Source organism: Rattus norvegicus, chromosome 1 (assembly GCF_021556685.1).
Source record: "Rattus norvegicus strain SHRSP/BbbUtx chromosome 1, alternate assembly SHRSP_T2T, whole genome shotgun sequence".
Lineage (NCBI taxonomy): Eukaryota > Metazoa > Chordata > Mammalia > Rodentia > Muridae > Rattus > Rattus norvegicus.
The window spans coordinates 30,050,626-30,122,714 of NC_141534.1; the positions used below are offsets into that span (position 1 = coordinate 30,050,626).

The following is a 72,089-nucleotide window of genomic DNA, read 5'->3' on the forward strand; positions in this document are numbered from 1 at the left end:
AATAAAGCTTCTACAAAAAATTAATTAGCTGCTTTTATGTTTTTTAATGATGTGACTTTTTTAAAGATTTATTTATTTATTTTATATAAGTACACTGTAGTTGTCTTCAGACACACCAGAAGAGGGCATCAGATCTCATTACAGATGGTTGTGAGCCACCATGTGGTTGCTGGGAATCAAACTCAGGACCTCTGGAAGAGCAGTCAATGCTCTTAACCGCTGAGCCATCTCTCCAGCCCAGATGTGACTTTTTAAAAATTGGGATAATTTGATATACTCTAAGTATTTTACTTGCAACAGAAAGTTACACCATATCTGTATCACATGTGTTTTTAATATATCTCTAGACATTATTAGAAATATCAGTATTTCCACATTGACTTATTCAATTTTTTCCATAAAATATGTAAACACATTTTAATGAGAGGGAAGCATTCTAATTTAATGCCTTTGATAATGTAATTTGTAATCACCATGTACACTGTAAAAGAGCTAGAAGAATTTCTTCATCCACAAATGGCATTATCCAATATCTGACAAGATTCACTTTGTGTTCAGGATCTGATCCCATGTTCTGTTGATGGACAGGTGGCAAAACTTATCTTTAGTGCTAATTGCCAAGATACAAATTTCTTTTCCATTGGCATTCTGCCTAGAAAATAGTACAACTTGCTTATAACGAGGAAAGCAAAACTGGCTTCCTCCCTCCCTCTCCAATAAAAGTCTGGTCACACCCTTGGTTCCCAGTTTGGCACCATGGCTGTCCTGGCTTCCTGGGTCTGGATACTGACTGGCTGCTTCTCTCCGGCTGTAGCAGAGATTTCTAATGTCGTATCGCTGTATCCTCCTTTATGGGAAGACAGCCCTGAGCAGATAAGTGACTACAGGATGGAGGATGGGAAGTACGTAATTAACCCTTGGGTACTCACTGACAGGATGGGGATGTACAGAATCCTACTGAATGAGACAGCCACGTATTTTGCAAGATATGGTCCTGAAAATGAACAAAATCTTCTGTGGGGATTGCCTCTGCAGTTTGGCTGGCAGTATCAAACAGGTAAGAAAGACACTTATTCTCTTATATACCAATGTAATCCTAAGGTATTAGGAAAACAGGATTCTCCCTATCTTATACTACTGTCTAGTTTTATGTCCACTTGACACAGGCTGAAGTCATCTGAGAGGAGGAAATGTCAGTTGAGAAAATGTTTTCATATGACCACTGTGCAAATCTATAGGTCTTTTATTTAATCAGTGATTGATGTGAGCAGGCCCAGCTCATTGTGTGGATATGCTATCCCTGGTCTGGTGGTCCCAGATTCTATAAGAAATCAGGCTGAACGATCAATGAGGAACAAGCCTGCACTCTTCCCAGGTCTCTGCATCAGCTCCTGCTTCTAGGTTCTAGTCTGATTTGAGCTCCTGTCTTGGAGTTCCTCAGAGGACAACAATTCAGGTTAAGTAAGCTAAACCTTCCCTTTACACATCGCTTTTCATCATGGTGTTTTGCTGGGAACTGTGTACCATGATGGACTTCCCACACCAGGCCAGGATGAAGACATCTCAGAAACCTGTGGCAGCTCCTTGTAAAAAAGGATGGCATCTGGAACCCTGAGAAGCAGGAGACACATCCCTCCAGGGCACCTGCTATCTGGAAAAAGGGACTGCCTGCAATATGCCAGGACAGAGACATCTCTGTGGCCCTCGGCAGCTCTTTGTAAAAAACAGTTGTTCCCATTTCTCCTAACCTTAGCCCCAGACAACAGCTGTAGAGATTTCATCTGTGTAACTGCTTTTCAGTTGGCCTTGGTGTGCATAGTTATTCTATTATATCTGACTTCCTATTTCTTTTTCCTTCTACTCTGGAGAATTCTGTGAAACTAAATGTTCCTTGGTGTAATGATTCTTAAACAATTAAAATTTGATACATAGGCAAAGCAGAGTCCTAATGGCCCAGGTGCATGCTGTGTGTTCTCATCTTGGAAACAATGCAATAATTGTGCAATAGTAGTTTTGGATTAATGTTTGACTTGCAAAGAAAATTTGAAGAAATTATTACAAAATGAAACAGAGTCAACACTGGGACCCCAAGAAAGGAAAAAGCTACTTAAGTTGTGAAGTAAGTTTTGCACAACATTTGAGAGTAATTCCTGGATATGCAAGTATAGAATGCATAAAATGATATATTAATCAAATTTAGGCAAAACACTGGAACTCCATTGTGTGCAATGGGCAGAGATAGAAAGCCAGTGGAACCACTGAGTTAAGGGTTAACTCGATTCTTTCTGGCCACTGCCTGGCAGTGCCCATGTCCTTTATCATTAGAGCTTCACTGCTGACCTCGGAGCTCTGAGCTCTGCAGTATAATAAGTCAAAAGTTAAAGTTTAAATAATGATAAGTATGTGGTTATTATTATTTTGGCCACAGGCCTGGGAATAGGGGAAGCTTGAAACATTGGGGAACAATTGCAATTCTTAATTCTTTGTGGGACGTGGTTATTCTTTTGAATTTGATTTGGTGATTACACAATATCATTTTTTCTACCTGTTTTTGGAGTATCAATAAAAGACGGGAAAGAAAAAGGCAAGAGAGTGAGTGGAGAAAGCAAGTGAGGTGTGCATGAGGTGAGTGTAGAGTGAGAGGAGTGTGAGGCAAGGGTATGGAAAGAGTGTGTGTGAATAAAAGGAGAATGCATGTGGTATGTGTGAATTGTGTGTAAAGGGTGTGTGTGTCAGAGAAGGGAATGCACAAAGGTGTATAGGAGTGTGGGAGTTCAAGAAAAGAAAAGCAAACAGGAGAAGAGCAGAGTGCATGCAGCCTCAAGCTGTGAGTCAGCTAGCAATTGAGAGAGATGTTGGAGGGAGAATGAGAGAGAGAGAGAGAGAGAGAGAGAGAGAGAGAGAGAGAGAGAGAGAGAGAGAGAAAGAGAGAGAGAGAGAGAGAGAGAGAGAGAGACCTTAAGCCTTGAAAAATTGCGTGTCAGTTTGTACCCAAAAAGTAGTCTGTGTCTTTTTATTATGCACCTTCCAGATATTCTGGCCAAGGTGGGTCCCTGACAGTGTTTCCTTACCTCATAGCGACACTATCTAAGACACTCACACATGTTCCTTTGAAAACCAATTCTTTTGTTTCCTTTTTAATTTCCTCATAATAGTTCTTCTAATTGTGTAAGTCAGTATCCACAAATCCTTCCTCTTTGGATTTATTGTTACTACCAGACATGCCAATGACACATAGGCATGAACACCAACCCTAACGGCACATCCTTTCTCTAATATATTTTCAAAATAGTTACTACCAATGCTATCTAGACATTCTTTAATGTCCCTATTAACAGACTGGGGATATTCATTAGAAACAGGAGGTGATTCTGTTAACCTGACCGTTTTAATTAAAATTTCCTGATCATAAGTATGAAATTACAAATAAGTAGTGACCACTTTGCTAGTGGCCATCTGTGCCAAGGGATACTTCTCATTCAAGGGATACACTCACACAAGAGTGGTGAGAGTTTTGGAGAAAAGGGACAACCATTTTCAGATGTTCTGGTGCCTATGTAATAGTCCTCATGCAGAAATACTTCTGATGACTTCTCTAACCAGAGATAGAATTCTCACATGTACTGAATAACTTATTTCCCAACAGTACAGAACAGTTTAAAAGAAAAAGAGAAGGTCATGCACTTTATAAGAAAATGTAGTCAAAGATTTCGTTTGACTTACCCATCTCTTTTTCTCTGTGTAACTATTGCTCCTATGATTTTCAACAGGAGGTAGTGTAGGCAGTAAAGTGTGAAGTTATGTAAGTAAGATTGTCTGTAGCCTATAAACACTAAAAGTCGAAAGTGTGATGTCACTACAAAATAAAAAATAAATTAAGTTGAGAGATAAGAAATAAAATATTGGCTGGGGATTTAGCTCAGTGGTAGAGCGCTTACCTAGGAAGCGCAAGGCCCTGGGTTCGGTCCCCAGCTCCGGAAAAAAAAAAAAAGAACAAAAAAAAAAAAAAAGAAATAAAATATTTAAAAAGATGGTAAGTAAAATGTAAATAATTGAGAAACTTTCTGTACCTAAATGTTAAATGCATGTGTTTAACTGTTTTAGATGTGTAAGATAAAAATACCTGTGTCTTCTCTGACCTCTAGGTAGATTAGCTGATCCCACTGGAAGGACAGACTGCGGCAAAGAACTTGAAGAGAGTCTTTGTGTCTCTGTGAATAGTTGGTGGGCTGGTAGGTTCTCTTCAATAGCAAAATTTGACTTTGTTTTCATACTGTCATGTTTATTGCTATCCTTAAAACATAGTACACTATAACCAACATTCATTATTGACACTCTGGACCAATTTATTAGAAATTCAGCCTCTTGTTTACTATATTAATCCTGCCAATCCATGAACATGGGAGGTCTTTCCATCTTCTGAAGTCCTCTTTGATTTCTTTCTTCAGAGACTTGAAGTTCTTGTCATACAGATCTTTTACCTGCTTGGTTAAAGTCACACCGAGGTATTTTATATTATTTGGGACTATTGTGAAGGGTGTCGTTTCCCTAATTTCTTTCTGAGCCTATTTATACTTTCAGTAGAGGAAAACTACTGATTTGTTTGAGTTAATTTTATATCAGTCACTTCACTGGTGTTTATTATGTTTAGTAGTTCTCTGGTGGAACTTTTGGGGTCACTTAAGTATACTGTCATATCATCTGCAAATAGTGATATTTTGACTTCTTCCCATACAATTTGTATCCCTTTGACCTCCTTTTGTTGTCTGATTGCTCTGGCTAGGACTTCAAGTACTATATTGAATAAATAGAGAGAGAGTGGGCAGCCTTGTCTAGTCCCTGATTTTAGTAGGATTGCTTCAAGTTTCTCTCCATTTAGTTTAATGATAGTTACTGGTTTGCTGTATATGGCTTTTACTATGTTTAGGTATGGACCTTGAATTCCTGATCTTTCTAGTACTTTTATCATGAAGGAGTGTTGAATTTTGTCAAATGCTTTCTCAGCATCTAATGAAATGATCATGTGGTTTTTATCTTTGAGTTTGTTTATATAGTGGATTATGTTGAAGGATTTCCATATATTGAACCATCCCTGCATCCCTGGAATGAAGCCTACTTGATCATGATGGATGATCATTTTGATGTGCTCTTGGATTCGGTTTGTGAGAATTTTATTGAGTATCTTTGCATCAGTATTCATAAGGGAAATTGTTCTGAAGTTCTTTTTCTTTGTTGGGTCTTTTTGTGGTTTAGGTATAAGAGTAACTGTGGCTTCACAGAAGTAATTTGGTAGTTCTCCATCTGTTTCTATTTTGTCAAATAGTTTGGTATGAGGTCTTCTATGAAGGTCTGATAGAATCCTGCACTAAACCCATCTGGTCCTGGGCTCTTTTTGGTTGGGAGACTTTTAATAACTGCTTCTATTTCTTTAGGAGTTATGGGGTTGTTTAGATGGTTTGTCTGATCCTGATTTAACTTTGTTATGTACCTTGTATTTGTCTAGAAAATTGTCCATTTCCTCCAGATTTTTCAATTTTATTGAATATAAGCTCTTGTAATAGGATCTGATGTTTTTTTTAATTTCCTCTGATTCTATTGTTATGTCTCCATTTTCATTTCTGATTTTGTCAATATGGATACATTCTCTGTGACCTCTGGTTAATCTGGCTAAGAGTTTATCTATCTTGTTGATTTTCTCAAAGAAACCAGCTCCTACTCTTGATTCTTTGTACAGTCCTTTTTGTTTCTAGTTGGTTGATTTCAGCCCTGAGTTTGATTCTTTCCCGCCTTCTACTCCTCTTGGGTGTATTTGCTTCTTTTTGTTCTAGAGCTTTTAGGTGTGCTGTCAAGCTGGTAGTGTATGCTCTCTCCTGTTTCTTTTTGGAGGCACTCAGAGCTGTGAGGTTATTTTTATTAGCACTGCTTTCATTTTGTCCCATAAGTTTGGGTATGCTGTGCCTTCATTTTCATTAAATTCTAAAACGTCTTTAATTTTTCTTTATTTCTTCCTTGACCAAGTTATCATTGAGTAGAGCATTGTTCATTTTTCATGTATATGTGGGTTTCCTGTCATTTTTGTTGTTATTGAAGACCAGCCTTAGTCCATGGTGATCTGATAGGATGCATGGGATTGTTTCTATCTTCTTGTATCTGTTGAGGCCTGTTTTGTGACCAATTATATGTTCAATTTTGGAGAAAGTACTATGAGGTGCTGAGAAGAAGGTATATTATTTTGTTTTAGGATTAAATGTTCTATAAATATCTCTTAAGTCCATTTGGTTCATAACTTCTGTTAGTTTCTCTATATCTGTGTTTAATTTCTGTTTCCATGATCTGTCTATTAATGAGAGTGGGGTGTTGAAGTCTCCCACTATTATTGTGTGAGGTACAATGTGTGATTTTAGCTTTAGTAAGGTTTCTTTTATGAATGTAGGTGCCCTTGCATTTGGAGCATAGATATTCCGGATTGAGAGTTCGTTCATTTTCGTGGATTTTCCTTTGATGAAAATGGAGTGTCCTTCTTTATCTTTTTTGATAACTTTGGTTGATAGTTGATTTTATTTGATAATTTCTATACTATTATGTTAACAATTTGATAGATTTTGTTTCTTTCCATTTTTATTTAATGCTTTGAAAGAAAATTGTTATACAATCTTTTAAAATTACCATTCTTAAAATATGATGATATGAAACTTCAGTATGTATATATGTACCCATGGTTATAAGACTATTAAACTATAAGGTGCTTTTCTGCAATAAATTTTAGTTGATAATTTTTATCAACATTTGGGATCTCTAAATATTCCTTCATGAGTTAATGATTCTTAAAATCATGCTATGTCTTTGGCACTGGTTCTGAGTCTAACCAGCCTCTTGTTTTCACAGATGTAAATTATTATCTGAGTGTGTTACCTTTCCTTGCTGCTGTTGATTCTGGAATAACAGGGCTATCTCCAAACCAAATCATGATATTGCCACCACTCAAGGATCAGATGAGGTTTTGTTACAATGTTTCTGACTGTCGATCTGCCCTCCCTAAAACAATGGACAAATGGAGAGACTTTTTTCAGGTTTTTCATTTAAGTTTTATATCACATTCCTCATACATGCCGAGAGAATGCTCATTGTGAAAGTCTTTTGTAAAAGACTGTTTTTATTTGTTTTATTCTATTCTTTATATTAAAATGTAAACTGTATGTAAATATTTATCTCATACATGATGTAAAAATACAGCACATACCAGAGAAACCCACCATTCTCATTCAGTGCTAACACAGAATTAATCTGTTCTCAGTGCAAGTGAAAAAATACCACGAATGGCAAGCAAGCAGACCATTTTCGAAGAGTAAATAGGCATGTGAATAATTGAGACTTTAGGCCACTGTGACAAGAATTGGGACTAGAGTCTTGTTTTAGATAAGACTATCATTATTGAGAGTAAATTAATAACCACCCACCTGTAGTTAGAGCTAAGTGATGACAAGTTGTTCTGAACAAACCATTTGATAACCAACATGAAATACATTGGTCAAACTTAGAAGAAGCTGAAAGTTAGTGATTTAAATATATATTTCCTAATTTTTAGATTGCTAATTCAACATGTTCTTATTGTTTTGAACATTTTGTAAAAAATGCATTCATGTTGACAGGAAAAAATAACAGTAGCCCTGTCAAGCATAAATGTGGACACTCTATAAATACTTGAAGCTTGTTTCAACACGACGATGCGCTCTACTCAAAGCATTGTTCTTTTATTTGCTGTTAGGCACTAGGTATGGCGTGCAGTAACAGCATTTTCGGTCATGCTGACTATTGCTCACATCTCTGAGACTGGGAGAACTGTGGGAGAGTTGCCCACACAGCACTTATTTTCTCTATTCCGCAGTACATGCAGTTGCCTTCTAGTGACTTCGATGGCCTCCTGAAGAAGTTATGGGATGCCCATACCTCATCCTTGGAGTATCCCACTCGTGCCTTTGTAGACAGGTAAAAAAATACTTTTGTCTCTGTTTTAGCTTGAGTTTTTCATTGATTTAATAAAAATCATGTCCAAAAGCAACTTAGGAAAGAACGTGTTTGTTTCAGCTTACAAATTATAGTCCATCATCAAGGAAAGGCAGGGCAGGAGCTCAAGCAAGAACCTGGAGGCCAGAACCAGAGCAGAGACGATGGAGTGAAATCACCTGCATAAATTGACAATTATAAAAATACTTCACAGGACAATCTGATGGATACAACTTCTGAATTAAAATTTTTTCTTCTCACATGTCTAGATTGTTTTCAAGTTGACTAAACTAGCCAGTATAGCCTTATTTGTTTTTTTCCTTTTAAAATAATCATGGTTTTTAATCTTAATAATAAAAGGCAAGTGTAATTTCTGTTGATTATGACAGTGAAGGACAAATTGAGAGTGTATTTTGAGTGGAAGAAGGAAAACAATATCTCAGAAACAGCTGGGGACCATTTGACTCAACTGCTTGAACCCCTGCCCTGGCTTTCCTTCTATGCAGGCATGGAGACCTGGTTTGGTTTCTAGAACTCATGTTAGAGGCCAGCATCATGGTATGTATTTATCATACTTGCTGGAGGTAAAAACTAGTGGATCCCTGCAACTCACTGGCCAGCCTAGCCTTATGGTGTGTGCAGTCACTGGGAGACCCCATTCAAAGGAAACACACATGTGGACTACACCTGAGGTTGTACTCTGGCCTCTACATGCATGCACACTCCTCTACACACACACACACACACACACACACACACACACACTCACACACACTCACACAGTCACACACACTCACATACATATACATTCTTACACACTTACATATACACATACATAGGTGAATAGATTCATGCATAACATAAAGTCTGAAAAAAATTTAATTAACCTTGTGAATGGTCAAGTTCCGATTCTTGTTATAGACTACTTTTCCACATTTAGAGAACTTACATTTTCTATAAAAATGAAACAATGGAAGAACACAACTTTATAAATGTTATTTTTATTTTTATTGTTGTTTTATCTTCATGTATGTGTCTGTGCCCTGCTTACATGCCTGGATCTCACGGAGGACAAACAAAAACATTGCATGGCCTGGGACTGGGAAGATGGAGAGAAGCCTGTGCTCTTAACCACTGAACCACCTTTTAAGGCCTCAGAAAAATACAGCTCTAAGCACAGCAATCATGAGTGTTTAAAACATTTAAAGTTTATAGTGATATAGAGCTTTTTCTTTCCAGATATATTTCCCTTATCTTGTTGTTTTATACATCCAAATGCTTTGCATTTAGGACAGGCTTCAATTACTTAAATGTTCCTCTACATGGAGCACCAGGACGTTTTTGGTTATTAAATGATGTGACTACCGGGATCCTATCCTTATTTATTATAGAAAATATTGTATTGATTATTGCAATCTACCCTCTGAATTTTGGATCTTTCCCTTGGCCTTTCCTATCATGCTTATAAATCTTAAAAGACTATTATTAAAATGTTAAATAAATAACAATTGAGTACTCTTTAATATTAAGAATGGTAAAAGAAACCATTAAATTTGTTGAGGTAACATAATTTCAGCTTTATTCCATTTTACTGGCACAGAGTCTGAGTTTTATCTCTTCAGTTTGGCACTTAATACCATATAACTACTGGATATAGCATCTAGTGTTCACATTCCAATGTGACTTCCAGATCATCGCTTTTCCCTGCAGGCTCTGCTGCTTCTAGTTCATGTGGCTTCCAAACTAGATTTAAAAGATTAGATCTACTCGGAGTTTTCTCATATTTGTAAAAGTCATATGGAACCTAAAATATGCTTGAAATGCTACAGTATATTGATAAGTGTAAATAAATGGAACAGAATATAAACTGTGGGTTCGCTTTCTTTTTAGTGGAAACTACCTTCAGAAGATATAAATCATAGCCACACACAGTAAACTGAGCATAAAGCACTATTTCATATCTCATTCTATTTCACCTTAATTAAAGGATGGCTGAATTCAAGCAAGAACTCTGTGCCCCTCCAGTACACACACACACACACACACACACACACACACACACACACACACACAAGTTAAAAAAAAAGAGTCATGAATTTGGAAGAGAGTTGGTGCAGGATATTTAGGAAGGGATGGAGGGAAGAAAGGGAAGTGATGTAATTATATCTATCCTCAGAAATTCAAAGAAATAAATTTAAAAAGCAGAAAACTCATCTCTATTCAAACTATTTTGAAAATGTTATGTCAGAAACTTAGACAGATATTTTACCGCTATTTCCCGAATTTATTGAATAACAGCACATTTATATGCCAGGACAATTTTGTTCCTGTAATGTACCACGTACTACTAATTTTGCTTGAACCCTCTGGTTAACAACAGTCACAGTCTCTCAACTCCAATATTAATTACTGATGTTCATTCCAAGATCATTTGTTATCCTTCAGATACATACATATATATATATGAAGCTCCTAAAGAATGCAACTGTTTAGCTGGGAGACGTTTGCAGAAGCAGAGCTCGTTCCAATCTGAGGGGGACTCGGGGTGGGGAGAAGGGCAGTCGATTACTTGAGTGGGACATTTCAAGCAGTAAATGACCTTGCTGAACTGAAATCATGGACAGTCAAGAGTTTAGAGCCTGCCTGTAAATTTCATAATGCACGAGGTATCAGTGGTATTGCCATGCCCTCCCAAGAGCTTTCCTTCCTCATATAAGATCCTGATGTGGTGTTTGTTTGTTTGTTGTTGTTTGTTTTTGTTTTCTGTATTTAACCATTTGGTGGTTTGATGTTTTCAGTAATATTTATACCTAATATTTCTGATATGGCTTTGAGATGTGCATGTGTCTACGTGTTCTTGACCAATGCTGCTAAGTCTATCAGTGATGATGTTTCGTGTATAACAATATCAGTCTGAGTGCCACGGTTAGGGCTGGTCAGAGGTGATAACTTGCTTCCCAGACAGGATGCAGATTTATTCTGCCTTCAATTTGACTCAATAGAATATGCTTCAGCTTTGGGAGATGAAATCGCCTGAAGCAAGGCATAGCCTGACAGGCTCCTGTCTCATGTAAAGTGCAGTAACTTACACCAATACAGTGCGGGTCAGGGCCTGTCTTCACAACCCTACCCCATCAACACTGCTGCTCACTACTTGTGCACACACTGCTTTCTGTCCTTTCCCTTTCCCTCCATCTTTCTTCTCCTCCTTCCTTAAAAATCCAGAGTTCTTTTGCAGTTGTTGCTGTTTTATGATGCTTGCCATTGAAGCAACTCAGGGCCTCATGCATCCCTGGCAAGCCCTACCTTGGAGCTGTAACTCCATTCCATGCCTTTTTAAGAATATTTTATCTTGAGATAGTGTCTCACTACAGTGACACAGCCTGCTGTTCTTGATGTCAACCTGTGCATACCACAGTGTGCACTTGAAGTGTTTTTCCTCCTGTAATGCATGTGGTATCATGCTTTAGCTTTAGCTTCTGGAGTAGCCAAGATGACAGTCATCTGCCTACAAGCCATTGAAAGACCCCCCAGAGCGGGGAGACCCTCACTCAAGTCTCTGGATGACACGACCCCCCAAGAACTCACACAAGACCGTCCTTGCTGTAATCACATGAGGTTTATTGACAGGAACCAGTGCACTGGGGTCGAGACTCGTATCCCACGCAGGGGCACAGGAGTTTGACCCCGAGAGGCTGGGAGAAAGGGTATTTAAAGGGAGAAACCACAACCTGAGGGAGCAGGGATGGCGTCATTGGAAAGTGTCGAGAATACCAGTGAAAAAAATCACAAGGAGGAGCTTCCTGTTTCTCAAGATTGTTTAACTTTATGGTCCGATAGTTCCTGGGAGAAGCTTCCTGCTTCTCAAGGTTGTTCTCTAAGATTTTAATTTAACTTTATGGTCAGCTAGTTCCTGAGAGAAGCTTTCTGTTATCTTTACTAGGTTGGGAATCACATATCTAAGGGCCTTATCTTAAGTCCTTTCATCTAGTTCAAGGGAGAGCAGGCTCAAGAAATGTGACCTTTTACCTACTTACAGGTAGAGGGCAGGGTCTGGAATTTGAGGTATTTTAGGGCTTCTTAGGGGTGAGATAGCATTTCTAAACTTCTGACTTTTTAGCTGCACTTTTTTATTCTTTCACCATGCCATTGCTACAGATTTCTTCAGACAGATTTATAGCACTTTCTCTTTTATTTACAGTTTTGGGTATCAGCGTATGAAAACTCTTCATAGGAAGACATGGTTTGACTTCTGTGATCCTCATGCTATGTGTAACCAGTGCACTCTGATGAGTACGACTTGCGTTTTTGTGGTTGCAAATGTTGCTTACATTGTTGCAGTGTTCTTAAATCAACATCCTTAACTTTACTATGTTTGAAAAGAAATTAGATGACAGAATTGGTAGACAAACCAAGTTTCTGTTCACTTTTTCTAAACAGCAGCTTAAAGTCTCCTAGTTTCTTTTACTTTTCCTGCAGCTGTCTTATAGCTTTGTAAGAAGAATGAAGGAAAGCCAGGAAATACTCATAAGTCAGCTCAACTGAGAGATAGATACACTTTTAGAATTACATGAAATGTCTTCATGCCAGGTGAGTATGTCTTTACAGCCTGTCTTCCTCCAGCATAAAATTCCTGGGAGAAAAGGTATATCTCTGGGGTCCATTGGTTTACAATTCCTGTTTGAACATCTTTGCTGTTGATACATCCTCTTAGTATCTTATTGTCCTTCGAGTTCATCCTCCTCTATGATTTTTATTTCTTTTTTTATTGGATATTTTTTAATTTACATTTCGAATGTTATCCCATTTCCCAGTTTCCCATCCATAAACCCGTATGCATTACCCCCTTCGCCCTGCTTATATGAGGGTACTCCCCTACCCACCCAATCCTTCCTGCCTCCCCACCCTGACATGTCCCTACACTGGGGCATTGAGCCTTGGCAGAACCAAGGACCTCTCCTCCCGTTGATGCCCAACAAGGCCACCTCTGCTACATATGCAACTGAAGCCATGGGTCTGCCTCTGAATGGTGGTTTAGTCCCTGGGAGCTCTGATTGGTTGGTATTGTTTTTATGGGGTTGCAAACCACTTCAGCTCCTTCAGTCCTTTCTCTACATCCTCCACTGGGGACCCTGTTCTCAGTTCAAAGGTTGACTGTGAGCATCCTCCTCTGTATTTGTCATGCTTTGGCAGAGCCTTTCCAGAGACAGCTATTTAGACTCCTACCAACTTACAGTTTTTGGCATCAGTAATATTTTCTGTGTTTGGTGGCTGTATGTATACAGGCTGGATCCCCAGGTGGAGCAGTCTCTGGATGGCCTTTCCTTCAGTCTCTGCTCCAAACTTTGTTTCCATATTTCCTCCTGTCAATATTTTCGTTCCCCTTTCTAAGAAGGACTGAAGCATCCACACTTCTTCAGCTTCATGAGGTCTGTGGATGGTATCTTGGGTAATCTGAACTTTTGAGCTAATAATATTCACTTATCAGTGAGTGCATACCATGTGTATTTTTGTGTGTTTGGGTTAACTCACACAGGATGGTATTTTCTAGTTTGGTCAAATATTCACTGGTTCCTTGCACAGAATGTCCTTCTAATGAGGTCTGCTTCTAAGTAAATTATTTGCCCAGGTCTGTCCAGGAGTCAAGTACTGGATGTAGTGATCTGTCCTCATCTCTCTGGCCTCTCTGATTCTCCTCTGTGTCATGGCTTCCCAGCATTTGTCCTCTTTTTATCTCTTGGAATACTTTGCCTGCTGGGGCTCAGATTCTGGACAACTGAATAAGGATGTAGTGGAGGTGGAAATGTTTGAGACATAAACTTTATTATTTGTTGTCTGAAGGTATAGTTAAATATAGAATATGTGAGGCAATTTCATAGTCTTGGTCACTTCCCCTAATTTTTAAAATTTAAATTTGCTTTGATTCCTCTCCAGCCAACTCTACTTTGTGTAAATGTTCTTTGCTTTGGTCTATTTTCTGCTTCACTTTCTGTTCCAGAGTGTCTTATGACTAAGTGGCTCCCTGTGATGTCTGGCTAACTCAATTTCCTATTACATTTAAAGACCAGCATTCAGAAAACCAGAGTGCTTGTGGAGGTTTTGTACACTGAACATACCTCTAAGCCTTAGAGTCTGAGGAAATCTTCAAGCTTATTAGCTAAGTTATGATTTGACTGCAGGCAGCCTGTGGCCAGCTGTCCTGAACAACAAACATTTTTTCAATCCCCAGTTCAAAGGAGAAGTCAAGACCTGGTTGCTGCAAGTCTCAAAATCAGCTAGCACTATGTTTTGAAAGGACAAAACACTTGTGTTTATATCAAATCAAGGCTTACCTTAGGAAGTTAATTGATATTCACATATATTCTATGAACTTAAATACATTTGACATGTAATAAAGCACGCAGATTTAGGTATTTATTCAGTGGCATGAGCACTTGCAACGGCAAGCATTTGTCAACCTAATGCATGCCTATCACCATTTCTAGAATGTTCCTCATGTCTTTTCCAGTTTTTGCTCACCCTGAAAACTTTCTCTTTTTCATTTCTTTCTTTTTTCTTTTATTTTTTCTTTTCCTTTTTTTTTTTTTTTGAGTCAGGATTTCTCTGTTGTCCTGGCTGTCCTGGAATTCCCTCCATAGATCAGGCTAGCTTGACAGACGTCCACTTGCCTCTGCCTCCCAAGTGCTAGGATTAAAGGTGTGCACCAGCATATGCAGCTCCTAATCTTCCTTTTTTAAAAAGTACAAATCAGATACAGGATAAAGCTCTCAGATTTCAGAAATAACTTTGGGTACATTTGTCTCTTTGCCCAAGGTTAACAATCAGTAACAACTTGATGGCATGGTGCACTGTATTCTTTCTTTTCTGTATTATTTGTATTAAGAAATTAATAATTCATTAATTTACAAAATGGGTTTCATGTATCCTGACCTGGCCACAGAAAAAAACTTTGACACCCAATCTTCCTGCTTTGTGTGGCAGTTGTGAATTGCTAGCTTCTGGCACTAGACCTTGTTTGTACTTGTTGTTATATGTGCAGATTGTAGTATTTAAACATGTTTCCAACATGTTTACTCCATGGGTTTCACATTAAAGCGTGCAAAAGGAATGTCATAAATAGAAAATAAAATATTAAAAAGAAGTGGCTAATTGAACCAAACTTTATAGATTTATATTTTATTTAGCTATCTTTACAACTCCTGAAAGGCAAGCCAAATGGATGGTGTTCTCACACTTTCTTTCCAAATAATGCCTGGATTTTATTTTTTGCTAGTGGATGATTTCTGCAAAGTAAGATTTAAGTTCTGAGGAAATAAAACTCAATTGATATTTTTGTCTATTTATCTTTTAGATATGACTTCTATTCTGACCAAGAAGCAAATTTTGGGGAAAACTGGGCTATTGTTGTGTACTATTTAGGGGCAGCTCGTCTTCCTACAACCCTGAATAGATCACACAGCTTTCAGAGGGGTCTGCCTACACGAGTTCTTGATGATACTGACATAACCCCTTTTATTCCTGACTTCACTCCTCTTCAGAACAAAGTCCTGGTAACACTCAAACTCTTTGGTAATACTGACAGACTTTCAGGTAAAAGATTTAAGACTACTGGAAAACAAATCAGAACTATATAGACTAGAAGTATGCATAAACTACTTTAAGTCAATAGACCACCATCCCAGAATGCGTTTAAAATATGTTATCGAGTCTCATGTGTATGTTTTTTTCATTTCCTTAGTAGTAATTACTCTTAATAGATGGGAAAACCATTGACCAACCACTTTTTTAAAAATGTATGATGTGGTCCTTAACTTGAATGCCACATTGAACCCTGACATCTGTAACATGAAGTGAAATATATTATATATATATGTGTGTGTGTGTGTGTGTGTGTGTGTGTGTGTGTGTTGGTGTATAGTCATTATTTCATTCAATTTTAATCTCTTCTAGTTCACTCTTAAATCTAAGGAAGACAAATACATTTCCAAAGAAAAATCTGCCATCATTAATGAATTCACTATCCGCATGACTCACTACATACTTTTAACCCAATACTGATTCATCAAATGCTTTTAATTCAAGGTCAAGGAAGAAAACCTTTTCTCCATAATGCCAAAAGCAGAGTGAAAAGCTGGCTTCATTAACTAAAGTGTTTGAAAATTTCCATGTCAGCCTCATTTTACACTTGTACCCTAGGACCTTGAGATATACTAAACATATATGCTATTCCTATTATGTAAAGGGAAATTTTTTGAGCCTCTAAATTATAAATAAAAGAAATTAGACCTAAGTTTATTAGCTTCAATTCTGTAAAAAAAACTTTGGTAATAGAATATCAGATCTACCAAATACATTGGTGCCCCAGTGCACATGATGTCTCTTCTCATGTCAGTCTTGGTTGCAGTGTGATACTGTCAGCAGGTTACTTTCCCTCAATGAAGAGTAGCTCAGCTGTCAGTTTGTGGATAACATTTGGGAGATTTATATTAAAATCATTTTCTTGTAGACATATAGTATTTTCTTTAAGGAATTTATTATGATTATGTTGATTGTTGTTATGAGCTTTGACATCACAAGGTCAGTCCATGTATACCTAATTTCATCATTTATGACACAGCCACTTAGAAAACATGATACTAAACTTTCAGTTTAGATATTGCAAATTGATTATATTATCAATGAATCAAATATTCTTTGTGTACTGATGATTTAATTGTAACTAATAGAAAGCAAATTAAATACATATGACCAAGGAATATTACCTAATGGAAGTAAGAAATGTTTAAAGGGGTTGACAACCACTTATATATATTTTTTAATCTTTTTTAGGATCATTATCTTTGACTATATGGGAAAGTCTCATGAGTACAAAATTTGCAAGGGGATTATTTCTAAAAGCCTTTGAAGAGTTCCTGGGAACATCTCCTTAAGACATAAAATTTTAGTGAATTGTGAACGGCTGCCTTTCATCACAAGCGATTAAAAATGATGAATATGATCACAATGATCTAGACCTATGAACTGGGTTTTTTGCCTAATTGGGTTCATTTTTTACAATTTTTGCAGAAATATTGCAGATGTATTCCTAGTATTGAATTTAAATTAATTTTGTACAATAGCTCACCAATTTTAAATTCTTTAATAGTTAATCTTAAGATATAAAGGTACTGGTCAATAACAATGAAATCACAAAGAAATCATTAAACTGATAATAACTTTGTTTGACCATTTCGATTTTTAAATATAGAATGATATATCTTACTGATGTTTAACCCAAATCCAGAACATTTTGAAATCCAATACTGACATTCAACTTAAATATTTTAATCTCACAAAACTTAATTGCAAATAGAGTTTCCCACTTAATCATGTTTGAACTATGATTTGCTAAATATATAATTACTTGTTAGAGTTTCCATCATTGGCTCATATTTGTAAAGAATCCTTTGGAGTCAAATTTCTCATAATTGTACCCTACAAGAGAGAAAATACACTGAATAGACTTGACGATTTCCCTAAGTCTCTGTCTCACTGCTTCAGGCCCCTTCAGAATCTGCACACAAACCAGAGCCAACAGTTGACAAACTATGTCATCATATTTATCATATTTCTTACTGCAACAACTTCATTTCTCTGTATCAGTGTTCTATATTAGCTGCTTCTCTTCTTGATACAACATTAGACACAGCAGAGGCAACCTAAGGCAGAGGAGATTTATTTGGGTTCACAGTTTCAGAGCACATAGTACAATATGAGAAGGCATCTCATGACACATGAATGAGTGTCTGATGCCTCACACATGGAGTTAGGTGTCAGAGCCAAAGAACACGAGACTCAACCAGGAAAAGGTTATAATAATAAAGGTCTGTCTCTAGTATTTTGCCTGAACCAGCTGGGCCACATGACTTAAAAAGAGGGTCGTCATCTAGAGACTACGTGTTCAAATATACGAGCCTGTGCAGGAAATTTCACATTCAAATTATAACAAGACCACAAGAATGACTTGTGCAGAAAACCAATCATTCTGTCAAAAATAAAATACAAGAACAGCATCCAGGAGATGGAGGAAACTGCTCTCTAGGGAGGACAATAAAAGGACATATGTCAGCTGCAAAACAAGCTTGCGAATTTTCTGCCTGTTTTCTTATGTGCCCATCTCCTTACCATGAATGCTTGTCATGCGTCTAATCTCCTCTAAGACTGAAAAATTCCTTTCCTTCCATCAACTCTTGACTCCTGACACTATGACAATATTTCTAGGCTTGGATGTTGTCTTAGAGTTTCATTACTGTGAAGATACACCATGAACAAGGGAACTCATATAAAGGCCATCATTTAAATGGGGCTGGCTTACAGTGACAGAGGTTTTAGTCAGTTGTCATGGTTGTGGAAGGCATGACAGTGTGCAGGCAGACTTGGAGTTCGAGGGACCAGGAGTTCTACATCTTAATCCTAAAACAGACATAAAAAGTTTGCGTTCTTCAGTCAGCCAGTAGAAGGTCATGATTCCAGACTACACAGAGCTTAAGCATTGGAAACCACAAAACCCACCCACAGAGTGACATGCTTCCTTCAACAAGACCATATCTATTTCAACAAGACCATGTATATTCTAACAAGACCATTCCTCCTAATTGTTCAAACACATCAGTCTATGGGGGCCAAACCTATTAGAAGAACCATAGATGATCTCACATCTGTGAACTCACATGATCAGAAGCTGGTACAAACTACACCTGAAACTATAAGATTATGGATGACACCTGAAAATGGGATCTGAATCCTATCTTTTGTCCAGGTGAAAGTATGGCATTCCAATATGTCTGAAGGTCATGGTGTCATTATATTCATACAGGCTTTTTCTTAAAGCACAAACATCCCAGTGTATTCTCTCAGAGTGACAGTTCAAATGGGTCTCTCTTGGGATCCACAAGTATGACCGAACTGAGACAAGCCCTGGGGAGAGAGTCAGTCCTAAGTAAATCAGTGAATGACAAGAGCTTAGAGAAAAATGTTCTCTTGTGCATGATTTCCCAACACCAACATGCAAAGCTCTCCTATTTTGATAATGAATTTGCAAACAATAAAACAAAATAAATAAAATAGGCTGTGCTTATAGAGCCATTTTAAAAGCCAGAGGACACCTGTGTAATTTATTTAGTTGGTTATCATTTAACTTTTATTCCTTCTTGAGTGGTCCTTCACAGTCTGTAATAGCACTACCACAAGGTGTTAGACATGGAGAGAGAATAAGTCCAGTTATTGCCATCTGCTTCCAAAGCACGACTTGAAATACATGAATATTAATATGTAGCATATTCTCAAACAAAAAGGTATAGTTAATGGCTGAAAATTCTCTTTATGGGAAAAAAGTTAGTGGTTAATACACAAATGTTAATGGCAGGTGATACCCATGTCCGTACATGCAAGAGCTTTCCTGTATTGAATAGGAGGTACTGTTTTTACACCCTAAACAAAATCAGCCTAAATCTAAGAGGGAAAAGAGACATGTAGTGTCTGAGGTTAAGAAAATGTGAAGAAAACTATTTTATCTTTATAAGATATATGTCCTGAAGCCTCCTTTCCTCAGCTTATCACATAAAGGCTAAGCGAGAGCCTAATTTTTCCTCACTTGCTTCATCTTCTTCCTACAGACTGCCAGCATTTTCTGGCACAATAGAATGGCAACGTCCTGTCATACTCCTTGACGTGGAATGCTCAGTGGTCAATGTAACTTATATGTGAGAGAGCAGGTACATTCCATGATAAGATTCCACATCTACTGTACCCATGTAGGCACAATTTTATTGTGAACTGTGTAAAGATTACTCTTGTATTGTTCAAATGCTGATTTTGTGCCCCCCCCTTATTAGGTTTCAATCCTTGTTCTGAACATTTCCTGTTTCAATGTCATCTAATCATTGCTTTCCAATTATTCCCTGATTGGTCAATAAAGCTAACTGATCATCCAATGACTGATCAGGGGAGAGAATAGAGCTAGAATCTAGCCAAACAAGAGAGGGGAAGAAGGAAAGACAGGAAGAGGAGGATTCAGCTGTGGGGAAAGAGTCCTGGAGAAATGATGAGAAATACAGCTGGAGCAGAAAAAATACCATAAAATGCAAATATCTCAGATATTTTGGGTGAGGGGTAGCCAGATTGGTTTAGAAGATTAAAATAGAGTACACTACTCAGTGTGCCCTTAAAGCTTAAATATTGGTAGACAAATATAATAGTCCAGTCCTGATTATTTGGTAACTAACTGGGTTAAGAAAAGAGCTGCAACACTTACTTAAAAAAATCCCCATCAACACACCCTCTTTAATTTCTTAATCTCCTGCACAGAAGGGAATTCTGATATATGTGATGAAACTAAACAAACTGACATGGGGATTCAGAACGGTGTGTGTGCGCGTGTGTGTGTGTGTGTGTGTGTGTGTGTGTGTGTGTGTGTGTGTGTGTGTATAATAGAGATTATTTGCTGATGTAACAACTAACACAAATGGTATGAATTAACTTCTGGAAGCTTAGAGATTCTGTCTAAAAAGGAAATGCTGTTTTGGGTCCCAGAAATTTTATTGTAAAGATCAGAAATGAAATAAACAAAGACATATGCCCAGATAACAGATAGCCACAAATAAAATATTGCCTTCTGCCCACCATCTCTCTGTCTCCTTTCTATTCCTCATAAAATTCTGCATGACTTTAATCACCCATTATAATACATTATACACCCATTATAGTACATTGTGTAGAGACAGCAACTATCCCTTGTTCAGGACTGTCTGAATAAACTATATTCCATCCTTTCTATCTCCTGATTCACTGTTAAGAGTAAGCAGGGTGGATATTTGATTGCAGTAAGGCCGGGCCTCATTCACAAACTGATTTTGATCATTGCGTATTAGGAAGTCAAATGAGACAAAGTGGCATGAATTACTTGACACTAGTCATTTGCTAGCTAAGTGAGGTCCTGCACTTGCCAGGTGCCTTTTGTACCTACGTTAATTCATTGTTATAACAGAAATTAAAAGCCAGAATAATCATTCTTTGCAAGATTATGTAGAAGGATCAATAAATACATAAATATAAAGAGATCGTTTTACCCAACATGTGGATAACAGCCACAAAGAGCAATAATTGCCACAGGAATTGAGTTGAGAGAACAATGCTAACAGTAGGACAGGGAACATACTTGTAGCAAGCCAAAAGCATGAACAGCTCTTTGAAAATCCCTGGAACTCATAGCTTTTCTTATACTCATAAACAATGCAGCAGTGTCTTTCTCTAGTAAGTAGTGTCTGTGACATGTGTCTTCAGAACAAAACCCTCATACTACATGCAGATAGATAGTGATATTATAAAAGAGCAAAATGACTCAGAGAAGAAAGGGGAGACCCAACAAATACCTTTGTCTCTGGCCCCTAGAGAGCCAACAAATACCTATGCCACCATTTCCTAGGTTTCAACCTCACTCACAAGACAGAAATAAGCGTAGAAAACAAGGCATTGGCAAAAGGACCCTGAGTATCCAGAAGCAGTAACCAAAATGATTAAGTCTAAATTGTTAATTACAAGCACCTTCATTTGGAAGACAGGAGCTCCTCACAAAAAAAAAAAAGGTATCGATTTAACGTGAGTGTCTTCAAGGGAACAGCCTTTGAGATAGATAGATAGATAGATAGATAGATAGATAGATAGATAGATAGATAGATAGATAGATAGATAGATAGATGATAGATAGATGATTCTTCATTTACATGGACTGGCAGTTCTAAGTGACAATTGTTTTAATAATATAATTTCTGATGACAAAAAGCCAGAATGAATAGATCTGCTGGAAGGAACAGACAAAATGATGAAGGACGAGAAACATAAATGAGTTACTAGTCATCTTTTTCCATGCACAGTCTTTGTATGTGTGTGTGATATATGTGTTGTTCACAATGCATGTGCATATAAGCATGCATATATGTGTGAATGCATACGGAAGCTGAGGCAAATTGGGTGTCATTCGTCAGAAGCTGTCCATCCTGTGTGTTGAGAAAGGTTCCAGGAGCTAACTGATTAGGGTAGGCTGGCTAGCTAGGATGCAATATGCACTTGCCTGCCTCTGCCTCTCTAGCATTGGGATTGCATGTGCTTGACACAGCTGCTGTGGTGCTGGGCTACTTTGGATACGGGTGCTAGGGATAGGAGCTTTCATCTTGACCTTTCTTTAAGATAAGCACTTCACTGATTGGACTATTTCCCAGAACCTAGTATAGATTTTTTTTAACATGTTAAATCTATGGGTTTAAAAATGTAATCTGCTCAATCACATAACAATTAAATTTTCTCAGGGCAAAGGCCATTCCATTTAAATGAAAAAAAATATTAAAACTTGCATTTGTGTTAGGTGCAAAGAATAGATACTCCCTACAAAATGAAGGTATACATCTTGCAATTTTTTTGTAATTACCTTGTGGGAACAAGTGGTGACCTAATGATTTTCAGCAAAAAGTTTCCAATTACCTTTACAGTTTAGCATGATTTTATTTAGTTGATTAGTGTTTTTATATAGCACTGGCTGGTACACTAAGCAGGGAAAAGTGGATTGCTCTATCAGGACAAATTAATACTTAGTTTGTTAATAGTTAAACCAGATATATCAGAATATGGATAATGAATGAGGCTGTGTAAGGAGAATTCTGAGAGAGCTAGTGTGAAAACTGCCATTAAACAACACAAGAGTTTTGTAACCTTTGCTCCTCCATAACATGGGTTGTTCCTGAAATGTTTCACACTCCTCCCAGGTGTAGTGAATGGGAGTGTGTTTGCTTCAGATCACCGATCGTTTTACTTTTATCATGTAAAGACATTTCCAAACATGGATTGCCCTAGTTACTTTATGTAGCCTGAACTTTGCTCTTATATCTTTGCCTAACCATCAGAACACTCTCAGAATACAAATTGTTTGAAACTCTGAATACGGTAGATTATTGCATGAGACTTTAAGTCTGCATCATTTTTAGGCTCTGCTCTCATAGGTTCATGCTATCACCTAGAGAAGTAACAAGTAATATTAGTGGTAATACCTGGAATATTAGAGCAGCACATGGATGAGCTAGATGTCTTGGTGGTTGTTGTTGTTGCAGATGATGCACTTTCTGTTCCCAGCATTCACATGATTGATCATAACCATGTGTACGTCCAGTAGCAGAGAATCTACTGATCTCATCTGCCTTTTGCAAGTACTGACACACTGTACACATAAATGCATCCATGGTGTAGTTATTTGACTGAGCTGCCCCACATAGTTTTGAACATTTGCATACTTGGTGCCTACTTTGTGGTATTGTTTGATATATGTTAGGAGATATGATTTTGTTATAGGAAGTTTTTCACTTGAGCTAGACTTTGAGAATTTAAAGACTCAAACAGTTTGTTTCTAGTTTTCCATATAGAATGCCCACATATACATGGAAGTTGAACAATGCTCTACTCAATAATAGCTTGGTCAAGGAAGAAATAAAGAAAGAAATTAAAGACTTCTTAGAATTTAATGAAAATGAAGGTACAACATACCCAAACTTATGCGACACAATGAAAGCTGTGCTAAGAGGAAAACTCATAGCTCTGAGTGACTGCAGAAAGAAACAGGAGAGAACATACATCAACAGCTTGACAGCACACCTAAAAGCTCTAGAACAAAAAGAAGCAAATACACCGAAGAGGAGTAGAAGGTGGGAAATAATCAAACTCAGAGCTGAAATCAGCCAAGTAGAAACAAAAAGGACCATAGAAAGAATCAACAGAACCAAAAGCTGGTTCTGTGAGAAATCAACAAGATAGATAAACCCTTAGCCAGACTAACCAGAGGACACAGAGAGTGTGTCCAAATTAAGGAAATCAGAAATGAAAAGGGAGACATGACAAATGAATCAGAGGAAACTCAAATAATCATCAGATTCTACTTCAAAAGCCTTTATTCAACAATACTTGAAAATCTGGAGGAAATGACAATTTCCTAGACAGATATCAGGTACCGAAGTTAATCTCGAACAGATAAACAATTTAAACAACCCCATAACTCCTAAAGAAATAGAAGCAGTCATTAAAAGTTGCCCAAACAAAAACAGCCCAGGACCAGATGGGTTTAGTGCAGAATTCTATCAGATCTACATAGAGGACCTCATACCAATACTATCCAAACTATTCCACAAAATTGAAACAGATGGATCACTACCGCATACCTTCTATGAAGCCACAATTACTCTTATACTTAAACCACACAAAGACCCAACAAAGAAAGAGAACTTCAGACCAATTTTCCTTATGAATATCGACGCAAAAATACTCAATAAAATTCTTGCAAACCGAATCCAAGAACACGTCAAAACCATAATCCATCATGATCAAGTAGGCTTCATCCCAGGGATGCAGGGATGGTTTAATATATGGAAATTCATCAATGTAATCCACTATATGAACAAACTCAAATATAAGAACCATATGATCATTTCATTAGATGCTGAGAAAACATTTGAGAAAATTCAACACCATTTCCTGATAAAAGTCCTGGAAAGATCAGGAATTCAAGGCTCATACCTAAACATAGTAAAAGCCATATACAGCAAACCAGTAACTATCATTAAACTAAATGGAGAGAAACTTGAAGCAATCCCACTAAAATCAGGGACTAGACAAGGCTGCCCACTCTCTCTCTATTTATTCAATATAGTACTTGAAGTCCTAGTCAGAGCAATCAGACAACAAAAGGAGGTCAAAGGGATACAAATTGTATGGGAAGAAGTCAAAATATCACTATTTGCAGATGATATGACAGTATACTTAAGTGACCCCAAAAGTTCCACCAGAGAACTACTAAGCCTGATAAACAACTTCAGCAAAGTGGCTGATATAAAATTAACTCAAGCAAATCATTAGCCTTCCCTTACACAAAAGATAAACAGGCTGAGAAAGAAATTAGGGAATCGACATCCTTCATATTAGTCCCAAATAATATAAAAAATACCTCAGTGTGACTTTAACCAAGCAAGTGAAAGATCTGTATGATAAGAACTTCAAGTCTCTGAAGAAAGATACTGAAGAAGATCTCAGAAGATGGAAAGATCTCCCATGCTATGGATTGGCAGGATTATTATAGTAAAGTGGCCATTTGGCCAAAAGCAATCTACAGATTAAATGCAATCCCCATCAAAATTCCAATCCAATTGGTCATAGAGTTAGAAAGAACAATTTGCAAATTCATCTGGAATATCAAAAACCCAGGAAAGCTAAAACTATTCTCAACAATAAAAGGACTTCTGGGGGAATGACCATCCCTGACCTCAAGCAGTATTACAGAGCAATAGTGATAAAAACTGTATGGTATTGGTACAGAGACAGGCAGATAGACAAGTGGAATAGAATTGAAGACCCAGAAATGAACCCATACAACTAGGTCTCTTGATTTTTGACAAAGTAGCCAAAATCATTCAATGGAGAAAAGATAGCATTTTCAGCAAATGGTGCTGACTCAACTGTAGGTCAGCATGCAGAAGAATGCAAATTGATCCATTCTTATCACCCTGTACAAAGCTTAAGTCCAAATGGATCAAGGACCTCCACATCAAACCAGATACACTCAGACTAATAGAAGAAAAAGTGAGGAAGAATCTCAAACACATGGGCACTGGAGAAAATTTCCTGAACAGAACACCAATGACTTATGCTCTAAGGTCAAGAATTGACAAATGGAATCTCATAAAGCTGCAAAGCTTCTGTAAGGCAAAGGACACTGTCATTAGGACAAAACGGCAGCCAACAGATTGGGAAAAGATCTTTACCAATCCTACAACTGATAGAGGGCTAATAACCAAAATATACAAAAAATTTAAGAAGTTAGACTCCAGAGAGCCAAATAACCCTATCAAAAAATGGGACACAGAGCTAAACAAAGAATTCACAGCTGAGGAATATTGAATGGCTGAGAAACACCTAAAGAAATGTTCAACATCCTTAGTCATAAGTGAAATGCAAATCAAAACAACCCTGAGATTCCACCTCACACCATTCAGAATGGCCAAGATCAAAAACTCAGGTGACAGCAGATGCTGGTGAGGATGTGGAGAAAGAGGAACACTCCTGCATTGTTGGTGGGATTGCAAACTGGTACAACCACTCTGGAAATCAGCCTGGAGTTTCCTCAGAAAATTGGACATTTCACTACCTGAGGACCCAGTTATACCTCTTCTGGGCATATACCCAAAAGATGCTCCAAAATACAACAAAGACACATGCTCCACTGTGTTCATAGTAGCCTTATTTATAATAGCCAGAAGCTGGAAAGAACTCAGATGCCCTTCAACAGAGGAATGGATTTTAAAATTGTGGTACATCTACACAATGGAATACTAACTCAGCTATCAAAAATAATGACTTCATGAAATTCATAGGCAAATGGAATGAACTAGAAAATATCATCCTGAATAAGGTTGCTCAATCACATAAAAACACACTTGGTATGCACTCATTGATAAATGGTTATTATCCAAAAAAGCTCGAATTACCCAAGATGCAATCCACAGACCACAGGAAGCTCAAGAAGAATGAGCAAACTGTGGTTTCTCCCACTCCTTCTTAAAAGGGGGGAAAATATCTATAGGAGGGGATATGGAAGCAAAGTTTAGAGCAGCTGCTCAAGGAATGTCCATTCAGAGTCTGACCCACATGTGGCCCATATATATACAGCCACCAAAGCTATAAGATTGATAAAGCTAGAAAATGCATGCTGAAAGGGACCGAATATAGATCTCTCCTGAGAGATACAGCCAGAGCATGTCCAATACAAAGATCAATGCTAGCAGCAAACCACCGAACTGAGAATAGGACCCTCCTGGGAGGAAATAGAGGAAGTATTGAAAGAATTGAAGGATCTTACAACCCGATAAAAATAACAATTCCAACCAACCAGAGCTTCCAGGGACTAAACCACTATTGAAAGACTATACATGGCCTGACCCAGGGCTCCAACTGCATATGTAGCAGAGAATAGCCTTGTTGGGACACTAGGGGAAAGGGAAGCCCTTTGTCCTTCCAAGGTTGGACCCCTAGTGCAGGGGAATATGGGAGGATGGGTAATAAGGATGATGTATAGGGGAATACCCGTATGTGAGAGGGGGAGGGGAGGGAATGGGAGCTTATGGACAGGAAACCGGGAAGTGGAATAACCTTTGAAATGTAAGTAAAGAAATATATCTAATAAATTTTTTTTTAAAAAAAAGAGCGATGTGCACTGAGCACGAAGTCAGGAGAGTCGCTCCCCGGTTTACTCATCCAGCACCTAGCTTTGAGCCTCTGTGTACGTTGACACACGGGATTGGGGTCAGCCTGATAGAGACTGAGACAGCTTCACCAGGAGCCATATAGGAAGTTCTGGTGGCCAGAGGCCTCTGCCCTGCAATGGAGCAGGTTTCTGGCCCTGAGAGATGGTTTTTCACATGGGAGAGGAGGAACCTGTGATCCTAGGTTGATGGATGGACCTGTTGGGGCAGTGTGCCAGCAAGCTGAAGAGAAAAAAAATGTGCGTCCGTTTGGCTGAACCGCTGGGTTGGCGCTCCACTTCAGAATGGTGGTCTGTATTCCTATGTCATGAACATCTAACCACAGGCTGAGTTAGGGCCGCCCAGCAGAGCAGGTCCATCTGGAGATAAGTGCAGGTCACCCATGCCTGTCCGACCTCAAAGATGCTCCAGAAAACCTGCCTGAGCAGAATTAGAAAGTGAGCACACGTCTGTGCCTGGCCCCTGGACTGGGTCTCCTGAGGACAGTGACCATGGACCCACTGAGTTCTAGGTGCGAAAGCTAATGTGAAGAGGGAAACTTGGGGCCTGCAGCCTGCTGGCTTCACTGATGCTGTTCTCCATTAGACCTCGTTCTTCTCCACTAGACCTTGTTCTCCCTTCGACCTCAAGCTCTGCACCCTTCCAGTAGAGGGAGGAGAACAAGAGGAAATACCTGGATACTTCTGTCAACTCCTCAGAGTTCTCCAAGAAGTGCTCAGAGAGGTGGAAGACCATGCGTGCAAAAGAAAAGGGAAAATTTGAAGATATGGCAAAGGCTGACAAGGCTCATTATGTAAGAGAAATGAAAACCTACATCCCCTTTAAAAGGGAGACCAAAAGAAGTTCAAGGACCCCGAGGTCCCCGAGGGGCCTCTTTTGGCGTTCTTCTTGTTCTGTTCTGAGGACTGCCCACAAGTGAAAGGCGAGCATCCCGGCTTATCCATCGATGTGGAACAGCACTGCCGCGGATGACAAGCAACTCCATGAGAAGAAGGCCGCCAAGCTGAAGGAGTGTGAGAAGAGCATTGCTGCGTATACAGCTGGAGGGAAACCTGATTCAGCGGGAAAGGGCGTGGCCAAGGCGGAAAAGAGCAAGAGAAAGAAGGAACAGGAATACGAGGAGAATGCAGAGGATGAGGAAGATGAACGAGTTGGTTCTTGAGCATTTTTTTCTTGTCTGTAAAGCATTTAACTGCCCTGTAAACAACTCACTCCTTTTAACGAAAAAAATTGAAATGTAAGGCTGTGTGAGATTTGTTTTTAAATGGGACGGTGTCTCTTTATGTATAATTAACACACTACGAAATGTGTCTTTACATAGCTCTATCTTGGAAGTATTTTTAGTAGCCATTAACTTTGCCTGGTATAGTCTGGGGGTTGTAAAATGGCATGGAAATTTAAAGTAGGTTATTTTTTGTCTTTGTTTTTTTCTTTTGTTTTCCTTTTTTCTTTTTCATCTTCAGTTGGATAAAGATGGAGACCGGAGGAATAGCCAGGTAATTCCTACCCCAGCTTTAATGATCGACACCATTAATGACTGTCTGCTATGCTTGCAGACAGAAACCCAACAACTCTCCTGAGACGTTTTATCCAGCACTGGGCTGAGGATGCACAGAGACCCACAACCTGACATTACGTGGGGCCTGGAGAGTCTCGTGGAAGAGTCAGGGATAGGAGGGGCCAAGGACACCACAAGGAGGCTCTACAGCGTCAACTAACCTGGGAACATGGGGGTTCATAGAGGCTGGGCTACCAACCAGGAAGCATGCAGGAGCTGGACCTTGACATGTGCAGTTTGGTCTTCATGTGAATCCCCTCACAAGTGGAGCAGGGCCTGCCTTGGTCTCTGCCATTGGATCCCCTGTCCTGTGCTTGGACTGCCGGGTTGAGGCTTGGTGAAAGGGGATGTGCCTAGTTCTGCTGGGTCTGGATATCGAGGGGGGCTCCCCTTCTCCGAGTAGGGGGAAGGATGTGTGACGATGGAACGAAGAGGAGAGGAGGGAGGGGGTTGTGACTGGGATGTAAAGTGAATGGAAAAGGCAATAAATTATTGGGGAAAAAAAAGAGCAATAACAACACAGATTTACTGGTAAGGAAAGGTCAAAAAACACTACGGATAATTATTTTCCTTATTTAAGATCAGCTTTCTGACCTGCTCACAACAACAATTGTAAGTTCCATTCTCTTCTCCCTACTAGGGAGGTACTAGCTAGCTTTTCTCCAGCTCAGTTGAAAAAAATATGAAGAAATAATTATAAATCGCTTTATTTGTAGTTCAAATTCTCATCCTGGATTTACTCAGAAAGAATGAATGACTCTGGGGTCCTGAACCAGACCCAGGTGCTGACACTGAGGCACATGAAGATAAGTGACATATCCAAGACCACTCACCTACTGTAATATTGTGGAGTTTACTTCTACAGCAGTTTAGAAATACCAGCCATTATTGGATATATAATGATGAAGAAACCAATGAGTGAACCTAAAGCAGTGGAGTGAGTGGGAATATACAATACTGAGTATCTTCTACCATCTACTGGTGATATAGAGAATTTCAGGTTTATGAACTTGATTCTGTTTAATATTGGGCTGAGACACTTTTACTTGCCTTGATGTGATATTTAAATATTTTTAAATGTGTCATGAATAGTGGTTCATTTATCACCATACATGTATATATATATCTGTATTGTGTTCCTGCTCAATTAAAAAGACATATCACGGGGTTGGGGGATTTAGCTCAGTGGTAAAGCACTTGCCTAGCAAGCGCAAGGCCCTGGGTTCAGTCCCCAGCTCTGTAAAAAAGAAAGAAAAAAAAAGACATATCACAATTAATATTTTTAAATCCAACATGGTACAGTATATAATAATATGAAATTTATAAAAATTCAACTAGGTTGTGGTAATCCATACTTACGATCACTGTACTTGGGTAGTTGAAAATAGAGAATTATTCATTCAAGTTTAGCCTAGGCCACACAGATAACTTTTAATTAAAATACCAATATATATATATAAAGAAACTTAACCCAATCCAAAGTAACCAGAAATAAGGTATCTCACAGAAAATAAGTATGTACTACTATGCAGTCTGGAATGAAACAGGTGGATATTAAGGTCTGCATCAGTAATATAGTAGTATATAGGCTTCTAGTAACTGTCTCCAGAAACTTCTTTGATACAATTGTGTCGGTGCCCACACCGATGCAGTACCAAGAGTCAGGCATAAGCCCTCGGCGTTTAAGAAAAAATACACAGACTCAGGTCATTCATGTCACAAGAATGCCAGATCTTTTGCTTTATTCACCGAATATATACCCCAAGTTTACTGGGTGGAAAATTCAAAGAAGCACAGTGGGAAAACTGGCTTAAGCCCTCAGGAACAAAGAAAAGAGGAACAAAAGGCAGGAACCAATTATCAGATTATTACCTTGGTGTACCACCAAGGTGTGTGGCTGCAGGGCCAGGGCATTCCTTTGTTAAGGACAAAAGGCTTCTAAGTGCATCAGCAGGGCTTCAGCAGGGGTCAAAACACTGAAGGGGACCCAGGAGGGTCTGACACAATTGTAATTAGCATCCACACTTAAGATCTATCCTTAAGCTCTAGGGAGGCTAAAATACCAAATCTGAACCTGATTACATAGTCGAGAATTGCATACTGGCAAGAATTTCCACTTCTAAGACTCATAGTGAATTTCTGGGACTGTTGGAAGTAAGCCTTATTTACAGAGGCAAATGGGTGATTGAAGAGCAGAATGAGGTCTAATTATAAAGCGGGACTATCTCAGCATTCTGAAGATTATCTTGCTCATTGTAGAGTTTGTTCCTGGACACTGTTTTGACATTTTATTGTGAGTGAAAGACCCCCGGAGTGGGGAGACCCTCACTCAAGTCTCGGGATGACGCAACCCCCCAAGAACTCACACAAGACTGTCCTTGTTGTAATCACATGAGGTTTATCAATAGCAACCAGTGCACTGGTTTGGGGCCTAACCTGTTTTGTTGTTTTTTTTTTCTGCTCTAAACTTTGTGTCTAGGGGGGCAACTTTAAAACTTTTATCTTTCAGTGAGGACAGGAGAAACAAATGTTTTGACAATAAGTAACTTTAAAAAATTAATATAATAAAAACTTGTGTTCTTACGGTTTCTGAGTTTTGTTGTTTTGTTTAACTAATATTTCTTTATTGAGATTTTTTTCTCCCTGTACTCCTAGAATTAAGTCAAATAGCATGATTCTTCTGCTCAAGTTATAATTCTTGATTTTAAAATTCTCTCAGGCTTGAATTATGCAATACTACAGAAAAATCCCCAAGATATTGATAAGTTGTATTAAACACATTTGATGTTATCTTGTGACGTAATTTTATACACTTTACAACAATCTGATCTGTTAATATAGAACCAAAATGTAAACATATTACAGTAAAATATTGATAGCAAAATTAAAGGTTTATATGCTCTACAAAAAAGAAACAAATGTATGTTGTTATTGCAGGCATGGCACTGAATCAGCAGCTGAGAACTGACATTTTGAGACAACACCATGAGTCTGAGAGAGAGCTACCTTGGAATAGTGTAGGTTTTTAGAATCTTAAACCCCACCCCAATGACACAACTTTTCCAACTAAGCTTTACCTCCTAAAACTTCCCAAACAGTTTTACCAACTGTGGACCAAGCATGCAAATACATAAGCCTATACGAGCCATTCTATTCAAAGCAATGTACTACCTAAGTTCTTTTAATTCTACACTGGCTTGGGCCTAAAAAAATTTTGGTATTATACCTCTTGTCTACTTGGGTTGGAATTCAAATAAATTTTTACTTGTTTTGCCTGTCAGATTGACTCAAACTCATGTACATTAGTTTTGTGCCTCCAAAATCCTGCCCCTCTCTGCAGGAAAATAAATCCACATCAGTAATGGTTTGTATATTCTTGGCCCAGAGAGTGGCCCTATAAAGTGGCATTGTTGGAGTAGGTGTGTCATTTTGGGCATGGGCTCTAAGGCCTTCATCCTCACTGCCTAGAAGCCAATCTTTGGTTTACCTTCAAAATAAGATGTAGAACTCAACTTTATTTACACCATGCCTGCCTGGATGCTGCCATGCTCCTGCCTTGATGATAATGGACTGAAACTCTGAACTTGCATGCCAACACCATTAAATGTCGCCCTTATATTAGTTGCATTGGTCATGGTGTCTGTTCACAGAAGTAAAACTTTAAGACAACATCTTATGTAAGTTGTCATTATTTTAAGCTATGAATCAATCAAGAAGTATATAATGAACATTGGTTATATTGAGATAACACTTATCAAAACTGTTTGTTGAAAGCCTTCCCTTTCTATTTGGGAAGGTTTTTTTTTTTTTCATTGTTGTTGTTGTTTGTAGTGGTGGTGATTTGGTTTTTTTGTTTTGTTTTGTTTCAATAGTATGATATATATGGCCATATCAAACTCTTAGGCACACACATTTTAAGCATAGTTATTGACTTCATTTAACTTAAAACTTTAAAATTTGTGTATTATTTGGTGCTCTCTCTGTATATAGGACTTATTGACTCATGAAGGAGCTGAGTTAGCAGAATAAACTCCATTTTGTTCTGAAAACTCCATTCTAAGTTAACTAGCTCTTAGAGAGGCATGCCCCCCTACCCTTACCATGAAAAGTCCCTGGAAAAATAAACACAGCAGCTGCAGGCAGCTGATAACAACAGAGTGGGCTAAGAAAACATTAGTCATTCCCAGATCAAGATACCTTTTTTTTAAATGTAGGCTCCCTCTTTATAGTTTAGCTAGGTGCTGTAAACCAATTAGCTTACCCTCTGATATAATGCTAAGGCTCAGAGATACACACTTGCAGGGTTTTTTTTCCTTTCTAAACCCATTGTCCCTAGACCTGGGGTCTACTCTTCTATCCTATTGCATCAGGAAGGTCTGTGGCCTAAGCTCTCTAGCTGGAGTAAATACTCTCATGTGCTTGCACTGGAGTTGTGCTTCCTGGTGGTCTCTCTGGGGTTTTTGCAATCTGAACACATTTGGTGCATTGACTGGGAACCCGCAGACTCCCAGGACCCCTGAACGGGAGGGTCTGATAAAACCATTAAGCAGCTGGTATATGTGTGTATTGTCTGTGTCTGTCGTTGCTTTCACTTTTGAAAAAGCCTCAAGGTTCCTGTGTAAGTGACATGGAGTGGCTAAGAGTGCAAGCTGTGGAGGGTTACAAACAGGTTTAAGGAAGATGTTTCTGACCCCTCTGGGGGATAAGGTATCAACCCATCAGTGGGAAGAATTTTTGATGGAAGACAGAGAGCTCTACCATCAGTTCCTTTCCTGTCTGTGCTGCTCTCAGGTTCTGAACCAGGAATCTGTGAACCTGTAAGTCTAAGGCTTTGGGTTCATTTTTGTTTTCAGTCATGGAAGAGCTATTTTGTGCCTGTGTATTCTGTTTCTTGTGCTGTTTGGTCTTTACTTGTATTGGACCGTGACGGATGTTATGGGACAGACTGTTTCTCACCTTAATCTTATTCTGACTCAATTTAAAGAATTTATGGCTAGAGGTCACTCATTGCAGCTTGAAATAGCCAGCTTTTGATGTTGGATGGCCACTGGCAGTGGAACTTTCATCTCCCCACAGTATCAGCAGTAGAAGATAAAGTGTTTCAAAACTCTCTCCTCTTTTCCCTGCTGATGCTACTTCATCAGCAGGAACAGTCACAGGGTGACAAGGAACAACCTGAGCCAGCTCTAGCCCTGCCAGCCTTCCCAGTGCCATCAGCTTTAGGGTTGGGAGGGGAACCTGTGCAGCACGTGAGAAATAGGTGTGCTGTGTCCCCTCACACTAGGCTGGAGAGATGGCTCAGCGGTTAAGAGCACTGACTGCTCTTCCAGAGGTCCTGAGTTCAAATCCCAGCAACCACTTGGTGACTTTTTTTTCTCTCAGGACCAGCTCCAGGTATGGTTCACACAGGTCTACTTCCCTTCCTGTCCCTGTCTGCCAAGGGCAGACACAGCCACACAGGCATCCAGGGCCCCTAGAAATTCTAAGAGTGGCGCCTCCTGCAGCCCTAACCATCTCTCCCTGAGTGGAGAGGTGAGTTTCCAGAGAGCAGGGCTCCACACCTGGACAGACTGGGCAGGAGAGGCCCTGAGTAAGCAGATGTGCCCCTTCCCAGAGCTTGGAACAGACTCCTAGTCACTCATTTTGCTCAGTAAATGGCTATTCTTCTTGCCAGGAGAAGTGCTTGCTCCCTGTCTGAACGGATATAGTAGTCTCTGAGTCGTAAAGAGAGGGCCTCCTCTGACATTATCCTGCCAACTGAGGAGCAACAACCATTTTCTTCCATGCATCTTAGGGCACTCAGTGCAGTCACCGACACGGGGCTCATCTCCAAGTCTACCCATAGGCTCTTTCAGCAGGTCTCAACAATAATTTGGCCAAGGTTTAGATGTGATATTAGGCAGGAAACTGATGAAAGTCCAGTGGCATTTCTTTTTTTTTTTTTTTTTTTTTTTTTTTTTTTTTTGAAAATTTTTTTTTTTTTTTTTATTAACTTGAGTATTTCTTATATACATTTCGAGTGTTATTCCCTTTCCCGGTTTCCGGGCAAACATCCCCCTCCCCCCTCCCCTTCCTTATGGGTGTTCCCCTCCCAACCCTCCCCCCATTGCCGCCCTCCCCCCATAGACTAGTTCACTGTGGGTTCAGTCTTAGCAGGACCCAGGGCTTCCCCTTCCACTGGTGCTCTTACTAGGATATTCATTGCTACCTATGGGGTCAGAGTCCAGGGTCAGTCCATGTATAGTCTTTAGGTAGTGGCTTAGTCCCTGGAAGCTCTGGTTGCTTGGCATTGTTGTACTTTTGGGGTCTCGAGCCCCTTCAAGCTCTTCCAGTTCTTTCTCTGATTCCTTCAATAGGGGACCTATTCTCAGTTCAGTGGTTTGCTGCTGGCATTCGCCTCTATATTTGCTGTATTCTGGCTGTGTCTCTCAGGAGCGATCTACATCCGGCTCCTGTCGGTCTGCACTTCTTTGCTTCATCCATCTTGTCTAATTGGGTGGCTGTATATGTATGGGCCACATGTGGGGCAGGCTCTGAATGGGTGTTCCTTCAGTCTCTGTTTTAATCTTTGCCTCTCCCTTCCCTGCCAAGGGTATTCTTTTTCCTCATTTAAAGAAGGAGTGAAGCATTCACATTTTGATCATCCGTCTTGAGTTTCGTTTGTTCTAGGGATCTAGGGTAATTCAAGCATTTGGGCTAATAGCCACTTATCAATGAGTGCATACCATGTATGTCTTTCTGTGATTGGGTTAGCTCACTCAGGATGATATTTTCCAGTTCCAACCATTTGCCTACGAATTTCATAAACTCGTTGTTTTTGATAGCTGAGTAATATTCCATTGTGTAGATGTACCACATTTTCTGTATCCATTCCTCTGTTGAAGGGCATCTGGGTTCTTTCCAGCTTCTGGCTATTATAAATAAGGCTGCGATGAACATAGTGGAGCACGTGTCTCTTTTATATGTTGAGGCATCTTTTGGGTATATGCCCAAGAGAGGTATAGCTGGATCATCAGGCAGTTCAATGTCCAATTTTCTGAGGAACCTCCAGACTGATTTCCAGAATGGTTTTACCAGTCTGCAATCCCACCAACAATGGAGGAGTGTTCCTCTTTCTCCACATCCTCGCCAGCATCTGCTGTCACCTGAGTTTTTGATCTTAGCCAATCGCACTGGTGTGAGGTGAAATCTCAGGGTTGTTTTGATTTGCATTTCCCTTATGACTAAAGATGTTGAACATTTCTTTAGGTGTTTCTCAGCCATTCGGCATTCCTCAGCTGTGAATTCTTTGTTTAGCTCTGAACCCCATTTTTTAATAGGGTTATTTGTTTCCCTGCGGTCTAACTTCTTGAGTTCTTTGTATATTTTGGAAATAAGGCCTCTATCTGTTGTAGGATTGGTAAAGATCTTTTCCCAATCTGTTGGTTGCCGTTTTGTCCTAACCACAGTGTCCTTTGCCTTACAGAAGCTTTGCAGTTTTATGAGATCCCATTTGTCGATTCTTGATCTTAGAGCATAAGCCATTGGTGTTTTGTTCAGGAAATTTTTTCCCGTGCCCATGTGTTCCAGATGCTTCCCTAGTTTTTCTTCTATTAGTTTGAGTGTGTCTGGTTTGATGTGGAGGTCCTTGATCCACTTGGACTTAAGCTTTGTACAGGGTGATAAGGATGGATCGATCTGCATTCTTCTACATGTTGCCCTCCAGTTGAACCAGCACCATTTGCTGAAAATACTATCTTTTTTCCATTGGATGGTTTTGGCTCCTTTGTCAAAAATCAAGTGACCATAGGTGTGTGGGTTAATTTCTGGGTCTTCAATTCTATTCCATTGGTCTATCTGTCTGTCTCTGTACCAATACCATGCAGTTTTTATCACTATTGCTCTGTAATACTGCTTGAGTTCAGGGATAGTGATTCCCCCTGAAGTCCTTTTATTGTTGAGGATAGCTTTAGCTATCCTGGGTTTTTTGTTATTCCAGATGAATTTGCAAATTGTTCTGTCTAACTCTTTGAAGAATTGGATTGGTATTTTGATGGGGATTGCATTGAATCTGTAGATTGCTTTTGGTAAAATGGCCATTTTTACCATATTAATCCTGCCAATCCATGAGCATGGGAGATCTTTCCATCTTCTGAGGTCTTCTTCAATTTCTTTCCTCAGTGTCTTGAAGTTCTTATTGTACAGATCTTTTACTTGCTTGGTTAAAGTCACACCGAGGTACTTTATATTATTTGGGTCTATTATGAAGGGTGTCGTTTCCCTAATTTCTTTCTCGGCTTGTTTCTCTTTTGTATAGAGGAAGGCAACTGATTTATTTGAGTTAATTTTATACCCAGCCACTTTGCTGAAGTTGTTTATCAGCTTTAGTAGTTCTCTGGTGGAACTTTTGGGATCACTTAAATATACTATCATGTCATCTGCAAATAGTGATATTTTGACCTCTTCTTTTCCGATCTGTATCCCTTTGATCTCCTTTTGTTGTCTGATTGCTCTGGCTAGAACTTCAAGAACTATATTGAATAAGTAGGGAGAGAGTGGGCAGCCTTGTCTAGTCCCTGATTTTAGTGGGATTGCTTCAAGTTTCTCTCCATTTAGTTTAATGTAAGCAACTGGTTTGCTGTATATGGCTTTTACTATGTTTAGGTATGGGCCTTGAATTCCTATTCTTTCCAGGACTTTTATCATGAAGGGGTGTTGAATTTTGTCAAATGCTTTCTCAGCATCTAATGAAATGATCATGTGGTTCTGTTCTTTCAGTTTGTTTATATAATGGATCACGTTGATGGTTTTCCGTATATTAAACCATCCCTGCATGCCTGGGATGAAGCCTACTTGATCATGGTGGATGATTGTTTTGATGTGCTCTTGAATTCGGTTTGCCAGAATTTTATTGAGTATTTTTGCGTCGATATTCATAAGGGAAATTGGTCTGAAGTTCTCTTTCTTTGTTGTGTCTTTGTGTGGTTTAGGTATAAGAGTAATTGTGGCTTCATAGAAGGAATTCGGTAGGGCTCCATCTGTTTCAATTTTGTGGAATAGTTTGGATAATATTGGTATGAGGTCTTCTATGAAGGTTTGATAGAATTCTGCACTAAACCCGTCTGGACCTGGGCTCTTTTTGGTTGGGAGACCTTTAATGACTGCTTCTATTTCCTTAGGAGTTATGGGGTTGTTTAACTGGTTTATCTGTTCCTGATTTAACTTCGATACCTGGTATCTGTCTAGGAAATTGTCCATTTCCTGAAGATTTTCAAATTTTGTTGAATATAGGTTTTTATAGTAAGATCTGATGATTTTTTGAATTTCCTCCGAATCTGTAGTTATGTCTCCCTTTTCATTTCTGATTTTGTTAATTTGGACACACTCTCTGTGTCCTCTCGTTAGTCTGGCTAAGGGTTTATCTATCTTGTTGATTTTCTCAAAGAACCAACTTTTGGTTCTGTTGATTCTTTCTATGGTCCTTTTTGTTTCTACTTGGTTGATTTCAGCTCTGAGTTTGATTATTTCCTGCCTTCTACTCCTCCTGGGTGTATTTGCTTCTTTTTGTTCTAGAGCTTTTAGGTGTGCTGTCAAGCTGCTGACATATGCTCTTTCCTGTTTCTTTCTGCAGGCACTCAGCGCTATGAGTTTTCCTCTTAGCACAGCTTTCATTGTGTCCCATAAGTTTGAGTATGTTGTATCTTCATTTTCATTAAATTCTAAAAAGTTTTTAATTTCTTTCTTTATTTCTTCCTTGACCAGGTTATCATTGAGTAGAGCATTGTTCAATTTCCACGTATATGTGGGCATTCTTCCCTTATTGTTATTGAAGACCAGTTTTAGGCCGTGGTGGTCCGATAGCACGCATGGGATTATTTCTATCTTTCTGTACCTGTTGAGGCCCGTTTTTTGACCAATTATATGGTCAATTTTGGAGAAAGTACCATGAGGAGCTGAGAAGAAGGTATATCCTTTTGCTTTAGGATAGAATGTTCTATAAATATCCGTTAAGTCCATTTGGCTCATGACTTCTCTTAGTCTGTCTACATCACTGTTTAATTTCTGTTTCCATGATCTGTCCATTGATGAGAGTGGGGTGTTGAAATCTCCCACTATTATTGTGTGAGGTGCAATGTGTGTTTTGAGCTTTAGTAAGGTTTCTTTTACATATGTAGGTGCCCTTGTATTTGGGGCATAGATATTTAGGATTGAGAGTTCATCTTGGTTGATTTTTCCTTTGATGAATATGAAGTGTCCTTCCTTATCTTTTTTGATGACTTTTAGTTGGAAATTGATTTTATTTGATATTAGAATGGCTACTCCAGCTTGCTTCTTCTGACCATTTGCTTGGAAAGTTGTTTTCCAGCCTTTCACTCTGAGGTAGTGTCTGTCTTTGTCTCTGAGGTGTGTTTCCTGTAGGCAGCAGAATGCAGGGTCCTCGTTGCGTATCCAGTTTGTTAATCTATGTCTTTTTATTGGGGAGTTGAGGCCATTGATATTGAGAGATATTAAGGAATAGTGATTATTGCTTCCCGTTATATTCATATTTGATGTGAGGTTATGTTTGTGTGCTTTCATTCTCTTTGTTTTGTTGCCAAGACGATTAGTTTCTTGCTTCTTCTAGGGTATACCTTGCCTCCTTATGTTGGGCTTTACCATTTATTATCCTTTGTAGTGCTGGATTTGTAGAAAGATATTGTGTAAATTTGGTTTTGTCATGGAATATCTTGGTTTCTCCATCAATGTTAATTGAGAGTTTTGCTGGATACAGTAATCTGGGCTGGCATTTGTGTTCTCTTAGGGTCTGTATAACATCAGTCCAGGATCTTCTGGCCTTCATAGTTTCTGGCGAGAAGTCTGGTGTGATTCTGATAGGTCTCCCTTTATATGTTACTTGACCTTTTTCCCTTACTGCTTTTAATATTCTTTCTTTATTTTGTGCGTTTGGTGTTTTGACAATTATGTGACGGGAGGTGTTTCTTTTCTGGTCCAATCTATTTGGAGTTCTGTAGGCTTCCTGTATGTCTATGGGTATCTCTTTTTTTAGGTTAGGGAAGTTTTCTTCTATGATTTTGTTGAAGATATTTACTGGTCCTTTGAGCTGGGAGTCTTCACTCTCTTCTATACCTATTATCCTTAGGTTTGATCTTCTCATTGAGTCCTGGATTTCCTGTATGTTTTGGACCAGTAGCTTTTTCCGCTTTACATTATCTTTGACAGTTGAGTCAATGATTTCTATGGAATCTTCTGCTCCTGAGATTCTCTCTTCCATCTCTTGTATTCTGTTGGTGAAGCTTGTATCTACAGCTCCTTGTCTCTTCTTTTGGTTTTCTATATCCAGGGTTGTTTCCATGTGTTCTTTCTTGATTGCTTCTATTTCCATTTTTAATTCCTTCAACTGTTTGATTGTGTTTTCCTGGAATTCTTTCAGGGATTTTTGCGATTCCTCTCTGTAGGCTTTTACTTGTTTATTAATGTTTTCCTGTGCTTCCCTAAGTGTGTTCAGGTCTTTCCTGAAGTCCTCCAGCATCATGATCAAATATGATTTTGAAACTAGATCTTGCTTTTCTGGTGTGTTTGGATATTCCATGTTTGTTTTGGTGGGAGAATTGGGCTCCGATGATGCCATGTAGTCTTGGTTTCTGTTGCTTGGGTTCCTGCGCTTGCCTCTCGCCATCAGATTATCTCTAGTGTTACTTTGTTCTGCTATTTCTGACAGTGGCTAGACTGTCCTATAAGCCTGTGTGTCAGGAGTGCTGTAGACCTGTTTTCCTCTCTTTCAGTCAGTTATGGGGACAGAGTGTTCTGCTTTCGGGCGTGTAGTTTTTCCTCTCTACAGGTCTTCAGCTGTTCCTGTGGGCCTGTGTCTTGAGTTCACCAGGCAGCTTTCTTGCAGCAGAAAATTTGGTCTTACCTGTGGTCCCGAGGCTCAGGTTTGCTCGTGGGGTGCTGTCCAGGGGCTCTCTGCAGCGGCAGCAACCAGGAAGACCTGTGCCGCCCCTTCCGGGAGCTTCAGTGCACCAGGGTTCCAGATGGTCTTTGGCTTTTTCCTCTGGCGTCCGAGATGTGTGTGCAGGGAGCAGTCTCTTCTGGTTTCCCAGGCCTGTCTGCCTCTCTGAAGGTTTAGCTCTCCCTCCCACGGGATTTGGGTGCAGAGAACTGTTTATCCGGTCTGTTTCCTTCAGGGTCCAGCGGTGTCTCAGGCAGGGGTCCTGCCGCTCCTGGGCCCTCCCCCACGGGAGCCCAGAGGCCTTATACAGTTTCCTCTTGGGCCAGGGATGTGGGCAGGGGTGAGCAGTGTTGGTGGTCTCTTCCGCTCTGCAGCCTCAGGAGTGCCCACCTGACCAGGCGGTTGGGTCTCTCTCTCACCGGGTCTGGGAGCAGAGAGCTGCTGCGGGCCAGGATCCGCGGGTCCCAGTGGCATTTCTTGAACGGGTCGTGGAGACTGTTCACTGTCATATACACGTAGAACCTGAGAAAGCAGATTTATAGCATGGAAGTCCTGGCTCTCATCAGTCAGTCAGTGACAGCCATTAGGAAGAAGTTACCGAGGTAAGAAAGATTAAGAGAAAATCATTGAGGGATGTAGCAGAAGTTGTAGAGAAGGTATACAATAACAGAGAGAGTGCAGAAGTAAAGCAGATTAACACAGGAAGGAAATTAAATTGAGATGTGGCCAGAGTCTTTCTAGCCTAGTTTTTCTAGGAGAAAGAAAACTCCAAGCTTCAAAAGATTGCTGGAGGAAGAGTAGCTAAAGGGGTTTTGACCCAAACTTTGGGGCCATAGAAATGCCTAGTGGCCTATTTATCAAAGAAAGTGTGCTCAATGGCAGCAAGATGGCCACCTTGCCTGGATATTATTGCAGCCCTGGCACTCTTGGTTAAAAATGCAGATAAATTACCTTTGGGACCAAATTTGATTGTGACTACCCCCATGCAATTGAAGGGGGTACTCAAGCAGCCCCTGATTGAAGGCTCAATAATGCCTGCATGATTCGTTATCACTTTACTAATCAACCCCGGCCAAGTTATCTTTCCAGCCTTAAAGGAAACAGCCATCTCTGAATTGTTCACTGTCTTACCTGTACCATCCAGAGCAGCTGGTATATACAGAAGAAGAAATTGAATGGGCTGGTGGTAATCGATTGAAGGTAAGCTAATATTACCTGACTTTATACCTACAACTATTTTCAGAAAAATCCAGAGTCACACACATGGGATGTGAGAAAAATGATGGATGTGGTCAGACAGTTCAAAGTGATTTCAAGGATATACAGAGCACTCTTGAGGATATAGAAACAAACTGTAAAGTTTGTCAGCTGACCAAAACTCTCAGCAATCCCAAACATCCAGATTCATGCCTGTGAGGTAAGAGACTGGGGGGTTACTGGGAAAGTTGATTTTATAGAGATCAAGCTGGGAAGATATGGCTACAAGTAGCTGCTGTTATTTGTGGACACTTTCTCCAGAAGGACAGACGCATTCCCAACTAAGGCTGAGATAGCAAAGGTAGTAGACAAGGAATTGCTGGAGGATATCTTGCCCAGGTATAGATTTCCTCATATGATTGGGTCAGGAAATAGACCAGCATTTGTGTCCAAGGCAAGTCAGGATATAGCAAAATTCTTTGGAACAGATTGGAAATTGCTTTGTGTATACTAACCCCAAAGTTCAGGGCAGGTAGAAAGAATAAATAGAACATTAAAAGAGACCTTAACTGCAGTCCAGACACTACCCGGACCTGAAGGGACATGACCAACAGTTCTCTGCACCCAAATCCCGTGGGAGGGAGAGCTAAACCTTCAGAGAGGCAGACACGCCTGGGAAGTCAGAAGAGACTATACTCTGCCCACATTTCTGACTCCAGAGGAAAACACCTAATGCCATCTTGGGACCCCGGTGCATGGGGGCCCTGGGAAAAGGCAGTGCAGGCCCTCCTGGTTGCCACCCTCCCGGAGAGCTCAACAGCAGCCCCCCAGGAGCAAATTGAGCCGCAGGACCACAGGTAAGACCAACTTTTCTGCTGCAAGAGACCTGCCTGGTGAACACCAGACACAGGCCCACAGGAACAGCTGAAGACCTGTAGAGAGGAAAAACTACATGCCTGTAGAGGGCCGCAATACGTTCGCCACCACTAGTTGGCGCTGTCTTCCACTGCGCCCCACGTGGTAGGTCAGGATAGACTCCACCATTGCAAGATGGCTCCAACCTTCGCCGCGCCAGCCGGCCCCCCCTTTCAGGTAGTTAACTGTGCGCATGTGCAAGAGTGCCTTCCTGCCAGGTCTTTGCCCATTCCGGGGCGTGCCTGATGAGATCATGAGTAAGCAACCAATCAGGTGTGGATGCGTGCTCGAGGGTTAAATAGGCGCGCCTAGCCGGCGCTCGGGGCTTCTCCATGAGATAGGAATAAAGTATCAGTCATAGCAAGAATTTCTATGTCTCGCGTGCTTCTTGCCGGCGAAAAGTCGCGCGCGGGACATTTGGTGCCGAGAAACCCGGGACAAAAACATCGCCGGCGCTACGAGAGGCCTCCGTTTCACGGAAGAAATTCAGAAGCTATGGAATACAGGTAAAAAACTCTGAGAGACCATGGCTAGCCTTGATCTGCTCCAACTCAGTCCCCTGCCGGACGCAGCAGGTGCCGCTGTGGTTGCTCTGGCAACCCTCGGGCTTTTTCTATTGACCTTTGAGTTTCTAGCTACCGCCAAACGGCGTCAGAGGTCGCGTGGGAACTGCCCAGCTGTAACAGCAAAGCGGAGAGCGTTGGGGGCAGGGAGAGACAATGCGTCAGAAACAGAGTTAGAGAACGAATTAAAGAGTTTTAAGGGAAAAAGTGCACTTAAGAAAAGAGACCCTCTCGAGGACTTTAGATCCGAGGGAGAGAGAGAGTGGGGAAAAAACGCCCCGGGAGAGAACAAGGGAGGAGATAAACAGAACACAGTATTTTGGGAGAAAAACTTTGTCTTAGTGCTTATGAAAGGTGTAATTAAGCTCCCGCGCCGGCTCTGGGGACGCCACGGCGTCCGGGCGCTGACAAGACAGCTTTACAGAGTCATACTGATCAGATTTGATAGAGGCAGACCGCCTGAAAATTTATTCAGGAGAATCAAACAAAAAGACATCTCAGTGCCCGTGCACAGCCTGATAGAGTTAATGTAATTGGGTTGTGAGTAAAAATACTCAGGGCTGTGTTTCACTTCCATACCATTGGCGAATGTCGGTCGTACTGTTCAGATATCTCTTGAAAAGCTCTCATGGAGAACTTTCCCTCGGGATGGAGACCCTCTAACTCCAAAGACCAGACCGAGACACCACAGGATGCAATCAGCAAGAGGATTTGGTTTATTGTCGGGATACACAGGCACAGGCACCTGCGGGCGCTTCAGTCACTCGGGGGACTGGCGCACCCCACGGAACCAAGGATGGGCTTTTATAGGATTTTGGGGAGCAGAAGCAAGCATACAGAAGCAGATGCATGGTTACAGGGATATAATTGGTGGATTCTAATATGGCAAGGGTTTAGCCCGGGGGCAAGTTTCCTAGCTACCTTCCTGAAACATAAGGACTGACTCGGCCCCCCAAGGGTTCAGCCTGGGGGCAAGTTTCTTAGCTACCTTCTTGGAACATAACGACTGACTCGGCCCCCCCACCAGGGTGTGGGACCTCTCCCGGGGCTTTTCTCATTGTCAGGTGCTCAACTGCAGTCGTCCTGTTGCCAGGCCTTCAACCAAACACATCCTGCTTGGCAGCCGCTGTGTACTCAGTGTTCTAACCTTTCCCTGAACCAGTCATCTTAAGTACAGCCTTGCAAAATGGCGTTACTGCTGCTAAGCTGGGGTCTTTCATTCCCCCATTTTTTTTTGCTAACTTTGAGTGAAATCTTTCACTCGACTTGGTCAAGAAATTTCTGTCTGGTGGGGGCTTATTCCCCCACTGACTCTAGGCCACAAAAGGGCTAGGAGGAGCCACGTAGGAGTTTTAACTTTAAGGGGTTTGGAGTGTGCTGAACTCTCTATGTCTGGGGTGTAGTGTTGTGATTAGTCAATTCCTCAGACCGGACTGTCTTGACGTGTGGTGTGTGGATCTAAGCCGAGACTCCGTCTACCTTTAGGGCGGTCGGGGTAGTCAGGAGGACGGTGTAGGGTCCTTTTCACCGTGGCTCGAGATTCTTGGTCTGGTGTCTGTGCACCCACACGGTGTCTCCAATCTGGAACAGGTGTGGCACCACCGGATGCTCAAGCTTGTCCTGGTAAGCAGCGGCCAAAGGTCTCCAGACGTCTCTCTGTACAATCTGTAGGGCCTGTAAATGGGCCCTCAGAGAAGGGCTGTCAGTGAAATCAGCAATGTTTGAATCAAAGAAATGGACAAATGGGGGTGGTGCTCCATACATTATTTCAAAAGGAGTTAGACCATGGGGGCCCGGGGTATTCCGGGCCCGATAGAGAACTAGGGGAAGGAGGGTCACCCAATCCTTTGAGCCAGTTGCAAGCGTAAGTTTGGATAAAGTCTCCTTAATTGTTCTATTCATGCGTTCTACCTGACCTGAACTCTGGGGTCTATAGGCACAATGTAATTTCCAATCAATCCCCAGCAATTTGGCCACCAACTGACATACGTGGGAGACGAAAGCGGGCCCGTTGTCCGACCCCAACGCTTGAGGCATGTCATACCTGGGAAAGATTTCCTCGAGGAGCTTCTTGGTGACCATTTTTGTAGTCTCGTGCTTTGTGGGGAAGGCTTCGACCCATCTTGAGAAGGTGTCTATAAACACTAGGAGATACTTGTATCCATATATACCTGGTTTAATTTCAGTAAAATCAATTTCCCAATGGATGTCGGGACGGTGTCCCCTAGGACGAACTCCTTGTCCAATCCTGGTCCTTCCCGGGTTAACCTGAGCGCACGCTTTGTAACTCTCAGTCACCTTTTGTATCGCTTTGTCCCAATTTAAAAAAAAACACAGATTTATCTCTTCTCTATCTAGTAAGGTTTTTATCTTCTTATGTAAAAAGGAGATCAATTTAAAAGTCCTTTGTAGACCCACTGTTTTAGTTGAGGGTGGTAGATGGCCCCCATTTTTTCTAGGAGCTCTATGTCCTCATGGGCATAAACCCAACTGGTTTGTCCCACTGGTGGGGGCATGGGTTGGTCTGGGCTATTTAAGGGCAAGATTTGTTTGTTCATGGCCGCTTCTCGAGCCGTGGCATTGGCCAGCCGGTTTCTTCGTGTCTCTGGGTTGTGCCCTTTCTGGTGTCCTGGACAATGTACTCAGTCTTTTGGGCAAGAATAGGGCTTCTAAGAGGGCCAGAATTTTAGCCATATCTTTACCCTCAGATGTGAGCAGCCCCCACCTCCGGTAGATCTCCCCGTGGATGTGTGTCGTGGCAAAGGCATAACGGCTGTCTGTATATATATTTAGCCTCTTACCTTTTGCCATCTTGAGCGCCTGAGTCAAGGCGATGAGTTCAGCCCGTTGTGCGGAGGTACCAGCAGGCAGGGCTTTCGCCCAAATCACTTTGTCCTCCGTAGTGACCGCAGCTCCAGCCTTTCGCTCTCCCTCTGCCAAGAAGCTGTTGTCATCCGTAGGCAGTCATGCTGTTTTGTCTCCTCTGGTAGAGGAAGCAAGGTGGCAGGATTGAGGGCGACTACGGGCCCAAACTGAACCCGTTCTGTATCCAGTAACAAGGCTTGGTGTGAGAATTAGAGAGCCAGCGGTCTGGGGGCTGCTTTACCAAGGCCTCCACTGCGTGGGGTGTTAGGATGGTGAGTGGCTGTCCCAAAGTCAATTTTCCAGTGTCCTTGATCAGGACAGCAATAGCAGCCACCATCCTTAGGCACGGTGGCCAGCCGGAGGCCACAGGGTCCAATTTCTTAGACAGGTAGGCCACAGGGCGTTTTCAGGGTCCCAACCTTTGTGTTAGGACCCCTTTAGCATACCCGTTTCTCATCAATGAACAGTTACTGAGCAAATTGTAAGGGTTTGGAACAGTCGGATGAATATCTTTTATCCTCTTGTTGACCTCTCTCAAGTCTTGTACTGGCCTATAATCTCTAGTGTCGGGTTTCTTAACAGGCAGAAGAGGCGTATTTCAAGGTGACCGGCAGGGGATTAGGATGTCTTGATCTAGAAGCCTCGTAATGTGAGGCCTTATACCTTGATAAGCTTCATATGACAGGGGGTATTGTTTTATGGAGACTGGAGTTATAATTAAGGGGGGCTGTTGGAGCGCCAACCCCATCCCACCAGTCTCTGTCCAAGCCAGTGTCCTGTCCAGGTTCATAGGGTTAGAACTTGAAGGGGAGTTCCGTGGGGGCCAGTTATTTGGGCCCCTCTTTCCTCAAAATGAATTTGTGCTTTTAGTTTGGTGAGCAGGTCACGGCCCAGCAGAGGGTACGGGCAGTCTGGAACATGTAAGAAGGAATGGGTCACCTTACCGGTAGCCAGCTGAGCCCGGCGGTCCGTAGTCCATCGGTATTGTTTTTCACCAGTAGCTCTTTGTACCCAGGCCGTCCGGTCGCTGAGTTGTCCTGAAGCTTGGGTGAGGACTGAATGCTGGGCTCCTGTGTCTACCAGGAAAGTAACCGGCTGCCCCCCAACTTTAAGCGTTACCCTGGGCTCAGGGGGGGGGGGGCTCCTGGCCCTGACCTCCCTAATCTTTATCTAGAGCCAAGAGGGAGGTTCGTGGTCGAGGCTTTCGGGGTCCGCCAGGCTTCTTGGGGCACTCTCTGGCCCAGTGTCCTTTTTCTTTGTAATAGGCACATTGATCTTTATCCAGCTTCAGCCCCTTTCGAGCTCCCCCCTATCTCCCTTCTTTTCTTGGCCCTGAACTACGGCGGCCAAGATTCGACTCAATTCTCTCTCTTATTAAAAATCTTTTCAGCTTCTTTAAGTAAATTCTGTAATGTATAGCCCTGCAAATTTTCTAACCTCTGTAACTTAGTCCTGATATCTGGAGCAGCCTGCCAGATGAAGGACATAGAGACACTCATCATTTGTCCTGGGTCATCTGGGTCATAGGGAGTGTACATACGGTAGGCCTCCTTAAGTCTCTCTAGAAAGGCGGAGGGAGTTTCCCCTGCTTCCTGTAATACCTGTTTTACCTGAGCCAAATTAGTAGGGCGTCGTATAGCCCCTCGGAGACCCGCTAGAAGCAACTGGCGATAAAGGCGTAGGTGTCCCTTACCTTCAGCTGTATTAAAATCCCAGTTTGGTCTCTTAAGTGGGAATGCAGCATCAATTTTTTCAGGCAGCTGGGTGGGACGCCCATCATCTCCCAGAACATGCTTTCTGGCCTCTAGGAACACTCTTTGTTTTTTTTCTGAGGTTAAGAGGGCCTGTAAGAGCTGTTGGCAGTCATCGCAAGTAGGCTGGTGGGTAAGTAAAACAGATTCTATTAGGTCGGTGAGTGCCACCGGATCTTTGGAGAAAGAAGGGTTGTGTTGTTTCCAATTGTAAATGTCAGCTGCTGAAAACGGCCAGTATTGGGTCTGGCCACCGGTTCCCTGTCTAAGTGGGAAAGCCTGGGAGGTTGAATCTGGCATCACCTCGCGCTTATTGCGCAATCTCCCTGCGACAGGGGAGAAACCCTTATCAGACTGTGGCCCGGCAACTGATCTGGCCGGCGGCTCTGCCTCCTCCGTTTCAGCCGGGCCTGTCAGAGAGAAGATCTATGAGAGGGGAGTTTGGGTCTGCCGGGAGGACAGGTTTCTTAGAAGGCTCTGATTTCACAAAGGTAGAGAGAGGAAGACGTGGCCGGCGGACCGGGCGGGGCCGAGGGGACAGGCTGGGGGTTGAGGGGAGGCCAATTCGGGTCCACGAAGGGTTCCGCCCGGGGGGGGGCGTTAAGGCGAGACTCTCTCAAGTGATAATATAAGAAACCTGGTCAGGATGTCCGTGGACGACCCAATCTTTAACCTGTAAAATAATGATCTTATTAAATGTGTCATTCACTGGCCATCCCGCTCCGAAAGTGGGCCACTCGGATGTGCAGAGAGTCTGCCATTTTCCTTTTTTTTAACCTCGACGGACTGGTTGTGTGTCCGGTCGTGGACGTCTTTCTAATGATCAAGAGTGAGACTTAGGGGCGTTGTTAGGGACTGTCCCATGTTAGTTCTAAGGAAGATTAGAACACAGAGAAAACAAACAACACCAACAGTCAAACAAACAACAGACAGGCGTGCTGCACGGCTTTGGTACCAAACTGAAAGCAAAAAGTCAGATGGAGGTGGCAAAGGTCCGGGGCCCTCTGAAAGCCAAAAATACAGACAGAGTGCCGTTAGTCCGGATCTTTCTCAGATAGAGGTGGCAAAGGTCCGGGGCACTCTGAAAGCCAAAAATACAGACAGAGGTGCCGTTAGTCCGGATCTTTCTCCTCTCCCAGATTGGGCCTCGAAAAGTCGGGCCCCAACACCCTTGGAACGTCTTCCAGGGCTGCGGGGCGAGAAGTCCGAGCTCGTCAGCTCCTTCTTCGTCCCGCCCAAATTCCAAACAACCTGGCTGAGCGCTCACAGAACAGACCTGGCTGAGCACTCACAAAACCTGGCTGAGCGCTCACAGAACAGACTTGGCTGAGCGCCCACAGAACAGACCTGGCTGAGCGCTCACAGAACAGACAGAATAAGGTAGAACGAGACAAAATTAGACAGACAGACAGACGTCGGCCGGCTTACCTCCCAGTGGGTGGTCGGTGGTCCCTGGGTGGAGGATCTCCTTTCCCGGCCAATGCACCAAATGAAAAGCTCTCATGGAGAACTTTCCCTCGGGATGGAGACCCTCTAACTCCAAAGACCAGACCGAGACACCACAGGATGCAATCAGCAAGAGGATTTGGTTTATTGTCGGGATACACAGGCACAGGCACCTGCGGGCGCTTCAGTCACTCGGGGGACTGGCGCACCCCACGGAACCAAGGATGGGCTTTTATAGGATTTTGGGGAGCAGAAGCAAGCATACAGAAGCAGATGCATGGTTACAGGGATATAATTGGTGGATTCTAATATGGCAAGGGTTTAGCCCGGGGGCAAGTTTCCTAGCTACCTTCCTGAAACATAAGGACTGACTCGGCCCCCCAAGGGTTCAGCCTGGGGGCAAGTTTCTTAGCTACCTTCTTGGAACATAACGACTGACTCGGCCCCCCCACCAGGGTGTGGGACCTCTCCCGGGGCTTTTCTCATTGTCAGGTGCTCAACTGCAGTCGTCCTGTTGCCAGGCCTTCAACCAAACACATCCTGCTTGGCAGCCGCTGTGTACTCAGTGTTCTAACCTTTCCCTGAACCAGTCATCTTAAGTACAGCCTTGCAAAATGGCGTTACTGCTGCTAAGCTGGGGTCTTTCACTCTCAGTGTCTTACAGAATTGGGTTTCAACACGTTGGTGGACTAGTCCAAGAATTGAGTCAATCCATCGCCCATATCAGCTCCACTCGATGGATAGTCGCCGTGAACACCATCTGGCTTTTTCCCCTCTTTGTCTATTGTTTGTCTCTGGTGCACCAGGCTGTCCATGTCTGTCAGTTTATGTCTGTGGTTTTTGTTTCTCGTTGTATAAATGTTTTATGTTTCATGTTCAAAAGAAAAAATGGTAAAAACTTTATCTGCCGGTCGTGCGCACCTTGACTTGGTTTTAACTCGTTTCAAAAAGGAACAAATGAATAAAAAACAGTTTCAATCAGGTTTTTGAAGCCCTGTGCCTAGAGCCAGGTGTCTAGATTAGCTGGAGAAGCTGACCAGAAGCTAAGCGTCTACACGAGCTGATCTTAAAAGCGCCAACAGCTTCTTCATACAAGAGTTGATAGCTGTTTATCTTAGAAAAATCCCTGACTTATTACTTGACTCAACAGGTGACAAGGTGCTTCTCTTAAAATCATAACAAAAGGGTAAAAATGGTGTTTGGTCTAAATATTAAAGATAGGTGTAGCCATTTCAATTTTGTTTCTTATTGGTTTTATATGTATAAATATGCTCTACTTGCCTTGGTTATGGACTATTGGCTTTCAAGTTATTAGATATGGTTATAAGGGTATAATATTGGTAACAGAAAGTTGACATAAAGCTGGTAATCTGGATGGAGTCATTCTAGATAACATGTGACATGAGCCAACCTAGGGAAACAGGTCTAAATTGAGGTAATGTTTTTATGGAATTCTTATGCTAGAAACCAGGCTTCTAAAAGAATTTAGGAAATTGTCCTTGTGTTGAGGTATTGGAGAGAATTGACAGTCAAACTTTGTAACATAATAGATAGACCTGGGGTGCCTTGGAGACTAGATTGTTTGTTGGGGGTTGAGTTTTGCTTTCCAAAGCTGTGGCTTGCCCAGAAGTTATCTGTATTTTAATGCTAATTTCCACTGCCCAGAGAACAGCTGCCTAGTCACGTACTCTGAACTCAGGTGACCTCGTGGCTGTGTTCTGGTGTTACAAAGAGAACTTAAAGATTGTGATTTAGAATTGCCAGTGTTACATTGACTAACTCAAACTTATTTTTAATTAAGGAAAAATCAAACAGGTAGAGATTGTTACAGGATTTATAAAGGACTGATGAGGTTTTAGAACTTGTGAGAGCATTACAGCCAGTTTCCTTACTCCAACTGCCATTTCAAGACAGATTTAGAGGATTGATTTTATACAATTTGTTTTCGTCATAACAATTGTGAGTTTTCATTTCGTGAGCTTGCTTATAGTTTTAGAGAGCCCATAAAGTGATATCATTAAGAATGGCTAAAAGCCTTATATTATATAATTTTGTTGCTTCTTCGGTGTAAGAAGTTAGAACTTAAATCTTTCAATGTATATGGAAATTTTTATTACAAACCTTTGCTCTCAAAATGAGCTTTAATATTTGGGGAGTAGCTGTTACACTACTCTGGATAAGGATATTTGAAGCTAATTTTAAGCTTCTAAAGATATGTTAATTGGCTAAGTACCTCACCTTACCAGAGGACTTAGGTCTTTGTTATGCACATTGGAGATAAAGCTTCAGCTGTGTTAGTACAGAGTTGTGGACTAGAGTCATGGAAGTATTTTAAATAGAAACCTGGTAAAACATATCTTATTCCAAACAACAGTTAATTGGTTATTACTAAATACTGATATTTGGCCTATTACATATACAAATTTTTCAGACAAAATTGATAATTTTACTCTTTACATGCTTTTGTACTTCCTACATATTTGTGCGTACAACCCATAGGAAATGTGCTTAGTACATTTATAGGTGGTTCATCTAATGAAAAGGCTACAGGTATGATTGGATCACTTGTTTATTCTCTTGAATTTCTATTGCTTCAACACAGATTATTAAATTCCATGCTTTAGCCGCTGTTTTTAAATGTTAAAAATCAAGCTTTCACTTCATATACTGATAGTCATTGTGTGGTTTGTGGTTTACAATTGATTTCTATTACTTAATGCTTTATTGGAGACAGGTTTTCTACTTAAAATCAGTGAGTGATTTCAGTGTAAATTGTCTGATAACTCACTGTCCTTTCAGTGCTCTGGCTCAGACAACTAAACAAAACCATAGACCCAGCTCTTTGAAAATGGTAATGGAGTTGATAACACACCCTCACGAAAAGAGGAAGACTCCTTTTGCTTACTTTCAACGCCCAGCCTCACCCTGCCAGCTCAGGGATTTCTAAATAAGGCTAAATCTGGACCTTGTTTACAGTATTTGACATTTCTAATTAATGCTTATGTTTAGGTAAATAAAGTTTGTGAGGTGCTAGAGAAATGGCTTAGTGGTTAAGAACACTAAATACTGTTCCTTTATAGGACATTTAAGAACTCAAACTGGATTGCCTGGGCTCCTTAACAAGGGAGGACTATAATACCAGACAGATTATAGGCCTTACATAAAAACAATTAATCAAAAAATCTTATTCTTTATATATCCAAAACAATAATGCTGGAGACAATAATTTGGTATACAAGTCAATTTATAAATACAAGTGCTCAGTGTCCTCAACTTAATCCTCGAGGACTTACCTTAATAAATAATATCTTTACTATATCTTTATAAATAAAAAGGGGGAGTTATCCCTGTATGCTAAATAATGCTCCTTTTATTTCAATTTTAAAATTTGGATGCCAAAGTTTATGGCACCCTACAACTAGGCATACTTCTGCCTAGGTGAAATAGAGAGATCCACTTATTGACATGTTCCTGTCCAGATATTTTATATGGGGAAGAGGGAATGTTTGTGTTTTTTCTACAGGATGCTACAAGAGTGTGCCAGCTGCCTGAGTGGTTGCTGAGACTTGCTGATCCTGGTTATTCAGCTCTCCTGGTTCGGGTCCCTGGAGTCATTCCTCTGCCCTGAGAGGAAGATAGAAGATTTCCCTTCATCCTTTGTCATCACAGAGATTTTGCCGTTGCTGCAGTCAGTGTTACCGCTGCGTGTGTTCCCGTCCCATTGTGGCCTACACTCAGACTCTGTACACTGCTGTTTCCTGGAGAAGACTGGACTCCAGCTGTTACCCCTGTCCTTTCATTTCCCTGGTGACTCTTGCTGCCTTAACTGGTAACTGGTGTTGTCATTTTACAGACTGTAGCTTCACAGAAAGCCACCTGTATAAAGCTACAGTGACTGGAGAACTCTGTCCTGGTTATACAGATCTCAGAAATTGGTTCCATTGTCTGCTGGTTGTTCCAGAGAAAAATGACTGATCCTGAACTGTCCTGGAAAAGACCTTGACACTTTCGCTGCTATTGTAGCAGCCATTACTGCTGCAGACATTGTGTCTGCAGTGTCTGGAGTTATCCTCCCCCAATCTATTGTTAGACAAGTACAGTGGGTGAACTTTCTGGAGTAGTTACTAACAATTGGAAATTCTAAATTTCATTATAGGAGTGGCTTGACCACGGCCCTTGGTGGCAACAGCTGAGGAGGACCATATGAGGTGCTCACTACTTATCGGGAGTGGCTCTGTCTGATGCAGCCCTATGCTGTGGATCAGTATTCATACCATGGTTGGTTTACAAACTCAGATCTCAACAGTAACGTGACAAGGCCGTTATCACTCAAGCACTTGTGGCCATTGTACAAAGGGCCTCACCTGGAATTTGGTTATCTTGTTCAGGATTTACTCTGTATCTGAGTTCCCTGCTCCTGCACCCCATGGATCTGTGGGTCCATTGCACTGGGAGGAGAGGGATACTCTCTGTATCTGAGTTCTCTGCTCCTGCACCCCATGGATCTGTGGATCCATTGCACTGGGATTGAGAGAGGCTCAGTGTTCCTTTGATCAGCCCTTGCACATCGCTGAGGTTTCCTCATTGCACGCGATAGGGTGATCATTTCTGCTATAAAATTATATAAATTATAAGGGTGAGATGTAGAGGGCCGCAATACGTTCGCCACCACTAGTTGGCGCTGTCTTCCACTGCGCCCCACGTGGTAGGTCAGGATAGACTCCGCCATTGCAAGATGGCTCCAACCTTCGCCGCGCCAGCCGGCCCCCCCTTTCAGGTAGTTAACTGTGCGCATGTGCAAGAGTGCCTTCCTGCCAGGTCTTTGCCCATTCCGGGGCGTGCCTGATGAGATCATGAGTAAGCAACCAATCAGGTGTGGATGCGTGCTCGAGGGTTAAATAGGCGCCTAGCCGGCGCTCGGGGCTTCTCCATGAGATAGGAATAAAGTATCAGTCATAGCAAGAATTTCTATGTCTCGCGTGCTTCTTGCCGGTGGAAAGTCGCGCGCGGGACACATGCCCGAAAGCAGAACACTCTGTCCCCATAACTGGCTGAAAGAAAACAGGAAAACAGGTCTACAGCACTCCTGACACACAGGCCTATAGGATGGTCTAGCCACTGTCAGAAATAGCAGAACAAAGTAACACCAGAGACAATCTGATGGCGAGAGGCAAGCACAGGAACCCAAGCAACAGAAACCAAGACTACATGGCATCATCGGAGCCCAATTCTCCCACCAAAGCAAACACGGAATATCCAAACACACCAGAAAAGCAAGATCTAGATTTAAAATCACATTTGATCATGATGCTGGAGGACTTCAAGAAAGACATGAAGAACTCCCTTAGAGAACAAGTAGAAGCCTACAGAGAGGAATCGCAAAAATCCCTGAAAGAATTCCAGAAAAACACAATGAAACAGGTGAAGGAATTAAAAATGGAAATAGAAGCAATAAAGAAAGAACACATGGAAACAACCCTGGACATAGAAAACCAAAGGAAGAGACAAGGAGCCACAGATATAAGCATCACCAACAGAATACAAGAGATAGAAGAGAGAATCTCAGGAGCAGAAGATTCCATAGAAATCATCAACACAACGGTCAAAGATAATGTAAAATAGAAAAGGCTACTGGCCCAAAACATACATGAAATCCAGAACACAATGAGAAGATTAAACCAAAGGATAATATGTATAGAAGAGAGTGAAGACTCCCAGCTCAAAGGACCAGTAAATATCTTCAACAAAATCATAAAAGAAAACTTCCCTAACCTAAAGAGATGCCTATAAACATACAAGAGGCCTACAGAACTCCAAATAGATTGGACCAGAAAAGAAACTCCTCTCGTCATATAATAGTCAAAACACCAAATGCACAAAATAAAGAAAGAATATTAAAAACAGTAAGGGAAAAAGGTCAAGTAACATATAAAGGCAGACCTATCAGAATCACACCAGACTTCTCACCAGAGACTATGAAAGCCAGAAGATCCTGGACAGATGTCATACAGACCCTAAGAGAACACAAATGCCAGCCCAGGTTACTGTATCCAGCAAAACTCTCAATTCACATAGATGGAGAAACCAAGATATTCCATGACAAAACCAAATTTACACAATATCTTTCTACAAATCCAGCACTACAAAGGATAATAAATGGTAAAGCCCAACACGAGGAGAGAGACGACACTGAACAGAAAGCAAGAATATAATTTCCTTGCAATGAAACCAAAAGAGACAGACAAACATAATTCCACCTCTAATAATGAAAATAACAGGAAGTGACAATCACTATTCCTTAACATCTCTCAACATCAATAGATTCAATTCCCTGTTGGGAGGGATACCCTTAAAACCCTCCATTATTGATGGTAATATTATAGTTAGAATTATGTATGACTGGATTCATGGAAAATCCCCAACCAGCTGCAGAAGAGTAATACAAATCTGGTGGTCAGGATGCCCAGTGATGTGACAAACCTGTGACCTTTCTGAGAAACCAACATCTGTTGACATCAGCTGACCACAAGCGCATTGTGTCCTTGGCTTGCACAGATGCTTCCCACTTCCCCCTCCCTCTGTTACCCCTGTTATGGTATAAATTCAGCCTTGGGAAAAAATAAAATTGTTGCCTTGATCAGACTCTTGTCTTGGCGTCCTTCGCTTCTGTTTTCCCCCATTCTCTCCTAGGTGGTCCCCAAACTCTGCTGACTGCCCTGCGGGCCGGGGCAAACTGGCGCTTTTGGAGGTCACAGAGGAGAGAACACCTCTCACTAGGGAAGGATAGGCCTATCCGTGCATCACAGAAGCACCAGAGAGTGACTTCAGCACGAAGACGCCATGGTAGCTGCCGGGAGACAGTCTGGAAGATTACAGAGCAGGCGCAGATCTTAAGGTAAGTTTAAGTGATGGGACAAGCATTCTCTAAACAGTCACCTTTTGTGACAGGACTCAATGACTCATTCAAGATGCGAGGAATTAGGGTTAAGAAAAAAGATTTGAAGAAATTCTTAGACTTTGTAGGAAATATTTGTCCATGGTTCCCCCAGGAGGGAACAATTGATGCAACAAGATGGCACAGCGTTGATGATTGATTTAAAGACTATTAAGAGACCTTTGGCCCTGAAAAAATTCCAGTTGCTGCCTTCAGTTACTGGTCTCTAATTAATGATATCCTTAGGACCAGCCCTGAGTGGCCAGCCCTTCAACACTTGGTCACAGAAGGAGAATGTTCTTTGAGGGAGCCTACCTCCCTCCCCTTATCCGCTGACCGGATTCCAGGAGAGGAGTCGGTCTCCAGCATTAGGTCACCTTCCCCCGTCAGTCATCATTGACATGGAGAGTGCCTCTGATCCTATCCCCACTAAATCTATCCTCACTAAAAAGACTGCACCCAATACCCCACAGTGCAAACCCCAAAACTGCCTTTATCCTTCTCTCCAAGATTTAGACAAAAATGAAGCCCCCCCCCCCCAATGATGAGGCTAAATTAGAGGAGGAAGCTGCCGTTATGAGGCAGAACGTCACCAGGACCCAGGGAAAACTCCCACAACCCCCCGTTTTCCCTCCACCACCTTATGGTGCTTTTGATGCTGTTTTTGATTCTCTCTCCCCCATGTCCGGCACTTGCCGCCAGCTCACTGCCGATGCGGCATCACTGTGTCACATGGTAGAAACCAGAAAAGAACAAGCACAATTACTTAGAGCCCTTCAAGAATTCTCTAAATCAGTATTGACTGATTTGACACCCTCACCTCATCCCTGGCTTACAGTCTCAGGCCAGGGTAAGAATCAAGATAAAAAACATAGGGTTTTGGCCTTTCCTCTATCTCTACGGAGTGGGGCTAAGGTCCCTAGAGACTCCTCCACCCCAGATACCCTAGAAGAAGGTGAGGATTTGGAAGCTGATGATGATGAAGAAGACATTAACGAGGAACCTCCCCTGACTCACAGGGAGCGAAACATCACCTTACAGCCCCCGTGGCCATGAGCTCTGTGTCTCGCATTGTTCACGCGCCTAACTCACCACGCTACCATTATCAGCCCCTAGATTTCAAATTTTTTGAAAAGCTTAAAACAGAAGTATCAAAGTATGGTTCTGAAGCCCCACTCACACTGGCACTTCTAGAATCCTCCACTGAGGGATGGCTCACGCCAAGAGAGTTTTCTCAGGTCACCCGAGCTGCACTCTCGGGAGATGACTTGTGCTCTGGAAGTCTGAGATGGCTGAGGAAGTGAAGGAAATAGAAGCTAAAAACCATACACGTCCCAACACTAGGTCATGAACAGCAAAAAAAGATCTTGGGCGAGCCTCTCTTCAACACTCTAGAAGCTCAAATGTTTTTCTCCCCTGGTCTCTTGGCTCAGGTTCACCAGGCATGTCTGACAGCCTGGAAGAAACTTCCTCCTAAAGCTGGCTTTTCCCCCACACTTACTAAAGTACTACAGGGAGCAGATGTGCCATACAATTCCTTTGTCAGCCACTTGGTGGAGACAGCTGAGCGCTTATTTGGTGTCCAAGAGCCTGAAAACCCTTTTATTAAACAGCTAGCTTTTGAAAATGCCAACCCCACTTGGCAAGATATTCTCATACACTACCATTCAAAACCTCTGGCGGAATATGTGCACCGTTGAGCAGGGGCAGGGACAAGCCACTCAATTGGCCTGGTGATTGGTGCTGCTCTTCAAAGGGCGGGCTTAAATAATTCTCAACCAACCTGCTTTAACTACAAGCAAGTCAGTCATTTCATGCGAGAATGCCCCCACTCTCGCCTAAATAGAAGACCCTCAAATGAGGGACAGAGGAATGCTCCCCCAATATAAGCTTTGCCAACTGCTTTGTGTCCCGCTGCCTTAGAGGAAGACATTGGGCTAGCAAGTGTAGATCCAAGACTGACAGCCAGGGACACCCCCTGCCACCAGTTGGGAAACCCCTTGTAGGGGGCAGCCTCCAGCCCCTACCTCCAGGACAAGTCCCGGGGCAATAGGGTTTGTCTCTCAGCAAGCCAGTCACCCCTCACCAAATTAATTGCCCATCTCTGGCAAGCCACAAAAAACAGCTCAGTAGTGGACCTCAGTGCCTCCACCAGTACAATATTAACACCCGAGGAAGGTATCCTGGCCATATCCACCAGCAAATGAATTGGAGGTTTCCAAGTAATTATTGAAAGTCATGTAAAGTTTTTAGAGATGAAAGCCAGAGCTCAACCTTGCGGGTATGAATCTGTTCTAGCTCGAGCTCATACCTCAGATAGGAATAGGGGTCTTGTATTTGAATCTTTTCAGGGACAATTTTAAGACCCTGGGAGCTGACTGCCTCCTGAAGATGTTGAAAAAAGCTGAGAGCTGGTATAAAAATTGGTTCTCCACCTCCCCTTGGTTGTCCATCCTGCTTCCCTCCCTGTTGGGCCCCCTAGTGGGCCTTTTTTTGTTTATATCTTTTGGCCCTTGGGCATTTAATTGTTTAACCATCTGTATTAAACAACAGGTAGATAATATAGCAGCATAATCTATTCAGATAATCTATTCTAATATATTATCATAGGCTAGCTATGTAGGATGCCTTTGATGAGGGCCAAGCTCACCTACACATCTCCTCCAAGCCCAGGCAAGGACCTTTTTGTCCTTGAGCCAAATGAGGCCAATATTCTTTTTCTTGCCTGCTGTCCTGATGCCTTTGCTGAGACATAAACAAATCACCACCCCTGCATGCTAAGCTGTAAAGTCAATGATGGGTAAGAAAGCAATGTACTCAAAAATAAAGGGTCTAAGACAGGAGGTCCGCCATTAGCTGCTGCCTCATCCCATGATGGACCCTGGCCACAAGATACTCTTGGCCATGTGACAAATATCACTCCAACCTAAGACAGACGCAGTTCCCAGGGGGCTCATTCCAGGACAGCATGGCTAATGGTCACCTTTTCATTTGATTACAAGGAAGGGGGAGATGTTGAGAGCGATGCCCTTAAAACCGTCCATTATAGATGTTAATATTATAGTTAGCATTACGTATGACTGGGTTCATGGAAAATCCCCAGCCAGCTACAAAAGGCTAATACAAATCTGGTGGTCAGGATGCCCAGTGATAGGACAAACCTGTGATCTTTCTGAGAAACCAACATTCTGACTAATGATATGACAAACCTAAAGTCCTAGAAAGATCAGGAATTCAAGGCCCATATCTAAACACAGTAAAAACCACATACAGCAAACCAGTAGCTAACATCAAACTAAATGGAGAGAAACTTGAAGCAACCCCACTAAAATCAGGGACTAGACAAGGCTGCCCACTCTCTCCCTACTTATTCAATATAGTACTTGAAGTCCTAGCCAGAGCAATCAGACAACAAAAGGAGGTCAAGGGGATACAGATCGGAAAAGAAGAAGTCAAAATATCACTATTTGCATATTATATGATAATATACTTTAGTGATACCAAAAGTTCCACCAAAGAACTACTTAACCAAATAATCAACTTCAGCAAAGTGTCCGGGTATAAAGTTAACTCAAACAAACTGGGAAAGGGAATAACAATTGAAATGTAAATAAGAAAATACCCAAGTTAATAAAGATGGAGGAAAAAAGTTAACTCAAACAAATCAGTAGCCTTCCTCTACTCAAAGGATAAACAGACTGAGAAAGAAATTAGGGAAATGACACCCTTCACATTAGTCCCAAATAATATAAAATATCTTGGTGTGATTTTAACCAAGAAAGTGAAAGATTTGTATGACAAGAACTTCAAGTCTCTGAAGAAAGAAACTGAGGAAGATCTCAGAAGATGGAAAGATCTCCCATGCTCATGGATTGGCAGGATTAATATAGTAAAGATGGCCATTTTGCCAAAAGTAATCTACAGATTCAATGCAATCCCCATCAAAATTTCTACTCAATTCTTTATAGAGATAGAAAGAGCAATTTGCAAATTCATTTGGAATAACAAAAAACCCAGGATAGCGAAAACTATACTCAACAATAAAAGAACTTCTGTGGGAACACCATCCCTGACTTCAAGCAGTATTACAGAGCAATAGTCATAAAAATTGTATGATATTGGTACAGACTAAACAAAGAATTCTCAGCTGAGGAATAGCAAATGGCTGATAAGTACCTAAAGAAATTGTCAACATCCTTAGTCATCAGGGAAGTGCAAATCTAAACAACCCTGAGATGCCACCTCACACCAGTTGGAATGCCTAAGTTAAAAAACTCAGGTGACAGCAGATGCTGGCAAGGATATGGAGAAAGAAGAACACTCCTCCATTGTTGGTGGGATTACAAACTGGTACAACCACTCTGGAAATCAGTCTGGGGGTTCCTCAGAAAATTGGACATTCCACTACCTGAGGACCCAGCTATACCTCTCCTGGGCATATACCCAGATGTTCTATCATACAACACAGACACATGGTCCACTATCTTCATAGCAGCCTTATTTATTTATAATAGCCAGAAGCTTGAATGATCCCGGATTCCCTTCAACAGAGAAATGGGTTAAAAAATGTGGTACATCTACACAATGGAGTACTACTCGGCTATCAAAACCAATGATTTCATGAAATTCATAGGCAAATAGAATGAACTAGAAAATACTATCCTGAGTGAGGTAACCCAATCACAGAAAAACACACTTGGTATGCACTTATTCATAAGTGGATATTAGCCAAAATGCTTGAATTGCCCAAGATGCAATCCACAGACCACAGGAAGCTCAAGAAGAAAGATGACCAAAATGCAGATGCTCCCACTCCTTTTTAAAAGGGGGAGGGATATCCATAGGAGGGGATATGGAAGCAAAGTTTAGAGCAGTGACTGAAGGAATGACCATTCAGAGCCTGCCCCACATGTGGCCCATGTATTTACAGCCACCAAAACTAGATAAGATTGATGAAGCTAAAAAATGCATGCTGAAATGAACTGGTTATAGATCTCTCCTGAGAGACACATCCAGAGCATGTCCAATATAGAGGTCAATCCTAGCAGCAAACCACTGAACTGAGAACAGGACCCCCTTGGGGGTTATTAGAGGAAGGATTTAAAGAGCTGAAGGAACTTGCAGCCCCATAAGAACAACAATGTCAACCAACCAGAGCTTCCAAGGACTAAACCACTACCGAAAGACTATACATGGACTGACCTAGGGCTCCAACTGAATATGTAGCAGAGAATAGCCTTGTGGGCACCAGTGGAAGGGGAAGCCCTTGGTCCTGCCAAGGTTAGACCCCCAGTGCAAGGGAATAGGGGGGGGTGTAGTAAGGGGGAAGAATGGGGGAATATCTGTATGGGGGAGGGGGAGAGAATGGGGGTTTAGGACAGGAAACTGGGAAAGAGAATAACATTTAAAATGTAAGTAAAGAAATATATCTAATAAAAACATTTATGCATAAATACATAAATATTAAGAAGATACAATAAATTTAACAAATAAATTCACAATCTATTGTGAGAACATTTATTCAGGGGTCAGGAATAAGCAATTTATATAACATCTTTCTAAGTTGTCAATTGCACAAGATTTCAAAATTATCATAGTTACCCATAGGATAACAGTGAAATTATTGGTATTTACATATGCAAAAATTGACAAAGTTCTTCTTATGAGACTGTAGATATCCTGTGTTCAGTCACATTAAAAATGTTTTACTCAACTTCTGGTTTCTGCCTGTGCCTAGAGCTGAAGGGGTCCCACGGCTCTCTGTAACCAAATCCCATGGGAGAGAGAGCTGGACTCTCAGAAGTGCAGACAATCCTGAGCGCTCAGGGGAGACCACTACTTCTGCTCAAATTCCTGGAGAAGAGGCACCTGCCTCGTGTGCCCTCTTGATACAGGAACATAGGAGCAGTCAGTGGGAAGACCCTTCCGGTTTCTGCCTGCACCTAGAGCTGACCTGGTCCCACACCTCTCTGTTCCCAGATCCAACTGAAAGAAAACAGGTCTACAGGAGTGCTGACACACAGACTTAGAGTAGGGTCAAGCCACTTTCAGAGACAGCAAGACAAGCTAACACCAGAGACAACCTGATGGCAAGAGGCAAGCACAGAACCTAAGGAAAAGAAACCAACAGCTTTCTATCCCGTTGGTTTAAGGGCCTTAGATGCCCAAATTGGCCACTGGGAAGACTGAAGGTTTGTTGTACTTCCTGGAACGAGAGCTCACCTCTCTGCAACTAAAACTTGCAGGCCAGAAGAATTTAAGAAACAGGAAAAGGAAGCAACAGTTTTCTAGTGGGCCACCAAGGGTGATAGCTTGATGTTGGTCTTATTTCTCCCTGAGTTGTTGTTAGCCATCAAACAGTGAGGAAATAGGGAGCAGCCAGCCATGGCAATCTGGCTTGAGCTGGCTGTAGGATAGAGTAATCTCCTGAGACCAGCACAGTGAGTCAATTCTAATTTATTGTTCTAGAAATGGGGTATACAATGGCTTTTAGGGGTACAGGTTGAAAGGCTTAAATTGATCATAATAGTATACCTAATTATCTTGTGGGCAGGAAAGCCAGACTGGGACTTGTGTGCTGAGTTTAGACAGTTCTGCACAAGGAGATTCTTTAGATAAAGAGAGACACCTGTATCATTGTCCAGACAAAATCTGGAAGAGAAATGGCAACTTTGTGCTGACAATCCTCCATTTTGAACTATGTTCCATCCACTCAGACTTGTGGAACTGAGAACTTTACACGGGTTCTCTAATACCTTGATTCCCAAGAAACCATACCAAATACTGGACACTACTTCAAAATGTATACAGCCTAAGACCTTGCTGAACTCTCCAGGTGAGAGCCAGGAAATTCGATCTGTATAAGTGTGTTCTAATACTCATTACATTTTTTATCTCAGCTTACCGACTTTGAGGTAGCCAGGAACATGGTACTTAATACCAGTTAACTCCATGATAATTGGCCTGATTTATCACTTTTCTGCTGTGAAATGGCAATACTGTGTGGTATGCCATTGTGAGTGAGGTGCTCTGCATCTGTATGGATGGTCTTCACAAAAACAATATGTGTATATAAGGCAAAACCACAAACAAAATACATATCTACTCCAGGAAGAAGAAAGGGTTGTCTGTGCACAGAAGAAATTATCCAATGTAATCAACCTGCCACCAAGATGTGGCACTCAGCAGCACATGTGCCATGTCGGGCTTGCTGAGTTGAAGACTCTACTGTTCTACCCATGTATAAACCCCACAGCTTACACCATGCCCATTATGTTCATGATCCCACTAGAGAATGACAGAAATGGCTGGGAAAAGGCTGACTTCCCACAGAATGCATCATCCTACCTACTTGATTACTGAATGTTTCCTTTGCTGAAGCACTATAAAGACTTCTCTTTACTAATGCATTTCAAGGTTGTCTCAAAAGCATGTTTTTGTGCAGCAGTTTTTCACTGCTGGATGGGGTCTGCAAAATTGGCAGAACCCTTATTAAAACAAGAAGTATCCATCACTATCTCGGTCATTTAAAGATTAGGCATATACCAGGAAGCTCTTGGTGCATGCATGACACCAGAAGGTATTGTTCACATGGGGAAACTATAGGTATTTGGGCAAATTTATCTAACTATCTTGTGCCCTCAGGACATGGTCAGGATGTTAGGTGGCTGCTCCTGTCCCATTGGGTCAAATAGTACTCAGCTCATGAGGGTCAGCTCAGATCTTATGGTAAGTGGGTGGCCAACTGTCGGTTCTGTTTCCACTGATATGGAGCAACAGGCCAAGACTTGTCTTTAAAAAGGAAAATGGTTGGATACAAATCGGGGTTAGAGTCTTGATTCAAACTACAAATCTGTTTTTCACACAATAAGGGGCTGTCAACCATTCAAATCTGACAGTGAAACTTCAAGTACCATCAGGTCTGCTGCATGATATGGATGGTCCAACTGGTATAGCAGTCTGTACCTGTTGCAAACCCTTCTTCTCTTCCTGTCCTCCAACACAAGCCAGCAGCTTTCTGTGCCACTTGGTACATTGGCTGGAGTAACACACCCAAGTGAGGAGGGTGCGATCTCCAGAATCCTAATAGACCCATTAAATGTTGTGCTTCTCTATTTATATTGGGATTGGCCAGGTGCACTGACTTATCTTTCACCTTGGAAATAATATTCTTGACTCTGATTTCCCTATACCACCAAAATCCTAAACATCTCACTAAATTAAAAGAGCACTAAATTTTAGTTGGATTTATTTCCTATCCTCTGATGCCCATATGTGTTATCAATGAGTATAAATTGGTTGACACCTCCTGCTACTTGGACTTTTCAACATCAAGTGCAATGACAAATAAAGCAAATTAACTCTTGTGATGTGCATGGAGAGGTTCTGACAAAAAAAAAAAAAAAAACATTTGCTAGATCGGTAATTGCACATCATGTACCAAGAGATGTGTTAATCTTCTCAACTAATGATGCCACTCAGTCACCTTTTGACTGTGTTGCATCATTGTTCTTTACACTGCTACATCTAAGCTAGAAACTGCTCTACGGGCTTCCGATTTCTTCTTCATATTCAGATGCTTTACTTCAGCTCTCGAGCTCTGCCTTCTGTGACCTCATTTGGCTATTCTTGGAATAAGCAAAGTCAGAATCTTGTTCAGAATAAGCTTTTGCTACTGTGTAGTGAGAAAACACAATCTCAACCTGGGAATTAGGTGACTTATCTCTAGCACTGGAGACATTCTTGGCCTTCTCCTACTAGAGACACTCCAAATCCGTGTGTGATCACTTCAGGTAGAGATTGTTACAGGATTTATGAAGGATTGATGAGGTTTTGGAACATGTGAGAGCATTACAGCCTGTTTGCTTACTCCAACTAGATTTAGAGGATTGATTTTATGCAATTTGTTTACGTCCTGGCGATTGTGAAGAGTTTTCATTTCCTGAGTTTGCTTTTAATTTTAGAGAGCCCATGAAGTGTAATCATTTTACAAAAGAATGGCTAATAGCCTTATATTATGTAATTCTGTTGCTTGTTCAATGTAAGAAGTTAGAACTTTGAATCTTTCAGTGTATATGGAAATTTTGACTACAAACCTTTACTCTCACAATGAGCTTTAATATTTGGGGAGTAGCTGTTGCTCCAGAAAAGATTCAGTATTCCTTTTTAATATCTGAAACTAATTTTAAGCTTCTAAGGATATGTTAATTGGCTAAGTACCTCACCTTACCAGAGGACTTAGGCCTTTGTTTGTTATCCTCATTGGCGATAAAGCTTCAGTTGTGTTAATACAGTATTGTAGGCTAGAGTCTTGAAAGTATTTTAAAAAGAAACCTGGTAAAACATATCTTATTCCAAACAGCAATTAAATTGGTTATTACAAAATATTGATATTTGGCCTATCACATATACAAATTTTTCAGGCAAAATTGATAATTTTACTCTTTGCATGCTTTTGTGTTTACTGTAAATCTGTGCATGCAACCCATAGAAAATGCACTTACTGTATTTATAGGTGGTTCATCTAATTAAAATGCTACATATATGATTGGACCACTTGTTTATTCTCTAGAATCTCCCCTTGTTCAGCACAGATTATTGAATTATGTGCTGTAGCCACTGTTTTTTAAATGTTAAAAAAATCAAGCTTTCAATTCATATACTGATAGCCAATGTGTGTCTTATGGTTTACAATTGATTAAAAAGTTTTCCTTTTTTAAGATACTACTAACCCTCAAAATTTACAATTACTTAATGCTTAATTGGAAACAAGTTTTCTATATTAAATCAGTGAGTGATGATTTCAGTGTGAATGTCTGACAACTCACTGTCCTTTCAGTGCTCTGGCTCAGACAACTAAGCAAAACCATAGACCCAGCTCTTTGAAAATGGTAATGGTGTTGATTGCACACCCTCATGAAAAGAGGAAGACTCCATTTGCTTACTCTCAGCTCCCAGCCTCGCCCTGACAGCTCAGGGATTTCTAGTACGGCTGAATCTGGACAATATTTACAGGATTTGGCATTTCTAATTAATGCTTATGTTTAGGTAAATAAAGCTGGTGAGGGACTGGAGAGATGGCTTAGTGGTTAAGAGCACTAAGTACTGTTCCTTTATAGGCCATTTAAGAACTCAAACTGGATTGCCTGAACCCCTTAGCAAGGGAGGACAACAATACCAGGCAGATTATAGGCCTTACATAGGAACAATTAGTCAAAAAATCTCATTCTTTATATCACCAAAACAACAATGCTGGAGACAATAATTTGGTATAAAAATCAAATTATAAATACAAGTGCTCAGTCTCCTCAATTTCTTCCTGTATCACATAACAGTGTTAATTCTTTTTTTTTTTTTTTTTTGGTTCTTTTTTTCGGAGCTGGGGACCGAACCCAGGGCCTTGCGCTTCCTAGGTAAGCGCTCTACCACTGAGCTAAATCCCCAGCCCCTTTTTTTTTTAAAAAAAAAAAAGTTCCAGAGATTGGTTGTACAACAGCATGAATGTTTTTTTTTTAAATCTATTTATTTATTATGTATACATCATACAGCTTTCTGCCTGCATGTATGCAACTACAGGCCAGAAGAGGGCACCAGACCTGATTATAGGTGGTTGTGAGCCACCATGTGGTTGCTGGGAATTGAACTCAGGACCTGTGGAAGAGCAGTCAATGCTCTTAACCTCTGAGCCATCTCTCCAGCCCAACAGTGTTAATTCTTGAGGATTTATCTTAATAAATAATATCTTAACAAAATCTTAATAAGGAAAAAGGGGGAGTTATATCCCTGTATGCTATACAATTATTTAAATAATGCTCTTTTTATTCCAATTTTAAAATTTGTATGCCAAGGAACACTCTGAGTGTTTATGGCACCCTACAACTAGGCATACTTCTGCCTAGGTGAAATAGAAAGATTCACGTATTGGCATGATCCTGTTTAGATATTTTATATCGGGAACAGGGAATGTTTGTGTTTTTCCTACAGGATGCTGCAGGAGTATGCCAGCTGCCAGAGGTGGTTGGTGAGACTTGCTGATCCTGGGAGCATGAAGATTCAGCTCTCCTGGTTCGGGTCCCTGGAGTCATTCCTGTGCCCTTGGAGGAAGATGGAGATTCTCCCTCATCTTTTGTTATCACAGACATTTTGGAGGTGCTGCAGTTATTGTTACCACTGCGTGTGTCCCATCCCACCATGGCCTGAGCTCCAACCCTCTGTTCACCGCTGCTTGCCAGAGTAGACTGGACTCCAGCCGTTACCCCTGCCTCATTCCCCTGGCGGCTCTTGCCGCCTTGACTGGTGTTGTCATTTTGCAGTCTGTAGCTTCACAGGAATGCCATCAGCGTGAAGCTGCTGTGGACCGGGGAACTATGCCCTGGTTGTGCGGATCTTTACATGGTTCCATTGCCTGCTGGTTGTTCCAGAGAAGAATGGCTGATCCTGAACTTGAAAGACCCCCGGAGAGGACCTTTCCCTCAGGAGGAGTCCCAAGCGCCCAATGACCGAGCCGAGTCCACTCGGATGCAATCAGCAAGAGGGTTTATTGGAAAACACAGGTACCTGCGGGCACACAGTCTCTTCGGAGGACTTGCGCGCCCAGCAGCTCCAGCATGGGGCTTTTATAGGGATTGGGGAAGCAGAAGCGGGCGTACAGAAGCAGATGCATAGTTACGGGGATTGGTGGATTCAAACGAGGCACATAGACATGTTCACATATGATTGGCTATTTCACATGATGAGGTAATAAGGTATAGCTACACACATTGGCAGGTTTGGGGCATCCTGGATGTCGGGGGCTGGGGGCTTATCTCTTCCTGCCATGTGGCCTGTGAGTCAGGTCCGGTACTCCTGGTCTGTTCTGCATTCCTTTCCTTTTATGGTCTGTTAGTTCTAGCGGCAGGGCGGGGCTGCCTGGACTTGCTTTTCACAGTGTTTAGTCCTGAGTTGAAACATACTCTTTTAACTTCATATTTTTAAACCTTAAATCTGTATAATTTTCCTTTCAAACTGTCCTGGGAAAGACCTTGGCATTTTTGCTGCTATTGTAGCAGCCATTGCCACTGCAGCCATAGTGTCTGCAGTGTCTGGAGTTACCCTCCCCCAATCTATTATTAGGCAAGCACAGTGGGTAAACTTTCTGGAGTAATTGCTGACAATTGGGAATTCTAAATTTTATTACAGGAGCGCCTTGACGATGGCACTTGGTGTTATGGCCCTCTGAGTTTGGCCCTAGGGCCCTTGTGCTTCTTATCACATGCGCAAACAGCACTTCCAGTCCTGGGCAGCAACTAAGCAGGTGTTGTTCTCTGTGGTAGGAGACAAACCTTCTGCCCAAATTGGGCTCAGCTTTCACGAGAAGCAGTTAGCTGATGACGGGCAACTCTTTGGGACCAGGCCTTACCTAAGGCAGGAAATTCTGAGGCTGGCAGAATATTCCAAAGACAGGAAAGAAGCTTGTTATCTCAAAGTGACCTAAGACAGACTGCTGCTTGAAATTATTATAGGGGGACTTGCTTAATAAAAAAAATAAATAAATAAAGTAGGGGGGACTTGTCAGAGCCTCCTGGGTCCCCTGCAATGTTTCACCCCCCTTGTCAGACCCTTCTGGGTCTCTTGCAGGGTTTGACCCCTGCTGAGCCCTGCTGATGCATGTGGAAGCCTTTTGTTCCTAACGGAGGAGCAGTCTGGCCTGGTACCGACACACCTGGGCGGTGGTCAATTTGTTCCTGCCTTTTTGTCTTCTCGGCCTTTGTCTTTGAGATTTAGGCTGGTCTTCCTGGATTTTTCCCTAGTTTATTCAGAGCACGTAGTCAGTCTTTTGTTACCGAAGTCTCGAGCCAGGGTTTCCCACTGTGATTCCCAGATATTTTCTACCTGGTGTACTTGGGGCTTTCGCCCGGTTCTCGGTATCATGTCGGTGCGGGCATGGGACATCGACAAATTCCAAAGTCAAAAGTCTATTCTGAGATTAACTCCATTATGCAAATGTAATCCCCTATATTTTCAAATACAAAAAGCACACCACTCACATGTAAATTCACAGGATATATGTCACCATTCCTATATTTCATCATGGGAAAATATTGGACCTAAACAAGACCAAAAAGTCACCTAGGCAACCTTCAAAGTCTTCTTCTCCATGTCTGATGTAGAAGCCTTCTTCAGATCTCCAACTCCATTCTGCTTTGTTGACTGCAGCATAATTCTTCCTCTTTGGCTAGTTTTATTCTCAGAAAGCAGTTTTCCTGAGCAGGTATGCCACAGCTCTGAAATCTCAGAATCTTAAGGTCTTCAGGTAAGTTCAATATTTCAGTTTCCTGTTTCCATGTCTGGGATCCTCAAAAGAGATTGAATCACTTCTATAGCTCCTCCCTCTATAACACTGTAGGATCTGGTTGACTACACTCTACTGCTGCTGCTGCTCTTGCTGGTCATCCCACAGGACTGGCATTTTCAATATACTGGGTTCTTCTGATGCAACGAGGACTCAATGCTTTCCTCTCATCCGCTCCCTTCATGGTTTCAAGGCTTAGCTGCACTGTATGACACCTTGATGCCTTTAAAACCTGTATCACCTGGTTGATTCTTACACATGACCAAGTCCATCTGCACCACAAGGTACAACCTTGGTGATCCCTGGAACACAGCTTCTTTTTTCTCTCAGAAAACACATCCCAGAAATATTCACCTCAGTGATGCTGGTTTCTTCTTCATCACTGCTAATTTTTTAGCTACAGCAAAGGACCATCAATTGCCTCAATAGTCCCTTCTATTCTTGCCTCTAAATTCAGAGAAATTTGGACAAAGCTACTGAGTTCTGCTGCTTGCTGAGACTGGAATATAACTCCTTCTATTACATTATCACCATCTTTCTATTTTTTGACAACTTCTCTGGCTAAGATTGACTGTCCTGGAACTTGAACTGCAGATTAAGTTCATATGAACTCATGTCCATATGAAAACAATAACCAGGTAATACTAATGCTTAACATGATACAGTTCCCTTTTGTACAGGTGAAATCCAAAAGTTTAGCTGGAGGGAGTCTTGCCCTAATGTCAACATTCCTTTAATACCACAGAATATACTTGAGGACAGGAGTTAGCTTCATTCAACATCCTCGTGAGCTTTTTCTCTTTGAAATTTATATTTTATATTTTTCCATTCTAAGATTATTATTATGCTTGATCGAAACAATCATCATGAGGACAATCACAGGTGAAAGTCTATGCTGAGGTTCTCTAAGACTTTGTCAATGCAATTAATATAAACCTCTTTATCTTAGCTTCAAAGACAGTCTTCAGACAAGGACAAAAAGCAGCAACATTCTTCAGCTAAACATCATAAAAACCATAAACAGAGTTCAAAACACCCCCCAACACCCATGTCTTCCATATGCCTACTAGAATGGCTCATTAAGTTCCACTTAATGCATATACAAATCCAAAGTCTGAAATCCACATTGCTCCAAACAAAAACATGGTCAGGCCTATCACAGCAATACTTAAGCCTGGGGTACAAACAGCTGTCTTAGATAGAATTTCCAATGCTAAGAAAAGACACTGTGACAAAGGCAACTGTTTTAAAGAAAAATATTTAATTGGACTTGGCTTACACTTTCAAATGTTTAGTTCATTTCCATCATAGCAGGAAGAATGGCAACATGCAAGCAGCCATGATTCTGGAGAAGCATTTATGAGTTCTGCACTTTCATGAAAAGGCAGCCAGAAAAGAGTGACTTCCAGTCAAGTAGTAGGAGGGGATGTTTGACTCTGGCTGGAATTCCAAAGACCTAGTAAATCAAATACTTCAAAAAGGTAGCATCTACTCCCACGAGGCCACAATTCCTAATAGTGCCACTTGTTAGGTCCAAGCATATTCAAATCACCACAGTTTATTTCTAGTATGAATTATTTCATGCATTTAAATAGGATTAGGACATGCAAAGGCTTTAACATACTGATCATATTGATAAGGTTTCTTTCTAGTATGTGTTCCTTTATGGATGCACAGCCTCATGTAGCATGTAAAGAATTTTCCAACTTGAGTATATTCACAGTATTTCTGTCCACTTTGTGTTCTTTTGTCTTTAGAGACTACAGTGAAATGCAAAGGGTATCCCACATTCATTACATTCATAAGGTTTCTCTCCACTACTTGCTCATTAATGTCTTTGGAAATGACTGTTAGGTGTAAAGGCTTTATCACATTGGTTACATTCATAATGGTTCTCTCCTGCAGGTATCGTTTGTGTACTGGAAGATGACTGTGTCCTGGAAAGGCCTTAACTTGTTCAGTGCATCCATGCAGTTTCTCTGCACTGTGTTCTTTTATGTACTGAGTGATGACTGTGAAAGGCAAGGGCTTAACACACTGATTATATTCATAGATTTGTTTTCATGAATGAGTTCTGTTATGCACCTGCAGATGATGACGAACTGCCACGGTTTTACTACAGTGATTATATTAATAAGGGTTCTCTCCAGTGAGATTCGTGTGTGTATGTATAAAGAACTATGACATGCAATGGCTTTACCAGGTTGATAACAATGATGCAGTTTCTGTCTTGTGTGTCATTGTTTGTATCGTTACAGATGACTGTGAC

The 72,089-nt window shown here is 41.4% G+C and overlaps 1 protein-coding gene, 1 long non-coding RNA gene and 1 pseudogene across 2 annotated transcripts; 2 read left to right on the plus strand and 1 right to left on the minus strand.

The window, feature by feature from the left end:
- Positions 1-745: 745 nt before the first annotated feature.
- Positions 746-17,226, plus strand: Leg1 (liver enriched gene 1). The gene is given in 6 exon segments (NM_001446959.1): positions 746-1,057; positions 4,146-4,232; positions 6,886-7,070; positions 7,886-7,986; positions 15,356-15,594; positions 16,834-17,226. Coding segments are annotated over 6 exon segments (1,014 nt in total). The 5' UTR covers positions 746-756; the 3' UTR covers positions 16,935-17,226.
- A 17,105-nt stretch (positions 17,227-34,331) lies between these two features.
- On the plus strand, positions 34,332-34,578 carry LOC147996672 (Nuclear RNase P; annotated as a pseudogene).
- A 9,609-nt stretch (positions 34,579-44,187) lies between these two features.
- LOC148006897 (uncharacterized) lies at positions 44,188-46,830 on the minus strand. Its single transcript, XR_015644905.1, has 2 exons — positions 46,296-46,830; positions 44,188-45,193 (listed from the first exon to the last, which is right to left on the minus strand). It is a non-coding gene; the product is annotated as an uncharacterized LOC148006897 (long non-coding RNA).
- Between the last annotated feature and the right edge of the window lie 25,259 nt (positions 46,831-72,089).